The 72,089-nt window shown below is 45.4% G+C and overlaps 3 protein-coding genes across 3 annotated transcripts in view; all 3 read left to right on the top strand.

Moving 5' to 3' along the window:
* vwa5b2 (von Willebrand factor A domain containing 5B2) overlaps positions 1-16,026 on the top strand; it is a gene marked incomplete at both ends in the record, with an annotated part of 100,688 nt that extends 84,662 nt beyond the window's left edge. The window contains 5 exon segments of the mRNA XM_084313337.1: positions 75-206; positions 1,953-2,003; positions 4,070-4,172; positions 7,485-7,608; positions 15,193-16,026. Coding sequence (XP_084169463.1) covers positions 75-206; positions 1,953-2,003; positions 4,070-4,172; positions 7,485-7,608; positions 15,193-16,026 — 1,244 coding nt within the window.
* An 18,817-nt stretch (positions 16,027-34,843) lies between these two features.
* LOC311227614 (stonustoxin subunit beta-like) lies at positions 34,844-36,290 on the top strand (the record flags this gene model as incomplete). The annotated part of the gene is made up of 2 exons (XM_084313336.1): positions 34,844-35,240; positions 35,805-36,290. The coding sequence occupies exons 1-2, from the start codon at positions 34,863-34,865 to the stop codon at positions 36,288-36,290; spliced, it is 864 nt and encodes a 287-aa protein (XP_084169462.1). The 5' UTR covers positions 34,844-34,862.
* Positions 36,291-47,429: 11,139 nt separating this feature from the next.
* On the top strand, positions 47,430-57,307 carry LOC311227613 (E3 ubiquitin/ISG15 ligase TRIM25-like; the record flags this gene model as incomplete). Its single annotated transcript, XM_084313335.1, has 2 exons — positions 47,430-48,635; positions 57,224-57,307. The coding sequence occupies 2 exons, from the start codon at positions 47,430-47,432 to the stop codon at positions 57,305-57,307; spliced, it is 1,290 nt and encodes a 429-aa protein (XP_084169461.1).
* Positions 57,308-72,089: the final 14,782 nt, after the last annotated feature.

Genomic DNA, 72,089 nt, shown 5'->3' with positions numbered 1-72,089 from the left:
TAGTGAAAGGGTTAAACCACGCTGTTATGTATTTTTATTGTGTGTGTATGTGTGTGTGTGTGTCTGTGTATTAGGCATGCGTCTGGGGAACAGGTGGGGCTCCCAGTCAGGTAGTCGCAAGCAGAGAGCCTATTCTGTCGGCCTGGGCCGTCCGCCATCCAGTCGAGACAGTGAGGAGATGGAGGACAACAACTGGAACTCCACAGGTAGAGACACGGGCGGGCGGGCGTCAACGACGCGTCTCCTCCTGAGAAGTGCAGATACATTTTTATTTACACAGATCACACGTACAGACATCTAGAAACACCATTGACAGACAGGGGTGTAAAAAGTACCCAGAAATGACACTTTGAGAGCCAGCCGTGTTTTCCTTTTTTTACCCCCTTACATCCACTCCAATGTTAACGTTAATATCGCCTAATCTATGTTTTAAATTATGGCCTTATGTGTCTAATCTGCCCGTCGCTTATCAAAGACTCATTTTCCAGTCAACATTGTCGTAGCAGATTGTTTTTTTTCTCGCTTCATTTTTACGTTTGATAGCATTTTGAAAATGACTTGTTTGATCGGGTCTGATTATCCTAATACTGATAACATAGATTCCTTACCTGAAATCAGATGGTATCCAAATGGATTATTCCAATTCCTGATCGCCATTCGAAGAAAAAATCGCTCATTTGATTGATCCATCGTGTATACAGTAAAACACATATTCCCCGCGGCTCCAGACCCCGGTTACATGAGTGAGAAGTAAAATGTGGAGTGTGGTTTTTTTTTTCCCATTCATTTTCATTGAGTCCAACCCAAATTTTTATTTACAGATTTACCATCTGGGAGACGATAGGGGGCGCTTTTTTCACATCTGAGCGCCTGGGGTGACTGGATCTCCAACGGTAGACTCGCTTGATGCAATATGATTTCAGATCGCTAATAAAATAAAATAAACGAATAAAGCGAATATTCTCGTAATTGGGCATTCAACCCGGGGGATACTAACCCGAATAATCTCGGGCGTGGCATGCAAAGTGTTAAGTGAAAGTATGGGTACCGTCTCAAAATCGTACTCAAGTAAAAGTCAGAGTGTCTGGCTAAAAACACACTTGAGTAAAAGTAAAAAGGTTTCTACTTTTAAATGTACTAAAAAGTTAAAGTAAAAAAAAAAATCTGACCGTCTATTCTTCTGATAGCAGGTGTTTAATCAAAGATCCCGCTTACTAGTCTTGCACATAAAATATTTACGATTAATTGCAAATATTTTCACGCCGAGCTATAGATCGTGGATGAATACGCACAGAAAGGTACACCGTAAAACATGTTCATGCTTTATTTGTTTTAAAACGAGACGATTTAGAAAATGGGCAATGGGGGAAATACGTTGCAGTTTTCAAGATGGTGGACCGGCCGGAAACAGCGCCGATGACGTGACCACTACACCCATAGATATATATATAGAACACTAGATAGCTTGCCCGCGCTGCCGGCCAATGGAGAGCGACGTCACTGAACCGCCGCCATCTTGCCAGGGGCAGCCTTGAGTGAGAGTGAGTGAGCTGCACAGACAAAAATACTCATAACTCGCTGAAATATTGACGGATTTACAAACGGTTTGGTTTATTACAAGCATTATTAACGTGGCTATGATTCAAGCGGTTTGTAAAAAAAAACATCTTTAAAAAAAAATAACTACATCTTTGATGTTTATAGCAAACCAACCCGTTTGTAAATCCGTCAATATTTCAGCGAGTTATGAGTATTTTTGTCTGTGCAGCTCACTCACTCTCACTCAAGGCTGCCCCTGGCAAGATGGCGGCGGCTCAGTGACGCTGGTGACTCCGCCTTAAGCTATCTAGTGTTCTATATAGATATCTATGACTACACCTCCCTATAGAGACGACTGCTGGGGTGTTGAGTGGGCCTCAGAGACCTCTTTAACTCGTGGTTCTGCTTCTCAGACAGGGACGACACTCCGGCCTCGCCCTGCAGCCTGACCTCCTGGGACTCCAGTAAGCGCCGCGACACCTGATCCTCCACATTGCCTCATCCATCACCATGAAGCACCACGAGGGCTAACTGCAGGCCTCGGTGCTCAATTCTGATTTATTGTTGCTCAGATCAGATCAATTATTTTGCTTTGGCTTTTTTCCACATTATTTAAAAAATGTAAATAAAAAAATGTGGCCAAGATCAGATTCCAGTGTGAACTGGTCACATCATAATATGCTCCTGAATGAATGAAAACTTTATTTAACAGAATGCAGAATGGGTATACAACACAGTACGGCTCAATACACACAATTGTTAATGGGGATGCAGACCAGAGAAAGACTTTCGTCTCGTTTACATCAGGGTCCTCCCCAATTTCAATTCATAGTGACATTTATGACATACACAACATACATGACATCATGACATGTATATAGTACTGTTACATTTGTGACATATACGATATGCAAATATACAGTACTGTTACCCATAATTCCTAACAGAGAATATATACATATGATGGGGAGGAGACTACATTACATGAACTGACCCGCATCCTGCAAAAGAACAATAAAGAAGATGGGACGTTAAAAATAACGGTGTCGAGTGACGTAAAAGTCACATGTCACTCTGGGGTGCGACAGTGGCTCAGGAGGTAGAGCAGTCGTCTGGTAATCCGGAGGTTCCCGGTTCGATTCCCACTCCTCCTGGGCAGCGTGTCGAAGTGTAATTGAGCGAGACACTTAACCCCTAATAATTGCTCCCGATGAGCAGGTCGGCACCTTGCATGGTCGCCTCCGCCGTCGATGTGTGATTGTGTGAGTGAACGGGTAAAATGTGAGGAACAAATTGTAAAGAGCTGTATATTGTATAAAAGCTGTTATATAAATGCAGCCATTTACCATTTATGGAAGTCGCATGACTGTTGGGACTGAGGTCGCGTAATCTCTCGCGTTGCAAAAGATCAGACCTTGTATCTGATTTCGGACCACATTATGAAAGTGGGCCCGGTTCAGAATTGAAAAGATCAGATCCCTTTGTGATTTGTGATTGATTGATTGATTGAAACTTTATTTAACAGATTGCAGAATGGGTACAATACAGTACGGCTCAATACACACAATTGTTAAGGGGGATGCAGACCTGAGAAAGACTTTCGTCTTGTTTACATCAGGGTCCCCCCATTTTTTATTCATAATGAATTGTGCTGTTCACACTGTCGGATCTCAGAGTCACATTATATGAGCAAAAGAATCAGATCTGGGCCACTCTCGCCTGCAGTGTGAACACAGTCTATGTAGCTGGTACAGTATTGTATTGATTATTGATTTATAGCAAACTTCTCCATCTATACACTACGGGTATTGCACTACCACCCCTGCAGGAGTTATACAATTAGGTGCAAATCCGCATACACGCAGCAAGAACGGAGAGACTCAGGCTCAGCTTCTTCCCCTAGAGGCCATCAGAACATTGAACACTGATCTCTCCACACACACAAGCACACATGAACACACATGAACACACAACACAACATTCTGCACTCCACTCGCACACACACACACACACACCACAGGTCACTTTAAACACACAAGAAAAGGTCACTTTAAAGGAAGGAAAAGGACACTAAGAAAATAACTTGTTTGTGATTGTTGTACACTACAGTATCTATTATTTTTACTAGGGATGCTCGATATTGGCTTTTTTACCGATACCGATATTCCGATATTGTCCAACTCTTAATTTCCGATACCGATATCAACCGATATCAACCGATACCGATATATGCAGGGTTTCCCCGTCCAAAAAACTGAATAATTTCAGGTAACTAATAATTTCACTGGATATATAACAAATATTGTTATTTTATTTTTTTATTTTTTTAAACCGATACCGATATTTTCCGATATCACATTTTACTGCCGATATCGGCCGATAATATCGGTCGGTCGATAATATCGGACATCCCTAATTTTTACTATTCTATTGTTTTTATTGCACAATTGAAGCGTGGCATGGCCAACCGCATTTCCCTGTATCTATGCCCTGGTATGTATGTGATGAATAAAACTCTTGAATCTCTCAGGTGTGGCGGGCGGCCCCTCCCCCGCCAGCCCCTCGGCCGCCTCGTCCACTCGCTCACAGAGGTCCGTCGAGAGCAAGTCCATGGAGAGCTTCTTCGGCTCCAGGTGAGACTCGTATATATGGATGAATAATCCCACCCACTGCACACAGACTCGGCTGACGGGAGGAGGGGCACCCGGACTAACAGACTGAATTTTAGAGAGGGGGGAGATGAGAGAGAGAGATAGATAGATAGATAGAAAGAGAGACAGAGAGAGAGAGAGAGGGGGGAGAGGGAGAGAGAGGGGGGGGGGAGAGATGAGAGAGATAGATAGAGAGAGAGAGAGAGAGAGAGAGGGGGGAGAGGAAAGAGAGAGGGAGGGGGAGAGAGAGACAGATAGAGAGACAGACAGAGAGAGAGAGAGAGAGAGAGAGAGAGAGAGAGAGAGAGAGAGAGAGAGGAAGAGAGAGATGAGAGAGAGAGATGAGAGAGAGAGATAGATAGAAATAGAGGAGAGAGAGGGGGGGGGAGAGGAAAGAGAGAGGGGGAGGTGAGAGAGGGAGGGGGAGAGAGACAGATAGAGAGAGAGAGACAGAGAGAGAGAGAGAGAGAGAGAAAGAGAGAGAGAGAGAGAGGAAGAGAGACAGTGCGAGAGAGAGAGACAGTGCGAGAGAGGAAGAGAGAGAGAGAGAGAGCGAGAGAGAGAGAGAGAGAGAGAGAAAAAAAATTCTTCTACGACCATTGATGAATCCAATTTTATCCTAGGGCCATATGTGCACTAAACTCAGCTAAAATTTAAAACAACCAATGTCCCTTGCACCCCCCCCCCCCCCCCCCCACGCACACACAACATTAAGGGATAGTGCAATTATCTTTTACACCCCCCTGTTTATGTTAATGTTATTTATGCCTTACTCCTGTTTTTATATTTAATAGTGTTTAGGACTGTGTTTTTTATATTTTTACTAGCACCTAGGGCTGCGTTTTAAATTTCGTTGTAACAACTGTAACAATGACAATAAAGATCTATTTTATTCTATTATTCACGTTCAGTGCCAGGCTCACACTCTCTAAATGCAGCACTGAACGGCACAGGAAGTCCTTCATTCCGACAGCCATCAGACTTTACAAAGCATCACTGAGCCTCACTGCATCACTGAGCACAGGGTGACAGTTACCATCTTCCTGGACTCTTACTTTTAAAAACAACACTGTTCAACATTACACTTACTGTAGACTTCTGTATATTTTTTACTGTATATTTTATACTAGAATGTATATACATGAAATGTGAATCTCGGTCTGTGTACTCTATTATTATTATTATCTTATTCTTAGGCAATTTGTTTTGTTATTCTTATTCGTGACTTTGTCCCGTCTAAATGTCTAAATGTTTACCGTGATCGATTCGTAGAGTCAAATTTCCCTCGGGATGATTAAAGTATTTCTATTCTATCTATTACATTTATATAGCACTTTTCTAGACACAATGTAGGGGGGAAATTGCCTCCTTCACCACCACTGGTAGCACCCAACCGTGGGCTACGCAGGCTCAATGGCTGCCATTACACTGGCACCCGCCACACATGATTATTATTTTATTTTTCTCCACATGGTAAATACACAGGTCACAACATGTTTACATGAACGTTTTGGAGTTGTGTTTGGTGACTGTTGGGAACTAGGCTACACTGGCACACCTACTTCCAGTGAATGACGCTAAGCTAGGCTAACGGTGCAGGCTGTTCCCTAAGCCTACTGCATGCACAGAGAAGAACAGGGTGTATGTATCTGCTTGTCTTACTCCAGGGTAGATGGCAAATAAGCTAATTTCCCAAAAAGTTGGCGTGTTCCTTTAAGTAAAATTCTGAGATACTGTACTTGTACCTCATTTCATGGAACTTTAAAATACTTTTACTCCACTACATTTATCTGAACCCTACCTTTGAAGACAAAGATTTTGCATAGAAAGAATGTATGAAGATTATACACTTTCACATTTGAAGCCTGGACAACTTCCAAGATGAGGTGATCAGAGCAGCATCACTGGACCACGTACCACTTTAACATGACCTTTAGAGGTCAATGGATCAAGCACCGGACTACATGGAGAATGCATACTTTTACTTTAGATACTATTATATTTAGATATATTTAAGTACATTCAATCGCAAATGCTTCTCTACTTTTACTTTCCCCAGAGGTACTCATTCAAGAAAAGGAACCGTGTACTTCTTCCACCACAAATCTTCCTCACAATCATACAGAACCATGTACAGATCGCTGTACAGTCGTTGGTTTTGGATTTTGTGTGTGAGCTTGCCTTGAATATGTACATTTGTGATATTTTTTTCCTTTTGTAAGTCCACACGGGTGTGTGTGATTTGTCTGTAAACAAGACCGAAAAATAAACTTCGTTCATTCAGATGCAGCTCGCAGGTGTCTGGTCTCTGGTCTCTGAGCTCTGCTCTGCACTGCTACTGCGGTAATCATGCACCATTAACCTGGCAGTGCTGTTAAGGAGGTGTTAATGACACTGTGCCCTTGCAGTAGAGGTGCAGTTTTTTTAAGAGCTGGATCTGTAAACTTCCAATTCAAGTAAAAATATGAGTAAGATGGGAGATGCAAGGTTATCGCCCAACAGCAGCAGTAAAAAAATATATATATATATATATATATATATGAGCTGTTACTTGTTTATTATTTTTATTCTGTCTTTCCATGTTTGAGAACTTTGCAGGTTATTGGGATCACACAAACATATTATTTTGTAAGTCAAAAACATTAAAGTTAAATGATCTTGTGGAATTTAAAACCGCACAATTAATGTATAAAGCAAAAGGGTAATGTACTTCCGGGAAACATTCAAGAACTGTTCTTTGATAGAGAGGGGGGCTATAATCTGAGGGGAGAACTCAATAAAAAAGTTCTTAGTGTACGCACTACCATGAGAAGACGCTGCATCTCGATATGTGGAGTGAAACTGTGGAACAGTCTGAATGTGGTGCTAAAGCAATGTCCAAACATGAGGCAATTCAAACTGAATTATAAGGAAATTATGTTCACGAGGTACAGGGATGAGGAAGGCATTTGACATTCACGAGTGTTTACATTTTTATTTTATTTCGTTCATGTTTTACATTTTTGTTTTGCATATATATACTGTATATATTTGTTTTGTAAGGTTTTAAATCAGTACACTCATTTGAGTAGTGGAAAAGGGGTAGGATTAAATAAGTGTACACTTCTTCCTACGCCTTTTCGAACATGTAAATTGAGTTACGTTTAGCTTTTGTTAATTTATTATTATAATTCTTTTCATTTAATTTCTTGAGATCAATGATTCGTTTTGATTTTATATTGTTTGTATTTATTTATTTACATGTTCGAAATAAAGATTTCAAATCGAATCAAACTGTCTCCGTCTGTGTTCCAGGTTCCCTCTGGGCAGACTGAGGTCATCCATCTCCTCGGGGAAGCAGGCCCCTCTGAAGGCCCACTGTCTGTCTGCGGAGACGGAGAAACAGGCCGAGGAGGAGGCCCCAGACTACCTGCCTCTGGTGGGTCAGACAGAGGCTTTACTAGGCTTCAGACAGAGGCTTTACTAGGCTTCAGACAGAGGCTTTACTAGGCTTCAGACAGAGGCTTTACTAGGCTTCAGACAGAGGCTTTACTAGGCTTCAGACAGAGGCTTTACTAGGCTTCAGACGGAGGCTTTACTAGGCTTCAGACAGAGGCTTTACTAGGCTTCAGACAGAGGCTTTACTAGGCTTCAGACGGAGGCTTTACTAGGCTTCAGACAGAGGCTTTACTAGGCTTCAGGCAGAGGCTTTACTAGGCTTCAGACAGAGGCTTTACTAGGCTTCAGACAGAGGCTTTACTAGGCTTCAGACAGGGGCTTTACTAGGCTTCAGACAGAGGCTTTACTAGGCTTCAGACAGAGGCTTTACTAGGCTTCAGACAGAGGCTTTACTAGGCTTCAGACAGAGGCTTTACTAGGCTTCAGACGGGGGCTTTACTAGGCTTCAGACAGAGGCTTTACTAGGCTTCAGACAGAGGCTTTACTAGGCTTCAGACGGGGGCTTTACTAGGCTTCAGACAGAGGCTTTACTAGGCTTCAGACAGAGGCTTTACTAGGCTTCAGACAGGGGCTTTACTAGGCTTCAGACAGAGGCTTTACTAGGCTTCAGACGGAGGCTTTACTAGGCTTCAGACAGGGGCTTTACTAGGCTTCAGACAGAGGCTTTACTAGGCTTCAGACAGAGGCTTTACTAGGCTTCAGACAGAGGCTTTACTAGGCTTCAGACAGAGGCTTTACTAGGCTTCAGACGGGGGCTTTACTAGGCTTCAGACAGAGGCTTTACTAGGCTTCAGACAGAGGCTTTACTAGGCTTCAGACAGGGGCTTTACTAGGCTTCAGACAGAGGCTTTACTAGGCTTCAGACAGAGGCTTTACTAGGCTTCAGACAGAGGCTTTACTAGGCTTCAGACAGAGGCTTTACTAGGCTTCAGACGGGGGCTTTACTAGGCTTCAGACAGAGGCTTTACTAGGCTTCAGACAGGGGCTTTACTAGGCTTCAGACAGAGGCTTTACTAGGCTTCAGACGGGGGCTTTACTAGGCTTCAGACAGAGGCTTTACTAGGCTTCAGACGGGGGCTTTACTAGGCTTCAGATGGGGGCTTTACTAGGCTTCAGACGGAGGCTTTACTAGGCTTCAGACAGAGGCTTTACTAGGCTTCAGACAGGGGCTTTACTAGGCTTCAGACAGAGGCTTTACTAGGCTTCAGACAGAGGCTTTACTAGGCTTCAGACAGAGGCTTTACTAGGCTTCAGACAGAGGCTTTACTAGGCTTCAGACAGAGGCTTTACTAGGCTTCAGACAGAGGCTTTACTAGGCTTCAGACGGGGGCTTTACTAGGCTTCAGACAGAGGCTTTACTAGGCTTCAGACGGAGGCTTTACTAGGCTTCAGACAGGGGCTTTACTAGGCTTCAGACAGAGGCTTTACTAGGCTTCAGACAGAGGCTTTACTAGGCTTCAGACAGGGGCTTTACTAGGCTTCAGACGGAGGCTTTACTAGGCTTCAGACAGGGGCTTTACTAGGCTTCAGACGGAGGCTTTACTAGGCTTCAGACAGGGGCTTTACTAGGCTTCAGACGGAGGCTTTACTAGGCTTCAGACGGAGGCTTTACTAGGCTTCAGACGGAGGCTTTACTAGGCTTCAGACGGAGGCTTTACTAGGCTTCAGACGGGGGCTTTACTAGGCTTCAGACAGAGGCTTTACTAGGCTTCAGACAGAGGCTTTACTAGGCTTCAGACGGAGGCTTTACTAGGCTTCAGACAGAGGCTTTACTAGGCTTCAGACAGAGGCTTTACTAGGCTTCAGACAGAGGCTTTACTAGGCTTCAGACAGAGGCTTTACTAGGCTTCAGACGGGGGCTTTACTAGGCTTCAGACAGAGGCTTTACTAGGCTTCAGACAGAGGCTTTACTAGGCTTCAGACAGAGGCTTTACTAGGCTTCAGACAGAGGCTTTACTAGGCTTCAGACAGAGGCTTTACTAGGCTTCAGACAGAGGCTTTACTAGGCTTCAGACAGAGGCTTTACTAGGCTTCAGACAGAGGCTTTACTAGGCTTCAGACAGAGGCTTTACTAGGCTTCAGATGGAGGCTTTACTAGGCTTCAGACAGAGGCTTTACTAGGCTTCAGACAGAGGCTTTACTAGGCTTCAGACAGAGGCTTTACTAGGCTTCAGACAGAGGCTTTACTAGGCTTCAGACAGAGGCTTTACTAGGCTTCAGACAGAGGCTTTACTAGGCTTCAGACAGAGGCTTTACTAGGCTTCAGACAGGCTTTACTAGGCTTCAGACAGAGGCTTTACTAGGCTTCAGACGGAGGCTTTACTAGGCTTCAGACAGAGGCTTTACTAGGCTTCAGACAGAGGCTTTACTAGGCTTCAGACGGAGGCTTTACTAGGCTTCAGACAGAGGCTTTACTAGGCTTCAGACAGAGGCTTTACTAGGCTTCAGACAGAGGCTTTACTAGGCTTCAGACAGAGGCTTTACTAGGCTTCAGACAGAGGCTTTACTAGGCTTCAGACAGAGGCTTTACTAGGCTTCAGACAGAGGCTTTACTAGGCTTCAGACAGAGGCTTTACTAGGCTTCAGACGGGGGCTTTACTAGGCTTCAGACAGAGGCTTTACTAGGCTTCAGACAGAGGCTTTACTAGGCTTCAGACAGAGGCTTTACTAGGCTTCAGACAGAGGCTTTACTAGGCTTCAGATGGAGGCTTTACTAGGCTTCAGACAGAGGCTTTACTAGGCTTCAGACAGAGGCTTTACTAGGCTTCAGACAGAGGCTTTACTAGGCTTCAGACAGAGGCTTTACTAGGCTTCAGACAGAGGCTTTACTAGGCTTCAGACAGAGGCTTTACTAGGCTTCAGACAGGCTTTACTAGGCTTCAGACAGAGGCTTTACTAGGCTTCAGACGGAGGCTTTACTAGGCTTCAGACAGAGGCTTTACTAGGCTTCAGACAGAGGCTTTACTAGGCTTCAGACGGAGGCTTTACTAGGCTTCAGACAGAGGCTTTACTAGGCTTCAGACAGAGGCTTTACTAGGCTTCAGACAGAGGCTTTACTAGGCTTCAGACAGAGGCTTTACTAGGCTTCAGACAGAGGCTTTACTAGGCTTCAGACAGAGGCTTTACTAGGCTTCAGACAGAGGCTTTACTAGGCTTCAGACAGAGGCTTTACTAGGCTTCAGACGGGGGCTTTACTAGGCTTCAGACAGAGGCTTTACTAGGCTTCAGACAGAGGCTTTACTAGGCTTCAGACAGAGGCTTTACTAGGCTTCAGACAGGCTTTACTAGGCTTCAGACAGAGGCTTTACTAGGCTTCAGACAGAGGCTTTACTAGGCTTCAGACAGAGGCTTTACTAGGCTTCAGACAGAGGCTTTACTAGGCTTCAGACGGGGGCTTTACTAGGCTTCAGACAGAGGCTTTACTAGGCTTCAGACAGGGGCTTTACTAGGCTTCAGACGGGGGCTTTACTAGGCTTCAGACAGAGGCTTTACTAGGCTTCAGACAGAGGCTTTACTAGGCTTCAGACGGGGGCTTTACTAGGCTTCAGACGGGGGCTTTACTAGGCTTCAGACAGGCTTTACTAGGCTTCAGACAGAGGCTTTACTAGGCTTCAGACAGAGGCTTTACTAGGCTTCAGACAGAGGCTTTACTAGGCTTCAGACAGAGGCTTTACTAGGCTTCAGACAGAGGCTTTACTAGGCTTCAGACGGGGGCTTTACTAGGCTTCAGACGGAGGCTTTACTAGGCTTCAGACAGAGACTTTACTAGGCTTCAGACAGAGGCTTTACTAGGCTTCAGACAGAGGCTTTACTAGGCTTCAGACGGGGGCTTTACTAGGCTTCAGACGGGGGCTTTACTAGGCTTCAGACGGGGGCTTTACTAGGCTTCAGACAGAGGCTTTACTAGGCTTCAGACGGGGGCTTTACTAGGCTTCAGACAGAGGCTTTACTAGGCTTCAGACAGAGGCTTTACTAGGCTTCAGACAGAGGCTTTACTAGGCTTCAGACAGGCTTTACTAGGCTTCAGACAGAGGCTTTACTAGGCTTCAGACGGGGGCTTTACTAGGCTTCAGACAGAGGCTTTACTAGGCTTCAGACAGGGGCTTTACTAGGCTTCAGACAGAGGCTTTACTAGGCTTCAGACAGAGGCTTTACTAGGCTTCAGACAGAGGCTTTACTAGGCTTCAGACGGAGGCTTTACTAGGCTTCAGACAGAGGCTTTACTAGGCTTCAGACAGAGGCTTTACTAGGCTTCAGACAGAGGCTTTACTAGGCTTCAGACAGAGGCTTTACTAGGCTTCAGACGGAGGCTTTACTAGGCTTCAGACAGAGGCTTTACTAGGCTTCAGACAGAGGCTTTACTAGGCTTCAGACAGAGGCTTTACTAGACTTCAGACAGAGGCTTTACTAGGCTTCAGACAGAGGCTTTACTAGGCTTCAGACAGAGGCTTTACTAGACTTCAGACAGGGGCTTTACTAGGCTTCAGACAGAGGCTTTACTAGGCTTCAGACAGGGGCTTTACTAGGCTTCAGACAGAGGCTTTACTAGGCTTCAGACAGGCTTTACTAGGCTTCAGACAGAGGCTTTACTACATTTACATTTAGTCATTTAGCTGACGCTTTTATCCAAAGCGACTTACAAGTTCTGTACGACAAGCCATCAGGAAGGGCACAACTCTATCAGCTGAGCAACAATGTTCATCAAAGTGTTGAGTGCTACAGTGTAGGTTAGTTTATTAGGACAAGTGCATGACAGTACGGTTAGTTAGGGTTAGATTTTTTTTTTTTTTGTTTTTTTTTAAAATTCAGATAATGGTTGAAGAAGTGCGTCTTTAGTCGACGGCGAAAGATTGGACGTGATTCGGCTGTCCTAACTGGGGTGGGTAGTTCATTCCACCATTGTGGGGGAAGGACTGAGAATAGGCGACTTCTATTTGATGACCCTCCCGGAGCTTGGATAGGAGTAGGTCTGAGGCGGCCAGAAGATGCAGAGCGTAGGGGTCTTGAGGGTGTGTAGTTAGAGACCATTGACCGGAGGTAGGCGGGAGCGGTTCCCTTTGCCGCACGGTATGCTAGGTCGAGGGCCTTGAAGCGGATTCGTGCAGCAATGGGGAGCCAGTGCAGGTCACTAAGAAGTGGGGTGACATGGGCCGACTTCGGTAGGTTTGAGATCAGGCGGGCCGCTGCGTTCTGAATGAGTTGAAGAGGCTTAGTTACTAGGCTTCAGACAGAGGCTTTACTAGGCTTCAGACAGAGGCTTTACTAGGCTTCAGACGGGGGCTTTACTAGGCTTCAGACAGAGGCTTTACTAGGCTTCAGACAGGCTTTACTAGGCTTCAGACAGGGGCTTTACTAGGCTTCAGACAGGCTTTACTAGGCTTCAGACGGGGGCTTTACTAGGCTTCAGACGGAGGCTTTACTAGGCTTCAGACAGAGGCTTTACTAGGCTTCAGACAGAGGCTTTACTAGGCTTCAGACGGGGGCTTTACTAGGCTTCAGACGGGGGCTTTACTAGGCTTCAGACAGAGGCTTTACTAGGCTTCAGACAGAGGCTTTACTAGGCTTCAGACAGAGGCTTTACTAGGCTTCAGACGGAGGCTTTACTAGGCTTCAGACGGGGGCTTTACTAGGCTTCAGACAGAGGCTTTACTAGGCTTCAGACAGAGGCTTTACTAGGCTTCAGACGGCGGCTTTACTAGGCTTCAGACAGAGGCTTTACTAGGCTTCAGACAGAGGCTTTACTAGGCTTCAGACAGAGGCTTTACTAGGCTTCAGACAGGGGCTTTACTAGGCTTCAGACAGAGGCTTTACTAGGCTTCAGACAGAGGCTTTACTAGGCTTCAGACAGGGGCTTTACTAGGCTTCAGACAGAGGCTTTACTAGGCTTCAGACAGAGGCTTTACTAGGCTTCAGACAGAGGCTTTACTAGGCTTCAGACAGAGGCTTTACTAGGCTTCAGACGGAGGCTTTACTAGGCTTCAGACAGAGGCTTTACTAGGCTTCAGACAGAGGCTTTACTAGACTTCAGACAGAGGCTTTACTAGGCTTCAGACGGGGGCTTTACTAGGCTTCAGACAGAGGCTTTACTAGGCTTCAGACAGAGGCTTTACTAGGCTTCAGACAGAGGCTTTACGAGGCTTCAGACAGAGGCTTTACTAGGCTTCAGACAGGGGCTTTACTAGGCTTCAGACAGAGGCTTTACTAGGCTTCAGACAGAGGCTTTACTAGGCTTCAGACGGGGCTTTACTAGGCTTCAGACGGAGGCTTTACTAGGCTTCAGACAGAGGCTTTACTAGGCTTCAGACAGAGGCTTTACTAGGCTTCAGACAGAGGCTTTACTAGGCTTCAGACAGAGGCTTTACTAGGCTTCAGACAGGGGCTTTACTAGGCTTCAGACAGAGGCTTTACTAGGCTTCAGACAGAGGCTTTACTAGGCTTCAGACAGAGGCTTTACTAGGCTTCAGACGGGGGCTTTACTAGGCTTCAGACAGAGGCTTTACTAGGCTTCAGACAGAGGCTTTACTAGGCTTCAGACAGAGGCTTTACTAGGCTTCAGACAGAGGCTTTACTAGGCTTCAGACAGAGGCTTTACTAGGCTTCAGACGGGGCTTTACTAAACTTCAGACAGAGGCTTTACTAGGCTTCAGACAGAGGCTTTACTAGGCTTCAGACAGAGGCTTTACTAGGCTTCAGACAGAGGCTTTACTAGGCTTCAGACAGAGGCTTTACTAGGCTTCAGACAGACGCTTTACTAGGCTTCAGACGGGGGCTTTACTAGGCTTCAGACAGGGGCTTTACTAGGCTTCAGACAGAGGCTTTACTAGGCTTCAGACAGAGGCTTTACTAGGCTTCAGACAGAGGCTTTACTAGGCTTCAGACGGGGGCTTTACTAGGCTTCAGACAGGGGCTTTACTAGGCTTCAGACAGAGGCTTTACTAGGCTTCAGACAGAGGCTTTACTAGGCTTCAGACAGAGGCTTTACTAGGCTTCAGACAGAGGCTTTACTAGGCTTCAGACAGAGGCTTTACTAGGCTTCAGACAGAGGCTTTACTAGGCTTCAGACAGAGGCTTTACTAGGCTTCAGACAGAGGCTTTACTAGGCTTCAGACGGGGGCTTTACTAGGCTTCAGACAGAGGCTTTACTAGGCTTCAGACAGAGGCTTTACTAGGCTTCAGACAGAGGCTTTACTAGGCTTCAGACAGAGGCTTTACTAGGCTTCAGACGGGGGCTTTACTAGGCTTCAGACAGGGGCTTTACTAGGCTTCAGACAGAGGCTTTACTAGGCTTCAGACAGAGGCTTTACTAGGCTTCAGACAGAGGCTTTACTAGGCTTCAGACAGAGGCTTTACTAGGCTTCAGACAGAGGCTTTACTAGGCTTCAGACGGGGGCTTTACTAGGCTTCAGACAGGGGCTACTCCGCTACACGATGCCTCCGCACTCGGCCCACTACATGAACCGTGTCTCCTCAGGTGTGTCACTACATGAACCGTGTCTCCTCAGGTGTGTCACTACATGAACCGTGTCTCCTCAGGTGTGTCACTACATGAACCGTGTCTCCTCAGGTGTGCCTCCAGCTGGCCTCGGGAGCCTTCCTGTTGACGGAGATCTACTCCGACTGTATCCAGATCCCCCTGGACCGTCTGAAGAGAGCCTCCCCCTACAGCCTCCACCGGAGCAGCCTCAGCCCGCCCTTCCGCTGCCCCTCCTCCCTCTCCGGCCCCGCCTCCAATCACCACGTCTCTTCCCTCTCCGGCCCCGCCTCCTCCTTCCTCCTCTCGGTCCCTGCCTCCTCCCCTCCGTCCTCCTCCTCCCCCCCGGCTCCTCCCTTCCACCACACCCCGGACGACACCCCCCTGCTGACCCTGGATCCCAGGCTCCGCCTCCCGAGGACGCCCGACCGGGACCAGCCCTCCCCCGTCGCATCGCCCGCCACCGACGACCCCCCCGGCTCCGAGGACGGCTCCCTGGAGCAGAGCCACCACGCGGGCCACCACCACCACCACCACCACGGAGGCCAGGCGGAGGACAGCGGGCGCGGCTCGGAGACGGACGTCGGCGAGTGCGGCTCTCCGGTGGACGACGCAGCGGGGGCTCCGGAGATGACCCGGGCGGGGGGGAGCGCTCGGCCGGCCGCCCCCCAGCAGGGGGACCTGGAGGGGTCGAGCTGGGCCACGGCGGTGGCTCTGGCCTGGCTGGAGCACCGCTGCGCCGGCTACTTCATGGAGTGGGAGCTGGTGGCGGCCAAGGCGGACTTCTGGCTGCGCGGCCGGGAGCTGCCGGAGGGGGTGGACCTGGCGGCGCTGAAGGGGGCCGCCCGGCAGCTGTTCCTGCTGCTGCGCCACTGGGACGAGAACATCAAGCTCACCATGCTGTGCTACAACCCCAACAACATGTGACGAGCCAATCGGGGGAGAGCCACGCCTACTCAATATGCCGTGTTACAACCTAGGGCTGGGCGATAAAACGATAACGATATATTTTTAATAATAGGTATCGATCGAGATATCAATAAAAAATGTTTTTTACTGCAACAGGGCAGTTTTTAAACCAGAGACAGTGGACAGACTTGTCTTTCTTGCCTGCAACTTAAGTCGCTTTCACACAGGGGCTGTTTGGTCCGGACTTTCGGACCAGAATTCGATAGTCCGGTTTTTCGGGTCTGTGTGAATGCGCGTCGAACTCGGTTCGCGGACCAAACAGTCGAACTCTGGTCCGCCTGAAAACGTCGGTCTCGGTTCGGCTTCATCGAACCAAACGCGAACCAAATATAGGGAGTGATTATTATTACCACTGCTCGCAGCACTCACTGCAAAACAAGCACACTGCATCTAATCTCTCTATCTATCTATCTATATATCTGTGCATCTTGGGAAGAAGGAAGAAAAAACGTGGCTTATTATTATTACCGAGGCGCGCGGCTTATTATATTATTAATAAAACAGCTACTTGTGGGCACTCATAAAAACACCGTGGTCTACAAGTTGTTTAGCGAGAGGATGGTGGTAATGTGCTTCAATAGAACAATGGATCAATGCCATGTCAAAACTCGGCTCCGCTGATCTGGAGGGCTCCGCAGTCCACACACAGACACACACGCGCGCCATAGCTGTCAACCCTACCGTTTTTTCCGGTGTTCTCCTGTTTTTTTAACCCTCTTCACGCGCTGTTCACGGCTCACGGATTGGTACGTATTTTGTACTTATTATTATTATTTTTTACAAAATGGCTGCAATTCTCCTCCGTGACGACAGGTGGCAGCAGTGTAGATTAGACCGTTATCACAGGAAGTCAGACCGTTGCGACCCGAAGAAGACAGCGACGCGACCGGATAAAGCTCAGAGCTCAGGGGAGAGAGTAGACTGATGCACCGAGGCGGCCGCGGACCGAGGGTGTCAAATCAACTTAGCCAGTGTCTCTTGATTGCCCACTCTGTGGCTTTTGTCTCTGGAACAAAAGGTTTGCAAATCTTCTGTGGATAAAACAATACAAATGCAGGAATGTGTAAATGTGTTGGTTGGTGAACACTAACAGCCGTTTGCTCTGCGCCTCCACTGTCCCCTCCTGCCATTCCTCCACGGATAGCATGCCTTCACTGACGCCCAATTTCCTGAATGCGATTTAAACATATAAATAAATTGATCCGTTTTAAAAGTTGTCGTGAATTGTCATGGTATGACAAATACAGTTACTGGTAACTCGCAGGCATTGCAGAGATATTGAGGAAAAACACAAAATCGCATTGGCTTTTTTTCTATCATTTTTCTCTGTAGAATGAATGAAAACTTTATTTAACAGATTGCAGAATGGGTACAATACAGTACGGCTCAATACAGACATACAGACATACTACACAGACATAATAGACACACACACACTGTTCCAAAAATGATATTCCCATTTCCCACTGCTAAATTAATGACCATAGGTATTTTTTATAGCTTTTTCAGGAACATGGCATGTCTTTTTTATCATGCATATAAATAAAGGCATGGATCTGGTTTTCAGCGTCCTTTTGATTTATAAATGGCCGTACTTTAGCTATGTTTCTAAGGTGGAAGAATTATGTTTTTGTCAACTTGTTGATTGTGATTTAAAGCTTAGGTCTGAGTCTACCATAACACCAAGACTTAACTCACTCAAATACAGTTAGCAGCAGGATAGACTACAGATGGAAATTAGCTTCTGCTAAATCTGGTGCAAACATATTTTCATGTAACAATGATGAATTGTCAAAAAAAAATTATATTTTTTTTTATTTTTTATTTTTTTTGGAAAATAGATTCAGGGCTTTTCAGAAAACATTCGGGGCTTGAGCCCAAGTAGCCACCCCCTAGCCCCGCCCCTGTGTCAATGACATGATGCAGATATGGTTTTTACATTGCAAAATTAGCTGGAATGCTGCCATCTGATTAGGTTAAAGGGGCACTTCACCAAAAAACAGTGGGAATTTATTTTACAAATAATCTCACACGCATCCAAAAACTAAACAGTTTTGCAAATATTCATTTAGTTTGACAGCTATTGAGAGTAAATTAGTTTGAATATGGCAATCAGTAATGTCATCGGGGTCACTGAATTGCTTGCTATTTCATCTACATCATCATACTGTAATTAAAACCAACATTGATATTGGAATAGTTATGATTAGGGAACAGCATTGTACTTACAAGTAAGTAAACAGCATAGTAAACGCTTACCATGAATTTCAATGGTATCAATTTAGAAAGTAATTATTTGAGGGAGGATATCTAGATTTAAACCAGCATTGGATTTCAAACACTAAGTCATTTGAATGTAACGCTATTCAATTTCAATGGTAATATATGAGGATATCTAGACTAAAAGCATCATTCGTTTTGGAACTCTAACTTGTTTGATTTTGAACGCTATTGAATTTACACCATTTATTGAATGGTACACACCACGCTGAAAAGCATGTGCATATCGGTGTGTGGAGTGAAGTTGTGGAATAATTTACCCGAATACATCAAAATGAGTAAACATGTGGCACAATTTAAAAAGCAGCTAAAAAAATACACATTAGAAAAATACAGAAATGAGTAGTGAGGATAAACAAAGTTATGGTATATTGTGTATGTAGTGATGTACTATATTCACTGCTGTCAAGTGAATCATGTTTTTTATTGTAAACTTTTAATATAAGTAAAAATTATATTCTATATTGTAATATACTAAATTATGTAAATTCTAGTCAAATTAATGGAAGGACAAATACAAATGTATGGGGGTAGGGATCAATAAGCTAAGCTTCCCTCTACTCCTTTTTTTGGACATGTCTGCCAACCAAACAAATTGCTCTTTTGTTTATAAATCCTGTTTTTTTCTTTGTTATTTTTTAAATGTTTTTTTCCTTTAAGGATTTTTTTTTAATTTGTTGTTAAGATTGGACAGCGGTGCTGAAGATATAAATGGAATTATGTGAATATCCAATATCAAACCAACGTTACCCCATTTGATAGAGTAGCCTACTCGTAAAAGTAAAAGGACTGTATTCAAAATCCTACTTAAGTAATAGCATAAAAGTTAATATTGAATGTATGTAAGTAACTAAAGTAAATACACATTCTGTATTGCTTACTTACTTACTTACGCCTTCTACCCCTTCTGGGGCATAGGCCGTCAACAAGTGATCTCCAAGCATCTCTGTCTTGAGCTGTTCTCTCCAGTTGGTTCCAGGTCATCTTCATGGTCTTGGTGTCTGCCTCCAGGTCTCTGCGCCAGGTGTTTCTCGGGCGGCCCCTTTTCCGCTTGCCCTGCGGGTTCCATGTTAGGGCTTGTCTGGTGATGGTACTTGCGGGCTTTCGCAGGGTGTGGCCTATCCAGCGCCATCTGCGTTTCTTAATTTCTTCTTCTGCGGGCAGCTGGTTTGTTCTCTGCCAGAGTTCGCAGTTGCTGATGGTGTCTGGCCATCGGATGTTGATGATCTTCCGCAGGCAGCTGTTAATGAAGACCTGCACTTTCCTGATGGTTGCAGCTGTAGTTCTTCACGTCTCTGCTCCATATAGTAGGACTGCCTTGACGTTGGTGTTAAAGAATCTGACTTTGGTGTTGGAAGTCAGTTCTTTTGAGTTCCAGATGTTCCGTAATTGCACGAATGCTGTACGTGCTTTCCTTATTCGTGCTCTAATGTCAGCATCTGTGCCGCCCTGCTTATCAATAACACTGCCAAGGTAGGTAAAGGCTTCAACTTCTTCCAAAGCCTCGCCATCCAGCATGATTGCGTTGGTGTTGTTTGCTGCATTGGTCTTGAGGATCTTAGTCTTGCCTTTGTGGATGTTGAGTCCCACTTGCGCGGAAGTGGATGCCACGTTGTTGGTCTTCTCCTGCATCTGTTGTTGGGTGTGCGACAGTAGTGCCAAATCGTCAGCATAGTCCAAGTCGTCAAGTTGCGTCCAAGGTGTCCACTGAATCCCGTACCTTCTCTGTGCTGTGGAGGTCTTCATTATCCAGTCAATGGCCAGCAGGAAGAGGAAGGGCGAGAGCAGACAACCTTGTCTGACCCCGGTCCTCATTTGGAATGCCTCTGTGAGCTGCCCTCCGTGGACCACCTTGCATGTCAGTCCCTCATAGGAGTTCCTGATGATGGAAACAATCTTGGTCGGCACCCCGTAATGTCGGAGAAGCTTCCAGAGGGTCTCTCTGTCTAGGCTGTCAAAGGCTTTCTCATAGTCCACAAAGTTTATGTACAGGGGCGAGTTCCACTCTATCGACTGCTCCACGATGATGCGCAGCACTGCAATTTGGTCTGTGCAGGATCGGTCCTTGCGGAAACCAGCTTGCTCATCGCGGAGTTGTGCATCGATGAGGTCCTTCATCCTGTTCAAGATTACTCTGTTAAAAACTTTCCCTGGCACTGATAGCAGTGTGATCCCTCTGTAATTTGCGCAATTGCTAAGGTCGCCTTTCTTTGGGATCTTGATGAGATAGCCCTCTTTCCAATCTCCTGGCACGTCTTCTTCCTCCCATATCTTCATGAAGAGTGGGTGGAGCATCTTCACCGTGGTTTCTATATCTGACTTCAGTGCCTCCGCAGGGATGTTGTCTGGTCCTGCAGCCTTTCCGTTCCTCAGCTGCTTGATAGCCTTCCTAATTTCTTCCCTGGTTGGTGCGTTGCAGGCTATGGGTAGGTCTGTGTCAGCCTGTGCGATGTCTGGTGGGTTCTGTGGTGCTGGCCGGTTTAGAAGTTCTTCAAAATACTCCATCCATCTGTTCTTCTGTTGCTCCTCTCCTGTTGTTATCGGTCTTCCCTCTTTGTCCTTCACAGGTCGTTCTGGTTTGCTGTACTTTCCTGCCAGCTTCTTGGTGATGTTGTACAGTTCTCTCATATTCCCCTCTCTTGCTGCTTGCTCTGCCTCTATTGCCAGGTCATCCATATACCTTCGCTTGTCTGCTCTGATGCTCTTCTTTACTAGCTTGTTTCCTTCTGCATACCTTTCTTGTGCCTTGGCCTTCTCTGCTCTTGTCCAGCTGTTGTTCACTGCCACCTTCTTCTCCCTCCTCTCTTGGATCTTTCGCAGACTGTCCCCTGAGATCCACTCCTTGTGCTGGTGCTTCTTGGGGCCAAGCACTTCCTGGCAGGTAGACGTTACTGCCTCTTTTATCTCCTTCCAACTGTTCTCCAGGGTGCACTCGTCCTCTTCCAACAGCTCCTGTAAAACTTGGAACTTGTTGCTGAGTGTTACTCTGAACTCTTCCAGCTTACTGGCGTCTCTCAAGGAAGCTGTGTTGTACCTGTGTCGTGTTGTATGTGCCGACATCCAGTTCTTTCTCAGCTTCAGCTTCAGGCTGGCTACGACAAGGTGGTGGTCTGAAGCCACATCTGCTCCTCTCTTTACTCTTATATCCTGCATGGACCTCCTGAATTTCTTGCTGATACAGACGTGGTCAATCTGGTTCTCGGTTATGTGGTCTGGCGATACCCAAGTGGCCTTGTGGATGTTCTTATGGGGAAAAACACTGCCGCCAATGACCAAGTTGTTCATAGCGCACAGGTCCGCCAGCCTCTCCCCATTTTCATTCATGGCCCCCAATCCGTGTCTTCCCATTATATCTTCGTACCCCCTGTTGTCACTTCCGATCTTGGCATTAAGGTCTCCCATCAGGATTGTGATGTCTCTCTCTGGGTGCTTTTCTATAATGGACTGCAGTCTGTTGTAGAACTGGTCTTTGTCTGCTTCCTCGCTGTCATTGGTAGGAGCGTAGCACTGTATGATGTTCATATTGATCCTCTTCTTCTTGGTTCGAAAGGATGCGGTGATGATCCTTGGACCATGGGCTTCCCATCCTATGAGCGCCGTCTGTGCTGTTTTAGATAGCATCAGTGCTACTCCTTGGGTGTGGGAGGCATTGTCCTCTTCGTGTCCGGAGTACAGCAGTAACTCTCCTGAGGCCAGTCGTTTCTGTCCGGACTGTGTCCATCTTGTCTCACTTATTCCGAGCAGCGTGAGATTATAGTTCCTCATCACTGCTGCTACTTGAAATGTCTTACCCATCTCATACATGGTTCTCACGTTCCACATACCGATATGGGCAGCCCTGGACGAAAGAAGGGTGATCGGCCGTGTGGCTTCCAGAGACTTCTGGCTTTCACCACATGGTGTCATAGACCTTCTTATCAAAGACCCTTCTCTTCCCTGGGCCAAGGTGTTGATGTCTTGTTTTTCTCTTGTTGGCGTTTCTGTAACAATATAGTGTTTTACGGGGTGGGGATGTTAGCCCCTCGCCCAACCCCCTGGAGGGCTTTTGGAGTTGGCTTGTTAGTCCTCTTCCCACGCCTATTGTCTTCCAGGTGATGGATTGCAGCCTCATACCACGTGAGGCCAGACAGGCTGAGGGTTGTGTACAAGCTGTCTCGGCACGTCAAGCCCAACCAACTCCTGCTACTGTGTATTGAAAGCTGCACTAGGCGAGCTAACCCTACCAGCAACGCAAGACAGGTTCTGGTTGTTCGTCCAGTTATGCTGGTTGTGATTCATTCCTTTTGACATCGACAGACTTACACATTAAATATACATTATGTTTTCCATCTTATCACATTTTTTTTTATTAAAACAAAGTACAGTAACCTGCAGGGTTGGTATAAATGTGGTAGATGAAAAGAAATGAGGAAACTTCCTTTTGAAGTGTAGTATAGTAAATGTATTGAGATCCCTAAACTGGAAATAATCAAGTAAAGTATCCTAAAAACTATTTAAATACAGTAGTAAATAAATAAATAAAATTGATTGATTAAATGATTGATTGAAAAGGTTATTAACAGATTGCAGAATGGGTACAATACAGTACGGCTCAATACACACAATTGTTAAGGGGATGCAGATCAGGGTCCCCCATTTTCAATTAATCAGGACATTTATGACATACAGATATACAGTACTGTTTCATCCAGACATTATGACATACAAGATATACAAATATACAGTACTGTTTAAGAGAAAGAGATCATAAAAAAATATATATATATACATTCGAGGGGGAAGAAACTGTACATTGGAGGGGGGTGGGTGGGGGGGTTTGGACATTAACCGGGCGAGTTTCTAATTGCAGCCACCCGTAGGTGCTCTTTGAGAGCGGTTTTAAAGGAGGGCAGGGATTCACATTATTATCCGGCTGTGGGGGGCGTTCCACATTATTGTGGCATAATTGTGAAACGTACCTATACTGTACCTATTTACTAATGCATATATTTGGTTTTGATTGAATTGATTGAAAACTTTATTAACAGATTGCAGAATGGGTACAATAAGGGCGGACCTTCCTACAGGCGATATTCTCCACTTGCACAACCTGAAAGTAGGCACTTCCGGCTGACTTCCGGTTGCCAATGGTACTTCCTGTCCCATCCAAATACATTGGTTTTAGCTACTTTTCTCCCCTTATTTAAACAACTTTGTCGTCACAGAGAGGCAATGAAACGTTTGTATTATTATAGTATAGAATGTGTTTAATAAGCAAATGTTTGTCAGCAGGGTTTTTGGGCTGTATTTCATGTAAAAACGTTTACTGTTAGTTTCCTTGCTCAGCCAGCATTAGCCTTCATTAGCTAACAGAAGCTAGTGGTTAAACAGGCCGGATTAGCTTTGAGCTAACTATCTTTCCCGACCCATGTATTCATTCCATTCTAAACATAACGTTAGTTTACAAAACATGACCTGTCTATATAACGTTGAGGAACAAATTATAAGTGTGTGGGTGTGTGTTTTGGTGAACATTGGACTGCAAACAGAAAATGCATCACAGTTACAGACAGTAGCTACTGTTAGCTGCACTCAGGCTGGCTGCACTCAGGCGGCGCGATCAGCCTGTTGGACAGGGAATGAAGATCTCCAGCGAACACTTCATTGCCTCGGATTATGTTGTTGGGGGTGGAAGGTTTGTCCAGAAGACCACTAATCAGCTGAAGCCTGATGCGGTTCCCTCGGTCTTCGACAGACAGACCGGCGCAGGCTCCCGGGAGCGATGGCTAGCTAGTTAGCACCAGCCGAGGACCGGCGTTAGCTGCCGGGAGCGATGGCTAGCTAGTTAGCACCAGCCGGGGACCGGTGAATCAGTGGTGAATCTCGCCTAGGGCGCCAAATGTGCTAGGTCCGCCCCTGAATACAGTACAGCTCAATACACACAATTGTTAAGGGGATGCAGACCAGAGAAAGACTTTCGTACATCAAGTTATTCTCTAGATATCCCTTTAACAACTGTAATCATGGGTTTTATAGGTTTTCATTGCATTATCATTTCATAATGAGAGAGAGAGAGAAAAAAAGAGAGAGAGCGAGAGAGAGGAAGAGAGAGAGAGAAGTGTAATTGAAAGAGAGAGAGAGAGACCTTGTTTTATTGAGAACATGTTTTATTGAGTATGTATACCATTTTCCACAGTCGGGTGGTGCACTTTGTTTGGAAGGGCTTCTCCTACAAATAGGGTCCAGCTGCAGCCCTGGAGATTGTTCCAGATTGAGCAACTTCCGCCCGGTCCCACGACATTTCTCCCGGGAAAGGACAATGTGCGCTGATTGGCGGAAAGTACGGAAGTATCTCGAAGTACGTCTGACGTTGAACGTCAAAATGAACGCATGAAATAAACTAAAATGTTAAAACCCATTTAGACTGTTTCTCATTCCTGTACTGTTGTTTATACTCTTTGATTGACTGATTGATTGAAAACTTTATTAACAGATTGCAGAATGGGTACAGTACAGTACAGCTCAATACACAATTGTTAAGGGGATGCAGACCAGAGAAAGACTTTCGTCTTGTTTACATCAGGGTCCCCCATTGACATATGACATACATGACATACAGATAGACAGTACTGCTACATCTATACATTTATGACATACCAGATTTGCAAATACAGTACTGTTTGTGATACAAAAAGTGTCCAGAAAAAGAGTATATGCATTTGACGTAGAAACTGTACATTGGAGGAGGTTGGGTAGGTTGGGTGGGTAGGTGGGGGGCTGTACATTGGAGGTGTGGGGGGGGGGGGGGGGGCACACACACACACTGTACATTGGAATACTGACAAAGCCATACTGGTCATTTACTGTACAACTGGGTTAGGACATTTGTAGGGGCCAGTTTCGAATTGCAGTCTCCCGTAGGTGTTCTTTGAGTTTTTGAAAGTGGGTAGTGATTCACATTCCTTTACAGCTGTGGGTAGGGCGTTCCACATTGATGTGGCATAATTGCGAAACGTGTTTAGTCCCTTGTTTGAGCCGAATCTGGGTTTAACATGATTTGTGGAGCTCCCTCTGGTGTTGTGATCGTGGTATTCACTGACCTTTGGGAAGTATTTTGACATGTACATGGGTACCTTGGTCGTGTAGTGTATCTTGTAGACCAGGCCCATTGCAAGTTGCTGTACTCTGTCGTCTACTCTAAGCCATCCTAGGTTGTCAAAGTGGGCAGGGGTGAGGTGGGTTCTAGGAGTCAGGTCAAGCAGTAGTCTGACCAGTTTGTTTTGAGATGTTTGTAATTTTGTTTTTAGCGCCTTTGAGGTGCTTTGGTACCATGAGGTGCAAGCATAGTCGTAGTACCCTTGAAAACAGAACATCCTGGGAGCAGTAGAAAACGATAGGTTATGACTATAACCAAGTTCTGTTAGTTAGGGGCGATGCTTGGCATCACACTGCACTATCTCGCGTACGTGCACGCGTACTGAATAAACCACAAATGTACCTCTAATACCAGTATTAGTCTGACCACACCCCTCATCAGCTTACCTTCATAAGCAGGTGTGTGGTCACCTGCTCTCCTCCTTCCCAAGCTTTCACCACAAGGTGAGGACAAGGGCTGCAGCGGCCGTCTGATGCCAAGCATCGCCCCTAACTAACAGAACTTGGTTATAGTCATAACCTATCGTTCTGTATCGTTAGTGGCTTAGCTTGGCATCACACTGCACAAGGGAGGCCAAGCGGAGCCACTGGCTGACAAATACACCCCGCTGACAGCCCCCCCACAACCATCAGAACAGGGAGGGCCGAGCCCCCCCGACCCCCCCTAATGGCGGGTAGCCCCCCTATTAGGGACGTCACGGGAGGGCGACGGACCCGACCGTGCGAAGAGGCACTCAAGCAACTCAACGCACAGGGTGAGCAGACCGTGGCTTGACCCCACGACTACACACACGCACAACCCGCATGCCACCCGGGAACGAACGGAGGAACAACCTCGTTACTGCCCCCAGAATCACGGGGTCAAGGGCAAACCCAACCCCGTGGCAAGGCCGTAGCAGCGGAGCACGAAGGAAGACCCAGACCCACCAAAAGGACTGGACTCCCTAGAATGGGGGCCCGGAGAAGTCCATGATGCCAGCATCAAGACCCCACCAGGTGGGCACGTAGTGCCCCGCCCCCCACATCGCCAGCGTATTCGGACAAAGGCCCCTCAGTTACTGCACCTGGTATTCCCAGGCGGAATCCCATCCAAGTACTAACCAGGCCAGAACCTGCTTAGCTTCCGAGATCGGACGAGATCGGGCGTGTTCAGGTCGGTATGGCCGTAAGCCGAGCGGGCCCCGTCCCCCCAATAGTACACCGCCTGGCACACTGACCCTGCAGAACAGGCAGTCAGCATGGCCGTAAGCACACAAAAAAGGTTAACCAACGGAAGCAGGCAGCGCACCGGGGAAAAACCAGGCAACAGGCTGTTAACCCTAGCCTGGAGACTGCGGACGAGACAGGCGCCAGAGGGGACAGCTGAACACAGCCGCCCCGGCGGAAGGAGCGTAAGCTGGCGGTGTTGCATGACCAAGCCTCCATTTAACAACTCCCACCCAGAGGGGTCGAGGCAGAGAAGGCTGACACGATTGGCAGACGTCATGAACGTGCAGGGGCACCCTCAAACGGTGAACCCGGGAGTTGACACTGCTCCAACACACCAGGGAATCAACCACCTCGGTGTTACCCAATGCGGTGGTTGTTCCTATAACCCCTCAAGAAAAAACTCCAAAACACACCTGCGGGTATACACCGGCTATACCGCAGTACAAGTGTTTCAGTTTCCAAAAAGGGTTAACCCAGGCCTACGGGTCGCAAACATCACTTCGGACCGGGCCTGGCGGTACAGGAAGCACAGGGTCACCAGAGGAGGTCAAAAAACCACCCCCACAGGCCCCTCTTCGCCATGCGTGAGAGAGGAGCGAAAAATAATGGAGAACCAGCCCCTAAGCACACCGTACCTGGTATTCCCCGGCGGTCTCCCAACCAAGTACTAACCAGGACCAACCTGTGTAGCGGCCGAGATCCGACGAGATCGAGCGCGTACAGAATGGCATGGCTGTAAGCCATGACGACAGTGCTGAGTAAAAACATACCCAACCAGGGTCTCCATAGCGCTTAACCCTGTGACACCCAGACCGACCTGGCATTTTTCCCCCTGAAAAAAGCCCAAGTCCCTCAGGGTACCAGAACAGCAGATCTGCATCCCCGGCGGACAACGGGTTCAACTGATCTGGACCAGCGTGACCAGAACCAGTCCCGTGCCCTAACCACGCCGACATGCCTACTCCAGGAGAAGGGCAGATATGCGTGTTGATCTTAACATGAAAAGAAGGCGCCACCCAGACGTTCGGACGAACCGCGCCTGGTGGCCCACCCCAAGGGCGTGAGACCCCACTACATATGTTCAGATCCATCCCGTCATCATCCCCCAGACATGAACGAGAATCCGTCGACAACCCACCCAGGTCATGGGATGTGGTCGTCGGAAGAGGAAAAACCCCCATCTCAGTTGCTTTATAAAAACGCTGTTTCAACCACAAGCAACCAAGGCGTGCCAGTCAATCGCCTGTTTACAGCGAGCTAGCACTATACGTGCGTCGGGACACACCCCCATCAATGAACAGGCTATTTAGACCTGTCATTGAATCCCCAAGGCGCCCAGGGGAACGACAAGAGGGGTGTGACACTCCCTAACTCCAACACTTCTGGAATAGAAAGAAGGAAGCATCAACAGTATGTATCCCAGTCTACACAGCCGGGGTAAAAAATGTTCACATTTTTACATCCCACCACCCTCCCATAGGAAAGAGACGGGGATCCCCAGAGAGACTTCCCACGCGAGCTGTACAGATTGAAAAGAATATATTGCACCTTGAGCCATGTAAAAAACTGGTTTTAGGGCCTCCGGGGAAGAGGCACTGAACCCATACACACTCAATAAACGAATTGAATCGAATATACATACAATAGAAAAGGACCCTTCTAGAGGGTCCACTCACTTTGACAATCTGAGGAGGAAGGCTCTGTACTCTGATGGAGGCTTCCTCACATGGAAGAAGGAGTCCGAACTCACAGAAGGCCTGAATAGGCGCTTGGTGAGGAGGAGCCCTGACCACCCCCCCTGAAAACAGATCCATCACATGGACCTGAACAGCACACGGAAGTCCTACCAACAGAGACGCGCACGGTGACGTACTCTATGGCGGGGGAATTCCTGCGGTGCACACGCCCAATATACCAGGCCGTGGGACCAGGAACTCCCTCCCCCCCCCCCCCCCCCCCCCCGTAACGTGCCGAACCGCCACGTGACGGGAACCTTGAAGGACAGGGGGTGTACCCCTGACCGACAGAACAATGGGGAGAGGAAAGGTTACCAGTTCACCCCTTTACGACCCCACACCCATGATACGACGTAACGACAAAAAGAGAATATGACACAGTCATAGTCAGCTCTATGAAGCGTTTCACAGCTCCACACAGCGCATGAGCTAACCTGCTATCTGATTTTTACTAAGGAAAAACACAGAATAGAGAGGGCTCTAAGAACCCCGGTCCAACATACACATGTGCTTCTGTGGCCAGTACAACCCAGTTGTAGGTCACATGACACACACAACCCATCATCACCTACAAAAAATGGCAAAAACACTCAACAGAGGAACGCCGTTTTTTTCACAATGAGAGAATACATCATTCTTGATTAGTATCGACCACAGGCCTTGCTAAGCACACATGACAGCAACCAAACCAATTTCCCTTTAGGAAATAAGTTTCTCCAGCAGATTTAGCACAACCTCAGCAATCAAGCTAAGAGTTACATCGTATCCCTACCACACAAAAGACACAATTAATGCACAACATGTCTGATAGGAGGTGATAAAGTCCCCAGGGAACCGGGGGGGAAAACACAATCCTCCTATTTTACCCTCAATACGGCCAGTTAAAACAGGAAAACCTGTTAATGTGTGAACACACTGTTCATTGTCATTACAGTCTGAGAAAGAACATTCTTTTACTCACTTGTCACCAAGCATAGCTTCATAGGTTAGTTGCCTTAGTAGTGAGTACACGGTACACATAAACACCATGATGTTTCTCACACAACAACCAGATCAATACATCACGATCTGCACGGAGAAGCTAACTGCCAGTGACAAAAACAGCTCACACATAACCCGCAACGTATCCTAAATGCATTGCAACAACACACGTTTTGGGAAAAAACACCGTTATTCACAATACATTTAGCAAAGTAAAACCAGAAGACGTGTTATGAGGTCTGGTCAACCCCGTTCCTACCCGGAACGCAGATCAGCGAAGTGCAGTCACAAGACACCGTAGAACACAGCCGTCCTGTGTTGTTCGATCCGGGCAGCGTCGCCGCTCCAACCAGTCGCTACAGTCCTCTTTGTTGACGCAATCCCCGTCCAGGCTCAGGGCAGGGTCGACGAAACATCCCCTGTCAAGGATGACGTCGCGGTCAAGAGTGTAAAACATGTTAAAATCAAAGCACGTTCAACAGAATAGCATCAAGCTAACGGCGATCAGAAGCGAGCTCCCGGCGGCGCGCGAGAAGCTAAGCTACCCCGCGCCAGCCATGGCCATAGCAGCAAGCTAACGTTACCTAGCGACCACGACATGCTAGCCCCGCAGCTAACAGCTGACTGGCTAATAGTAGGCCTTAAGCAGGCCATGCAGCGATCCAGCAGGCTAACGCAGCAGTTAACAGCTGACTGGCTAACCGTAAGCTATGAACATGTAAACAATGACATAACACTCACCCAGACAGGCCGCCGTTCTGAACCTCTCCTCACTTTTTAAGAGAAAAGAGAAAACAAGATGTCAACACCGCTTCACAACGGTGACTTTACCACATCCGGCGGAATCAGCACAGTACCAACTGGCCTGTGTAGCTGACTTTGAACACGAATCTGCCGCTATCGCACATTACATGCACATATCCCCTCGTGAAGGAATACTCTCATTTGGATATGAAAGATGGGGCCTTAACACGGTGACAGAGAGAATCCACTCGTCCAGAACACACAGGGATCACCAGTGTCAATGGTCGCGGCCCACTAGTTAAAACTATAATGGTCTCCAGACCAAGGCCTTCTGTCGCCTAGGCGGCTAAACAAAGGACCCTAGCCTGGGGCCGGTTTCCATAAACTTTGTCAAGTAGCCCCCATAGCACTAACAGACAAGTGGAGCCCGCCAGCAAACACTACTCACCCAACCTGGAACGCACCGCTTCTCACAACAGCGGCATGTCCGACAGTTCAGCTGTGGCCTGACAGGTTTCACCCCAACAAACACAGCAAGGAACTGCAGTTGAGAAGCATGCAGCGGCGTGCTCCCAATACGAAAACCGGTGGAGGGTTTTTAGAATGATCATCATCTTCTAGACACTCCAGTACGAAGACAATATCGCCGTATTTTCTCGAAAATAGTGAGAAAGAAAATAAAGATATGATGTCAACGTATCCTTGTTTCCCAAGCTGTTCCTAATCCAATTTCTTCCATCATGGTGTCAAGTGTGGGGATCTACCGAGGCACTTCTTCCTTGTGGTGAAAGCGAGAAGGAGGAGAGCAGGTGACCACACACCTGCTTATGAAGGTAAGCTGATGAGGGGTGTGGTCAGACTAATACTGGTATTAGAGGTACATTTGTGGTTTATTCAGTACGCGTGCACGTACGCGAGATAGTGCAGTGTGATGCCAAGCTAAGCCACTAACGATACAGAACAACATCCTGGGAGCAGTAGAAAACAACATCCTGGGAGCAGTAGAAGACAGAACATCCTGGGAGCAGTAGAAAACAGAACATCCTGGGAGCAGTAGAAAACAGAACATCCTGGGAGCAGTAGAAAACAAAACATCCTGGGAGCAGTAGAAAACAGAACATGCTGGGAGCAGTAGAAAACAGAACATGCTGGGAGCAGTAGAAAACAGAACATCCTGGGAGCAGTAGAAAACAAAACATCCTGGGAGCAGTAGAAAACAGAACAGAACATGCTGGGAGCAGTAGAAAACAGAACAACATCCTGGGAGCAGTAGAAAACAGAACATCCTGGGAGCAGTAGAAAACAAAATCACAGCGAATAAAGGAACAACCGAACAAGACAAAACAAGTGCTTCGTTGGGTGAATACATTCCTCTAGGCCAGTGGTTCCCAAAGTCGCGGTCGCGACCCAAAGGTGGGCCGCGAACAGCCACAGGTGGGCCGCGAGATGATTTAAAAATAAAAATAAAAAATGTGTCAGGCCACTGAACTTAGAAGCAGGCCAGGACAGTGTTTCTAGTTGTATTCTAAAATTATATTCTATTGTATTCTAAAATGTGACTATATGGTTTTATATTAACTGTAACTGAGGGGTACAATTCCCTGACTGTATTGATAAGTATGGTATCATTAAACCACTACCGCTTTATGTACTTTAACTACTGGCCATACAGTACACGATATCTAAATATGATGAACACTTTCCCACAATGAAATCGGGTCCACACAAAGGTAATAATCAAATATTTAATATATAGCAAAAGGTACATATAACATTCACTATTGCGTTTATGATTTGAATGCTCTTGTAAGGCAAATGAGTACTCGTAGGCAAATCAACACTGAATGTCCAATCTCTGGTTACGCAGGAAGCAAGTATACAACCTGGCTCTTAGGGAATTATAACGATGGCACACTTAATGATTATAGCTGGATATACTGTAGGGGTCCTCCCGGTTGTAAGCCGGTAGGGGGGGTAGGAGAGCCGTCGGCAGTATCCCGTCTGGTCAACGATGTCTAGGGAGACTTCACGTACAGAAGACAGTGCAGTAGAATCTTGATCCACAGATGAATACACCTTGGCTCTCTTGTAGGCTGTAGCTGTAGCTGTAGCTCCACAGTGAAGAAGAAGCGAGGCGACCTCAGTCTGGTCTGAGCGCCGTCTCACCTTGACTCCTTTCGGGGTAGATCCAACACTCACCGGTGTTGGCGATTATCCGCTCCACAAATCAAAGTACCAAAGCAAATATATATTCCATGCCGCATAGGGCTCAGCAGTCGTCGGGTAGGTAATCCAATGTACAGGTCCACTCGGTCCTCGCCTAGAACTCCTCGGATGAAAGCACCACGTGTGGTCTGCCCAACCTGGTTAAGACTCTAGATAACACGAGGAAGCGATGGGGGTGCTGCTCACTTTAGAACTCTAACCGCACGATGCACCATACATAATAGACTATTATTACTTAATAGAAATACGGTGCCAAACTCTGACAATTCAGCTATTAATTCGCACGAGGTCTCAATGCTATTCTAAGGCCAAACAGGCCATACTACACCGCACGCGGTATCGTGGGGTGAGGCTTCACGTTCTGTTACTTAGTTGGGTAGAAGGGTAAAGGACTAAGGGATCAGAGGACTTCTACATTTACTTGCGCCATATTTATATGCGCGGTGAACAAATAGTGCCACTCTCTTTTCGGTAGCCGTATTCCTGCGCAGAGCCGGGGCTAGTAGGGACATGTTTCGTCGGTACCATTGAACTTGGCTCCAAGGGGCTTGTCCCTGGCGCCAGGTCCTTGTCCAATAAGAGAATGAACTATTATGGGCTAGTAGACTAAAGGGATATTCCGTGTATATGTACAAGGAATATACAAGGGATATCAAACGATATACAAATACTATTCAATATATATCCATAAATAAATATATATATTCGGTTTAATCTGATCCTTCACAACATTAACTTAATAAATAAACAAAAACGAAAAATCTACTTATTTCAACGAACATTTCAAACTAAATAACAGATTATGCACATAAAACGCTGAAAACAACCGAAGCAACAATAGTATTTTAATGAGGCTATTATTATTATCATTATTATTTTGCAACAAGTTAGCCCTCTCATAAATAGCACATATAAATGAATAACTAACTTGAACTAACTTAATAGGATTGAAGTGATATTTGGCTTAAAAAATCGGTCGCCTGGCAAAAAAAAAAAAAAAAAAGCTCGACGATGTGCATTGGGCCGCGGCTCTCTGACGCCTTATTTTCTGGGCCCTGGCCTGAAAAGTTTGGGAACCCCTGCTCTAGGCCAGGAGTTCTCAAACTTTTTATACCACGACCCCATTTTATTTAGGATTTTTTTTCAGGTAATCATGGGTTTTGTAGGTTTTCATTGCATTATCATTTCATAATGAGAGAGAGAGAGAAAGAGAGAGAGAGAAGTGTAAATGAGAGAGAGAGAGAGAGAGAGAGAGAGAGAGAGAGAGAGAGAGAGAGAGAGAGAGAGAGAGAGAGAGAGAGAGAGAGAGAGAGAGAGAGAGAGAGAGAGAGAGAGAGAGAGAGAGAGAGAGAGAGAGAGAGAGAGAGAGAGAGAAATAACGTGTTTTATTGAGTATGTATACCATTTTCCATTGTCTCTCTTTCTGCTTTTGAGTTTTAGTGGTTTTACTTACTACTTAGAGGTAGTTGATGATGAGAGTGATTGATTGATTGATTGATTGATTGAAATTGATTGAAATGATTGATTGATTGAATTGATTGAAAAGTTTATTAACAGATTGCAGAATGGGTACAGTACAGTACAGCTCAATACATACAATTGTTAAGAGGATGCAGACCTGAGAAAGACTTTCGTCTTGTTTCCATCAGGGTCCTCCATTTTCAATTCATCATATGACACACACGACATACAGATAGACAGTACTGCTACATCTATACATTTATGACATACCAGATTTTCAAATACAGTACTGTTTGTGATACTAAAAAAAATCCAGAAAAAGAGTGTATATACATTTGACATAGAAACTGTGCATTGGGGGAGGTTGGGTAGGTGGGGTGGGGCTGTACATTGGAGGTGGGGGGGGGGGGGTTGGGTAGGGGGGGGGGACACTGTACATTGGAATACTGACCTACATTTGACATAGAAACTGTACATTGGAGGAGGTTGGGTAGGTGGGGTGGGGTTGGGTGGGGCTGTACATTGGAGGGGGGGGGGGGGGTTGGGTACATTGGAATACTGACAAAGCCATGCTTGGTCTTTATTGTACAACTGGGAAAAGAGAAAGTCCTGAACTCTTCTATCTATGAATCACAGTAAAATAGACACTGTCTCTTTAAAGCGACTCCTCCCCTGGACAGCTAGAACCAGGCAGTAAGCAGCTCCCACCAAACACAAGGTCATCAGAGTTTTCTCTTCCTGAGAAAACAAAACTTAAGAGTGTCGTTGTCTTTGTAGAATAAAATGGCGCAGCAAGGAGTTGATCTGTACCAGGACCAGTTCTGCTGTTCTCTCTGTCTGGCTGTACTGAAGGATCCGGTAACTATTCCCTGTGGACACAGCTACTGTATGGGCTGTATTAAAGACTGCTGGGATCGAGATGATCAGACGGGGATCTACAAATGTCCCCAGTGCAGGGACACTTTTACTCCGAGGCCTCTTCTGAAGAAAAACAATATGCTGGCTGAAGTGATAGAAAACCTAATGAAGACAGGACTCCAAGCTGCTCCTCCTGATCACTGTTATGCTGGACCTGGAGATGTGGCCTGTGATTTCTGCACTGGGAGAAAGCGGAAAGCCCTCGAGTCCTGCCTGGTATGTCTGACCTCTTTCTGTGAAACTCACCTCCAGCCTCATCACACTGTAGCTCCGTTAAAGAAACACAAGCTGGTCAAAGCCTCCACACGGCTTCAGGAGAACACCTGCTCTCGTCATGACAGGATTCTGGATGTTTTCTGTCGTACTGATCAGCAGTGCATCTGTTATTTGTGTTCCATGGATGAACATAAAGGCCATGATACAGTCTCAGCTGCAGCGGAAAGGACGGAGAGACAGAAAGAGCTTGGCATGAGTCAGCAGAAAGTCCACCAGAGAGTCCAGGAGAGAGAGAAGCAACTCAAAGACGCCCAACAGGCTGTTGATTCTCTCGATCGCTCTGCTGATAAAGCAGTGGGGGAGAGTGAGAGAATGTTTACTGAGCTGATACGCTCCTTGCAGACGAGGCGCTCTGAGCTGAAGAAGGTCATCAGAGCCCAACAGAGGACCACCGTGACTCAGGCTGAAGAACTGCAGAAGAGACTGGAGCATGAGATAGCGGACCTGAGGAGGAGAGCCACTGAGCTGGAGCAGCTCTCACACACAGAGGACCACATCCACTTTCTACAGAGTTACCCCTCTCTCTCCAGTCCCAGTGAGTCTACAGACTCACCCATCATCAATGTCCTTCCTCTCCTGTACTTTGCAGATGTGACTGAGGTCATGTCTGAGCTGAGAGACAAACTAGAGGACGTTCTAAAAGAGCAGTGGCCCAGAATATCAACAACCGTGAATGCAGTTATTAATGTTTTACTGCCACCACCAGAGCCCAAGACCGCTGACTTCTTACAATATTCCTCTCAGATCACACTGGACCCAAACACAACAAACACACGTCTGTCTTTGTCTGAGGGGAACAGAAAAGCAACACGTATGCAGCTAAAGCAATCATATCCTGATCACCCAGAGAGATTTATTGAATGTTCTCAGGTTCTGGGTAGAGAAGGTCTGACTGGACGCTGTTACTGGGAGGTGGAGTGGAGTGGAGTGGTTCGTGTAGCAGCCTCCTACAAAGACATTAGTAGAACAGGCACCTGGGAGGACTGTGTATTTGGATTAAATTCCAAATCCTGGGCTTTAGAGTGCAGTCCAAGTAATTACTTCTTCAGACACAATAACAAGAAGATAACAGTACCGGGCCCCCGGTCCGCCAGAATAGGAGTGTACCTGGATCACAGGGCAGGTACTCTGTCTTTCTACAGCGTCTCTGACACAATGACCCTCCTGCACAGAGTCAACACCACATTCACTCAGCCTCTCTATCCTGGACTTCTGGTATATTACCCTGCAGAGGCTGAGTTTTGTGAGCTGAAGTAGAGATCAGTGACATTCACAGCTCCCCTACCCAGGGTTTTGGATTTAAATTGATCTTGAAGATGCTGAGTTGTGAAAGATGAGGCCATTAGGAGTTACATTCACTCAGTCACTCTATCTTTGTTCTGAGGGACACCGTTTCTAACCTACTGGGGTAAAGTTTGTCTGATTGGATATTCACATATTTGATTCCCATCTTCAATACCTCTGTTCCTTTGCATGTGGGGAAGTCAAAATCTTTATTTGCATACTCTTGGGTAAGTTGGACAACAATATGCAACCATTTTATTTGTATTTGATCACCTTTGGTCATTACTGTGGGATTTGGGTCTGTCCCTCCTCTCTCTGTTCCAGGGGGGGTTGGTAACAATGTGGGGGCCGGACCTCCATGGGGAGGTTGATTCAGCCTATAACCTTCTTTCTCCCTCACCTCTTATCTCTGGGCAGCCGGGACACTTCATACGGGACGCTCTTCTATCTTCAAGGCCTTCGGTTGAACCCACAGCCAGGATGTGTGGGGCATGGGTCAGTCATAAATGCAACTATTTTGTTTTTTGAACAGACCCATCTGCGTTATCAAAAGAGCTCAAGGAGAGAGAGAGAGTTGTGTTCTTCTGGTGGCACACTTCCAGGGAGACAGACCTAGATAGGAGCTGGCTTAGGAGGAATGACCATTCATTGAATATCGTGCATTTTGTCTTTTGTTCTTTTATTCTTACTAAATAAACGTGGACATCTAAACCAAGAAGGACCCGTGTGGATATTTGATAGATCCTACTGTCTATCTAGAAGCTCATACTGGCTGCATATCTTTTCTAGTGTCTATCTAGAAGCTCATTGGTTTGTAAATGTACTAGATTTTCTAGAGATTTTTAGTTTTGAATGTATGTTTTGTAATCTGTATATTGGCCTGCGAATGATGTGTTATCGTTAATTAATTGTATTAATTGTGATACTGCACACGATAACACGATTTGTGTTTTGTGTGTTGTACATTATGCACTATACAGTATTATACAGTATGAAAACTAACTGTCAGTCATATAGGAAAGACTGTGCTGGAAAAAAAGGATACCAAACATACCATGGTAAAACTTTTTAAAATGGGAATTATACAATTTAAATCAAAATTAGCCAAAACATTGAAAATATCCTAGGACCCAGAAGAGTTGATCTTGAATACAAGGTGTAGTGGTTTAAGCCCTATAGTCAATACAATGACAAGAGATCTTTGGACGGGCCATTGTAAGTAAGTAACATTTATTTGTATAGCATTTTCACAGAGAGAACTCACAAAGTGCTTTACATACAGCAGAAATAAAATATACAAATAAAAAGCAAGAACCATTCAAGTGATAAGAAACAGAACAAAAACACAAGGCATCACAGGAAAAAAAACAATAGACATATTTTACACCTGGAGGAGAAGCTCAAACATTACCCAAAGACTGTTTAAACAGTAATTTTTTAGCTGATTTAAAAAAAATATCAACATACGCTGCAGCTCTTAGGCCACGAGGAAGGGCATTCCATAAATAAAGTTTTCATTCATTCAATCACAGTAAAATAGACACTGCCTCTTTAAACCATGAATAACCCCTAATGAAAGTACATGTATAGGTCTATGTCTCCCTCTACAGGACACAGTCGGGTGGTGCACTTTGTTTGGAAGGGCTTCTCCTACCAATAGGGTCCAGCTGCAGCCCTGGAGATTGTTCCAGATTGAGCAACTTCCGCCCGGTCCCACGACATTTCTCCCGGGACAGGACAATGTGCGCTGATTGGCGGAAAGTACGGAAGTATCTCGAAGTACGTCTGACGTTGAACGTCAAAATGAACGCATGAAATAAACTAAAATGTTAAAACCCATTTAGACTGTTTCTCATTCCTGTACTGTTGTTTATACTCTTTGATTGAATGATTGATTGAAAACTTTATTAACAGATTGCAGAATGGGTACAGTACAGTACAGCTCAATACATACAATTGTTAAGGGGATGCAGAATGAATGAATGAATGAAAACTTTATTTAACAGATTGCAGAATGGGTACAATACAGTACGGCTCAATACATACAATTGTTAAGGGGATGCAGACCAGAGAAAGACGTTTGTCTTGTTTCCATCAGGGTCCCCCATTTTCAATTCATATAGACATTTATGACATACACAACATACAACATACATGACATTTATGGCATAGGGACATATAGGTATTTAGTACTGATACATTTGTGACATAGGCGGTATTCAAATATACAGTACTGTTACCCCTAGATCCTGACAGAGTATATACATATGATGGGGAGGGGACTGTACATTAGGAGGGGGTGGGTGGGTGGGAGGGAAATATACATACGGCGGGGAGGGAATATATACATGCGGTGGGGAGGAAACTGTCTATTAGGAGGTGGTGGGGGTTTTGGGCATTTACGGTGGCCAGTTTCGAATTGCAGCCTCCCGTAGGTGCTCTTTAAGGTCGGTTTTGAATGTGGGCAGGGATTCACATTCCTTTACAGCTTTGGGTAGGGCGTTCCACATTGTTGTGGCATAATTGCGAAACGTGTTTAGTCCCTTGTTTGAGCCGAGCCGAATTTTGTCGCAGACCAGAGAAAGACTTTCGTCTTGTTTACATCAGGGTCCCCCATTTTCAATTCATATTGACATTTATGACATACATGACATATAGATAGACAGTACTGCTACATCTATACATTTATGACGTACCAGATTTGCAAATACAGTACTGTTTGTGATACAGAAAGAGTCCAGAAGAAAAGGTATATACATTTGACGTAGAAACTGTACATCGGAGGAGGTTGGGTAGGTGGGGGGGGGGGACTTATCCCAATCAGAGAGCGTCTGCCAGAAATGCGGCTACCTTTGGTAATCACGCAGGAAGAAGGGGGAATACCCTTAACAATTGTGTGTATTGAGCTGTACTGTATTGTACGGCCATTCTGCAATCTGTTAATACAATTTTCAATCAATCAATCAATCAATCAAGACCGCGTCGCGGGCACGGCATTCCGTTCTCAGAATGGATTTGACTCGAGACTTCGAGAGAGAGATCATCAGCAGGCTATATGATATTCAGACTCTAGATCTATTTGCAGAGCCAGATGAGATGAGGCAACCTGTGCGATTGGCTCTTGAACTAATTTTGCACGTACTGTATACAGTATGTGTGTATGCGCGCACTGCGGGAGCCGGGAGGTGGCCAGAAGCGCGCAACTAGCCAACTACTATTATTACTACTATATTAGTAGTAATAATCCGGGGGATCCGTGTTGTGTATGTGAATCACAACGGTGTTCACCGGGCCTTTAAGATGGCACGGTAATGTTGCGACACTGCTGTGATATACCGTAAAGCGTTGTGGTAACGGGAGATGGTGTGTGTGTGTTATGCACTGGTGGAGCGGATTAAATAAACCGTCAAACGTCAAGCCGCAGTCCGGTGCGTTATTTGAATACATAATATTGGCGACGAGGATGGGATTATGGATTCCCTACTTGCACCTCTCTCTCCGTTCCTCGCCCTGCCTGGCGAGCCACCGGTTCCGTGGATTCACTGGCTGGAGGCGTTTAATACGTTCATAATAGCCGTCGGGCTCGCCGACGCTAACGCTGCTCGGAAGAGAGCCCTGCTCATTCACAACCTAGGAACCGAGGGACAACGGATCTTTAGGACTCTCGGAGCTGCACCGAGTTATGCGGACTGTGTCACACTGCTGTCGGGACATTTCGCTGCTCCACAAAACGTCATGCTCCGGAGGATCGTTTTCCGTCAGCGACGTCAACAAGTGGGTGAGTCGATCCACCACTATGTAGCTGACCTACGGGGGCTGGCTAGCCTCTGTAAATTTGGAGTGATGGAAGATGAACTGATACGGGATCAGCTAGCTGAACATACTAACAACCCTAAGCTCAGGGATAAGCTATTAATGATGCCAGATGAATTGACATTGACAAAGGCTGTTAATATTGCTTTCCATCTCGAGTCAGCAGCAGGTTTGGCAGCACAGCTTGCACCCTGTAATGTTTTCCCCAAACCTCTGATGTTGACTCAAACAGTGGCGCCGTCCGGGGAGTTTCCCGAACCGGTTTTCCCGGATGACAGCCTGGAGGTAAATTTCGCTGCGCGCCGGGGTACGGCCGCGTCAACAGCACGCCGGGCCGTGTGTGGAAATTGTGGCTCCTCATCACACCCCAGCCGGGCTCCAGTTTGCCCTGCCAGGGGACAGAGGTGTCAACGCTGTGGCAGGCAGAACCATTTCGCCCGGGTCTGCCGCTCTGCTCCCGGTGCTGATAGCACGCCGCCACGCTCGCCACGTCCACCTACGCCGACAACCATCCATTCAGTGGACGCCACCTCTCGTGCATTTAAATGGTGCACGGTGGAACTGGACGGGGTGGTTCTCCCACTCCTGTTGGATACGGGGGCCTCCAAGTCACTTTTGAACATTTCCACGGTTCGTCGACTTTTCCCGCGCCGGACGCTCACCGCCAACGCAGAGGACCTGTATGGGTATGGACACTCTAAGATAGGAATGGCAGGCACAATCACCTTCACTGTGTGCTATGGGACCAAGGCCCTTCCCTCATTCACTTTCCAAGTGTCTCATCAGGGAGCCAACCTCATGGGCTACGATTTGTTTTGTGGGCTTGGGTTCTCCCTGGTGGACAATACAGGGGCTGACATTCTGTCTGTGGGTTCGCCCTGGCACCAGCGCTGGCCTGCTCTGTTTAGTGGCTTGGGCTGCCTCACTGCGTTTCACCACCAGCCTCTCCTCATCCCGGAGGTGCGTTCGGTGATCCAGCCGCTGCGCCGCCTGCCCCTCGCCCTACGCGACGATGTCACCGCCGAGCTGCAGAAGCTTTTGGATGCGGGCATCATCGAGCGCGTCGACGCTTCACCATGGGTTTCCAACCTGGTGATAGTAAAAAGGAAATTAGGGGGACTGCGTCCATGCGTCGACCTCAGGCAGGTGAACAAAGCGGTGATTCCGGATAAGTACCCATTGCCCACAGTGGAGGAACTGGCGGCACAGTTTTACGGCTCCTCAGTTTTCACCAAACTGGACCTTCGCCAGGGCTACCTGCAGGTTCCACTGCATCCTGACAGTCGCTACCTTACGGCTTTCGTGACACATGTCGGAGTGTTTAGGTATACCCGCATGCCTTTTGGTCTCAGCTCAGCCCCCAGCTGTTTTCAAAAAATAATGGCCACCATCTTCGCCGGCATCCCGGGCGTGGTCGTTTTTTTGGATGACATAGTGGTCCATGGTGCAACATCAGCCATCCACGACGAGCGCCTGGCGAGGGTGCTGGACGTCCTTTCCGGTCACAACCTCACGCTGAATGGGGACAAGTGCACCTTCTCTGTCCCAGTCATCGAATTTGTGGGGTTCCGCCTGTCTGCTGATGGCCTCAGCCCGCTCCAGTCTAACGTGGAGGCCGTGCTGCGCCTGCCTGAGCCGTCCTGCCCAGCGCAGCTCTCGTCATTTCTAGGGATGACAGCCTACTACCTTCGCTTCCTTCCCCAATACTCCACAACCACCACCCCGCTTCGGAGGCTCCTGAAACAGGACGCGGTCTGGGAGTGGACCCCAGCCTGCTCTATCGCTGTTCGCCAACTTAAAACGCAGCTCACCTCACCACCAGTGCTCGCGTTCTTCGATCTGGCGAGCCCGACGTTTGTCACCTGTGATGCGTCCAATACGGCGATCGGGGCTGCGCTGTCTCAGGTCCAGCGGGGCGTGGAGCGCCCAGTGGCGTTTGCATCCCGCGCTCTCTCCCCAGCGGAACAGAAGTACTCGGTGGGGGAGCGCGAGGCTCTGGCCTGTGTCTGGGCGTGTGAACGGTGGCACATGTACGTGTACGGACGACATTTTACGCTGCGGACGGACCACCAGGCTCTTACCGCCCTGCTCGCTACATCCGGGTCGGGCCACAAGCCATTGAGGATTCACCGCTGGTCTGAGAGGCTCCAGCCATATAACTTCACCACAGTGTTTACTCCCGGCAGGGAGAATGTAGTGGCTGACCTGCTCTCCCGTGCCACCCCTGACCCGGCACCCAAAACGTGCCCGGATCCAATGGAACCGGAGCTTGTCCTTCAGCTTCACGGCCCGCTCCAGGCCACAGTCTCCCTGGAGGACCTTCAGCTTGCATCGGAGGGGGACTCCACGCTCGCCCAGCTCCGCACCTACATCAGGGGGGGGTGGCCCGTGAAGGTCCCGGAGGTGCTGGCGCCTTTTCATCGGGTCAAGGATGAGCTGTCCTGCTGGAGCAGTGTTTGTGTGGCTCGGGGGCTTCGCACAGTCATCCCCAGTGACCTCAGAGCACGCATATTGACCATGGCGCACGAGGGGCACCTGGGCATCGTGAGGGTGAAGCAGCGCTGCAGGGATCTGGTGTGGTGGCCGGGCATTGACCGGGATATAGAGACAATGGTGAGGGACTGCTCAGCCTGCCTTCTCAGCGGTAAGACGGGGCCGCCGACCCCAGCGCCGCTGCAGCCTTTGCCATGGCCACCCGCACCTTGGAAGCACATCCAGCTGGACATCTGTGGGGAGCTCCATGGTGTCCCACACCACCAGCGTTTCCTCCTGGTTGCCTATGACCTCCATTCCAAGTGGCCGGAGGTGGCCGCCTCGGGGTCTGTGACTACCCGTGTGGTCACGGATTTCCTCTCCGCCCTGTTCGCCCGGTGGGGAATTCCAGACACCCTCACTACGGACAATGGGCCGCAGTTTGTCTCTGCTGACTTTGCCACTTTCATGGAGGCCAGGGGGATTAACCACGTCCGTACAGCTTTCTACCACCCGGAGGCAAACGGGGGGGTGGAGAGGTTTAATCAGACATTGAAGAACGGCATCAGAGCGCACCTGACGGAGGGTCTGCCGTTCTCAGCCGCTTTACTCCGCACTCTGCTGCACTACAGGGCAACGCCGCACACAACTACGGGCAGTTCCCCAGCCCTCCTGATGATGGGACGCGAGTTGCAGCTTCCCCTGGATCGGCTGAGGGTCCCGGCAAGTATCGCGCCGGCAGTGATACCCTGCCAGGGCACCAGGGTCGCAGATGCTCAGCGTCGAATGAAGCAGCGGTTCGACAGGAGGCGGAGGGTGAAAGCGCCTTCCTTCACAGAAGGAGACTGGGTCCGGATTCGTCGTCCCCACCGGGACCACAAGCTGCTCTCCTTCTGGTCGGCACCGATACGGGTCACGGCCCGGCTGGGCCCGGCCACCTTTCGTCTGGCCGATGGATCACGGTGGCACGCAAACCGGCTTAAGAAGGTGGCAAACGACCCCATCTCGGACCCAGAGTCCAGGGAGGGTTCAGAGCTGGACATTGAGGACTGGGTTTTGCCAGATGAGCCGCAGCGGGGCCCGCCATTGCCGGCCGAGCCCCAGGTTCACCTGGAGGCCTCTCCAGACCGCGCCCAGCGGGGCTCACCATTGCCATTGCCAGTCGAGCCCCAGGTTCACCGGGACGCACGGCCAGTCCGCGTCCGGAATAGACCGGCCTACTTGAGAGACTATGTTACTTGAGAGATAGACTATTTATGTTACAGATTATTTATATTTATTCATTGACCGGTTTAGTCAGAGCATAGTCTGTTGCGTGGCAGAATAATCCACAAGACTATGTCGGTGACTGGCAGTCTACCCGGTTCACCTAGGTAGGCTGCAGGGACTGTTAGTATGAATTAAATATGAATTAAACTGTATGGGGATGTTCTTCGGGGTTCCCTGTGGGGGGGGGGAATATGTTGTGTATGTGAATCACAACGGTGTTCACCGGGCCTTTAAGATGGCACGGTAATGTTGCGACACTGCTGTGATATACCGTAAAGCGTTGTGGTAACGGGAGATGGTGTGTGTGTGTTATGCACTGGTGGAGCGGATTAAATAAACCGTCAAACGTCAAGCCGCAGTCCGGTGCGTTATTTGAATACATAATAATCCGCTCTATACAATGCAGACCCACGGCTCTCGTATTATAATGAGCCCGCGAGGCGTGTTATTATTAGAGTTAATAATATTGTATATTGTTTACAGACGTCATTCGAGATACGTCAGATGTACTTCGAGATACTTCCGTACTTTCCGCCAATCAGCGCACATTGTCCTGTCCCGGGAGAAATGTCGTGGGACCGGGCGGAAGTTGCTCAATCTGGAACGATCATCTACCGACTGGGGGAAGTGGGGGAACATCCTCTTGTCTGTTGACGTTATGCTTCTAAAAGTTTTACTAAAACTCACAAACTGTTCCTCTTTTCATGCACGTTTGATTTGTCACGGAGTGGCAGCTGTGTAGTTTACGATAGAAGCTTCGAAAGTTTAGATTTCCGTTCAATTGGTTACTATGGATTGATTGATTGAAAATTGTATTAACAGATTGCAGAATGGGTACAGTACAGTACAGCTCAATACATACAATTGTTAAGGGGATGCAGACCAGAGAAAGACTTTCGTCTTGTTTACATCAGGGTCCCCCATTTTCAATTCATCATAACATATATGACATACATGATAGACAGTACTGCTACATCTATACATTTATGACATACCAGATTTGCAAATACAGTACTGTTTGTGATACAAAAAGTGTCCAGAAAAATAGTATATGCATTTGACGTAGAAACTGTACATTGGAGGAGGTTGGGTAGGTGGGGGGCTGTACATTGGAGGGGGGGGGCACACACACACACTGTACATTGGAATACTGACAAAGCCATACTGGTCATTTACTGTACAACTGGGTTAGGACATTTGTAGGGGCCAGTTTCGAATTGCAGTCTCCCGTAGGTGTTCTTTGAGAGTGTTTTTGAAAGTGGGTAGTGATCCACATTCCTTTACAGCTTTGGGTAGGGCGTTCCACATTGATGTGGCATAATTGCGAAACGTGTTTAGTCCCTTGTTTGAGCCGAATCTGGGTTTAACATGATTTGTGGAGCTCCCTCTGGTGTTGTGATCGTGGTATTCACTGACCTTTGGGAAGTATTTTGACATGTACATGGGTACCTTGGTCGTGTAGTGTATCTTGTAGACCAGGCCCATTGCAAGTTGCTGTACTCTGTCGTCTACTCTAAGCCATCCTAGGTTGTCAAAGTGGGCAGGGGTGAGGTGGGTTCTAGGAGTCAGGTCAAGCAGTAGTCTGACCAGTTTGTTTTGAGATGTTTGTAATTTTGTTTTTAGCGCCTTTGAGGTGCTTTGGTACCATGAGGTGCAAGCATAGTCGTAGTACCCTTGAAAACAGAACATCCTGGGAGCAGTAGAAAACAACATCCTGGGAGCAGTAGAAAACAACATCCTGGGAGCAGTAGAAGACAGAACATCCTGGGAGCAGTAGAAAACAGAACATCCTGGGAGCAGTAGAAGACAGAACATCCTGGGAGCAGTAGAAAACAGAACATCATGGGAGCAGTAGAAAACAGAACATACTGGGAGCAGTAGAAGACAGAACATCCTGGGAGCAGTAGAAAACAGAACATCATGGGAGCAGTAGAAAACAGAACATCCTGGGAGCAGTAGAAAACAAAACATCCTGGGAGCAGTAGAAAACAGAACAGAACATGCTGGGAGCAGTATAGAAAGCAGAACATGCTGGGAGCAGTAGAAAACAGAACATCCTGGGAGCAGTAGAAAACAAAACATCCTGGGAGCAGTAGAAAACAGAACAGAACATGCTGGGAGCAGTAGAAAACAGAACAACATCCTGGGAGCAGTAGAAAACAAAATCACAGCGAATAAAGGAACAACCGAACAAGACAAAACAAGTGCTTTGTTGGGTGAATACATTCCTCTAGGCCAGGAGTTCTCAAACTTTTTATACCACGACCCCATTTTATTTAGGATTTTTTTTCAGGTAATCATGGGTTTTGTAGGTTTTCATTGCATTATCATTTCATAATGAGAGAGAGAGAGAGAAAGAGAGAGAGACAGAAGTGTAAATGAGAGAGAGAGAGAGAGAGAGAGAGAGAGAGAGAGAGAAATAACGTGTTTTATTGAGTATGTATACCATTTTCCATTGTCTCTCTTTCTGCTTATGAGTTTTAGTGGTTTTACTTACTACTTAGAGGTAGTTGATGATGAGAGTGATTGATTGATTGATTGATTGATTGATTGATTGAAATTGATTGAAATGATTGATTGATTGAATTGATTGAAAAGTTTATTAACAGATTGCAGAATGGGTACAGTACAGTACAGCTCAATACATACAATTGTTAAGAGGATGCAGACCTGAGAAAGACTTTCGTCTTGTTTCCATCAGGGTCCTCCATTTTCAATTCATCATATGACACACACGACATACAGATAGACAGTACTGCTACATCTATACATTTATGACATACCAGATTTTCAAATACAGTACTGTTTGTGATACTAAAAAAAATCCAGAAAAAGAGTGTATATACATTTGACATAGAAACTGTGCATTGGGGGAGGTTGGGTAGGTGGGGTGGGGTTGGGTGGGGCTGTACATTGGAGGTGGGGGGGGGGGGGGGGTTGGGTACATTGGAATACTGACAGAGCCATGCTTGGTCTTTATTGTACAACTGGGAAAAGAGAAAGTCCTGAACTCTTCTATCTATCCAATGTACAGTTTCCATGTCAAATGTATGTCAGTATTCCAATGTACAGTGTCCCCCCCACCTCCAATGTACAGCCCCACCCCACCTACCCAACCTCCCCCAATGCACAGTTTCTACGTCAAATGTATATACTTCTCTTCTGGATTTTTTTAGTATCACAAACAATACTGTATTTGAAAATCTGGTATGTCATAAATGTATAGATGTAGCAGTACTGTCTATCTGTATGTCATGTGTGTCATATGATGAATTGAAAATGGAGGACCCTGATGGAAACAAGACGAAAGTCTTTCTCAGGTCTGCATCCTCTTAACAATTGTATGTATTGAGCTGTACTGTACTGTACCCATTCTGCAATCTGTTAATAAACTTTTCAATCAATCAATCAATAGACACTGTCTCTTTAAAGCGACTCCTCCTCTGGACAGCTAGAACCAGGCAGGAAGCAGCTCCCACGCAACACACACACGGTCATCAGAGTTTTCTCTTCCTGAGAAAACAAAACTTAAGAGTGTCGTTGTCTTTGTAGAATAAAATGGCGCAGCAAGGAGTTGATCTGTACCAGGACCAGTTCTGCTGTTCTCTCTGTCTGGCTGTACTGAAGGATCCGGTAACTATTCCCTGTGGACACAGCTACTGTATGGGCTGTATTAAAGACTGCTGGGATCACGGTGATCAGGAGGGGATCTACACATGTCCCCAGTGCAGGGACACTTTTACTCCGAGGCCTCTTCTGAAGAAAAACAATATGCTGGCTGAAGTGATAGAAAACCTAATGAAGACAGGACTCCAAGCTGCTCCTCCTGATCACTGTTATGCTGGACCTGGAGATGTGGCCTGTGATTTCTGCACTGGGAGAAAGCGGAAAGCCCTCAAGTCCTGCCTGGTATGTCTGACCTCTTTCTGTGAAACTCACCTCCAGCCTCATCACACTGTAGCTCCGTTAAAGAAACACAAGCTGGTCAAAGCCTCCACACGGCTTCAGGAGAACACCTGCTCTCGTCATGACAGGATTCTGGATGTTTTCTGTCGTACTGATCAGCAGTGCATCTGTTATTTGTGTTCCATGGATGAACATAAAGGCCATGATACAGTCTCAGCTGCAGCGGAAAGGACGGAGAGACAGAAAGAGCTTGGCATGAGTCAGCAGAAAGTCCGGGAGAGAGAGAAGCAACTCAAAGAGGCCCAACAAGCTGTTGATTCTCTCGATCGCTCTGCTGATAAAGCAGTGGAGGACAGTGAGAGAATGTTTACTGAGCTGATACGCTCCCTGGAGACGAGGCGCTCTGAGCTGAAGAAGGTCATCAGAGCCCAACAGAGGACCACCGTGACTCAGGCTGAAGAACTGCAGAAGAGACTGGAGCAGGAGATAGCGGACCTGAGGAGGAGAGACACTGAGCTGGAGCAGCTCTCACACACAGAGGACCACATCCACTTTCTACAGAGTTACCCCTCTCTCTCCAGTCCCAGTGAGTCTACAGACTCACCCATCATCAATGTCCTTCCTCTCCTGTACTTTGCAGATGTGACTGAGGTCATGTCTGAGCTGAGAGACAAACTAGAGGACGTTCTGAAAGAGCAGTGGCCCAGAATATCAACAACAGTGAATGCAGTTATTAATGTTTTACTGCCACCACCAGAGCCCAAGACCAGAGCTGACTTCTTACAATATTCCTCTCAGATCACACTGGACCCAAACACAACAAACACACGTCTGTCTTTGTCTGAGGGGAACAGAAAAGCAACACGTGTTTATAAACACGTGTTTATCAATTCAAAAAAATGTATAAAAAAAAAATATTTAAAAAAAATTTATAAGACACGATACCACGATAGAATGAATGAATGAATGAAAACTTTATTTAACAGATTGCAGAATGGGTACAATACAGTACGGCTCAATACATACAATTGTTAAGGGGATGCAGACCTGAGAAAGACGTTTGTCTTGTTTCCATCAGGGTCCCCCATTTTCAATTCATATAGACATATATGACATACATGACATACAGATAGTCAGTACTGCTACATCTATACATTTATGACATACCAGATTTGCAAATACAGTACTTTTTGTGATACAGAAGGAGTCAAGAAAAGGGAGTATATACATTTGACGTAGAAACTGTACATTGGAGGAGGTTGGGTGGGGGGGGTTGGGTACATTGGGATATTGACAACCATACTGGGTAATTTACATTGGAGGTGGTTGGGGGGGGGGGGGGCGGGGGGCACACTGTATAAACAAGTAACACTGTACATTGAGGGGGGGGGGGAGGAGACACTGTACAAACAAACACAATTGTACATTGAACTATTGACAAAACCATACTAGGTAAATGACTGTACATTGGAGGGGGTTGGGTTAGGATATTTACAGGGGCCAGTGTTGAATTGCAGTCTCCCGTAGGTGTCCCTTGAGAGAGGTTTTGAAAGTGGGTAGTGATCCACATTCCTTTACAGCTTTGGGTAGGGCGTTCCACATTGATGTGGCATAATTGCGAAACGTGTTTAGTCCCTTATTTGAGCCGAATCTGGGTTTAACATGATTTGTGGAGCTCCCTCTGGTGTTGTGATCGTGGTATTCACTGACCTTTGGGAAGTATTTTGACATGTACATGGGTACCTTGGTCGTGTAGTGTATCTTGTAGACCAGGCCCATTGCAAGTTGTTGTACTCTGTCGTCTACTCTAAGCCATCCTAGGTTGTCAAAGTGGGCAGGGGTGAGGTGGGTTCTAGGAGTAAGGTCAAGCAGTAGTCTGACCAGTTTGTTTTGAGATGTTTGTAATTTTGTTTTTAGCGCCTTTGAGGTGCTTTGGTACCATGAGGTGCAAGCATAGTCGTAGTACCCCTGAATGAGTGCTCCTGCCAGAGTCTTCAGGGTGTTCTTGTTTACCAGAGAGGAGATCCGGTACAAGAATCGAGTTCGTTGGTTGACTTTTTTTATTACATTGGATGCCATTTTGTCACAGGAGAGATTAGCCTCTAGGATGGAACCCAGGTAGGTAATTTCATCTTTCCTTGTGACAATATTGTCACCCACTGTAACTGAGAAGCCGTCGGTCTTGCTGAGTTTGTTATTTGAACCGAAGAGAATGGACTCTGTTTTGCCCATGTGTAATGATAGTTTGTTATCAGCGAGCCATATGCAGATTCTGCCTAGTTCCGAGCTGAGGGTTTTTTCAACCTGTAACTTGTTCTTGTCAGAGACCAGCAGGGCTGAGTCGTCCGCAAACAGGAACAAGTTGCAGTCACAAGCTGACGACATGTCATTTGCATAAATTAGGAACAGTAGCGGTCCTAGTATGCTTCCTTGTGGAACACCACAGCTCACTGTGAGGGGGGGGGATAGAGTACCGTTTACCTCCACCATCTGTTCCCTCCCCTCAAGGTAGGATTGCATCCAGCTCACTGATAGACTATCAAAACCAATTGCTTTTAGCTTGTCAATCAGAATGGAGTGATTGACCGTGTCAAAGGCCTTTTGTAGGTCCAGCATGACCATGCCGCAGTATTTGCCTGCGTCCACCTCTTGTTTGATGTGGTCATTCAAATAGAGAAGGCATGTGTCAGCTATAGCTATGAGCTAACTAACGTTACAAGCTCAAACACCTTATAACTACTACTATTGTCGTGTCCATAAGTTCCCTGGCAGAATACTTGTGAGGACAAAGGTATACAAAGAGGAGAGAACCATTTTAAATCGGGTATTCATGCCGGCTAACAAGCTAGACGTCGCAGCATGTTGTTAGCACAATAGTAGCCCACTGTGATGCACCGAGTGGGCTACTATTGATCAACATGCAGCGACATGTAGCTTGCATGGTGCAGTGCTTTGCCCCACAGGTCTGAGAAGAGGACCTGTGGTACCCTTGACTGAGATTTCATAATCAAAACTGTTAGATCAACCCTGAAAACTGAAAATATCTGTGGTAATAGTTCATAACATGGACTCTCAGAGTGATGGAACCTATGTTAGCTTCTAACGGTGTATACACAATATGTACAACGACACAATGATTTACATTATTACAAATATGGTAACGTGGTTGTGGCTTTTACAAATAGTGGTAACATATATATATATAGATAGACAGTACTGCTACATCTCTATATTTATGACATACCATATTTGTATGTAACCTGAAACCTAAGGGGGGACCCTGATGTAAACAAGACGAAAGTCTTTCTCTGGTCTGCATCCCCTTAACAATTGTGTGTATTGAGCTGTACTGTATTGTACCCATTCTACAATCTGTTAATAAAGTTTTCAATCAATCAATCAATCAATCAATAAGACCTCCACCTGGATGGAATGACGGGGAGATGGGCGGAGCTATTTGGTGGGTGGCTGTCACTCAAAGTGTGGGTGGAGCCAAGCCAATAATAGCCTGCTTTCATGAGGCTGAAAAATGCTGGTTTTGAGTACAAGATTAGAAATATAAAACAATGATTATTTTTGGAATAAAAATTACACATGTGTTACATAGACTCACAGGAAGTGTGTAAAGTTGCCCAAATAGTGCTAGGAATAGCACTGCATGACACCTTTAATGATTTTCTGCCGTTATGTTTTTGTATGAAGGCACCGTGTCACCATGAAAGTGTTGACCAATCAGCAAGCAGTGGGCACAGGAGGCGGGGCTCATGTGCGCTTAGGTGCAGTCTATATGTATGTGTTCACAGGTGTGCAGCGGCAGGGAAATTGGGTAATTATTACAGGGAAGCCACACTATCTTTTTACCGTGCTCGTTTGTTTGTTTTCAGTTATATTGAGTCACTTTTTGAGTTTATTTTGTATGCTTATATTTGTCCACACCGCAAGTAGTAATAAAAACTCTCAACAGTAACCAAGGAGAAGACATAATTTTATTATCAACAAGCATCACACGTAGGAAAGAGCTTCACCCAGTATTCCCTCACTGGCAACATTTCTTGTTAGGTTGCCCTTACATGGTCATTACTGTGGGATTTGGGTCTGTCCCTCCTCTCTCTGTTCCAGGGGGGGTTGGTAACAATATGGGGGCCGGACCTCCATGGGGAGGTTGATTCAGCCTATAACCTTCTCCCTCACCTCTTATCTCTGGGCAGCCGGGACACTTCATACGGGACACTCTTCTATCTTCAAGGCCTTCGGTTGAACCCACAGCCAGGATGTGTGGGGCATGGGTCAGTCGTAAATGCAACTATTTTGTTTCAGAACAGACCCATCTGCGTTATCAAAAGGGAGAGAGAGAGAGAGAGTTGTTCTTCTGGTGGCAGACTTACAGGGAGACAGACCTAGATAGGAGCTGGCTTAGGAGGAATGACCATTCATTGAATATCGTGCATTTTGTCTTTTATTCTTACTAAATAAACTTGGACTTTTAAACCCAGAAGGACCCGTGTGGATATTTGATATCTAGAAGCTCATACTGGCTGCATATATTTTCTAGTGTCTATCTAGAAGCTCATTGGTTTGTAAATGTACTAGATTTTCTATTTTAGTTTTGAATGTATGTTTTGTAATCTGTATATTGGCCTGCGAATGATGTGTTATCGTTAATTAATTGTATTAATTGTGATACTGCACACGATAACACGATTTGTGTTTTGTGTTGTACATTATGCACTATACAGTATTATACAGTATGAAAACTAACTGTCAGTCATATAGGTGAGACTGTGCTGAAAAAAAGGATACCAAACATACATGGTAAAACATTTTAAAATGGGAATTATACAATTTAAATCAAAATTAGCCAAAACATTGAAAATATCCCAGGACCCAGAAGAGTTATAAGGATCTTGAATACAAGGTGTAGTGGTTTAAGCCCTATAGTCAATACAATGACAAGAGATCTTTGGACGGGCCATTGTAAGGAAGTAAGTAACGTTTATTTGTATAGCATTTTCACAGAGAGAACTCACAAAGTGCTTTACATACAGCAGAAATAAAATATACAAATAAAAAGCAAGAACCATTCAAGTGATAAGAAACAGAACAAAAACACAATGCATCACAGGAAAAAAACAATAGACATATTTTACACCTGGAGGAGAAGCTCAAACATTACCCAAAAGCCTGTTTAAACAGTAATTTTGTAGCTGATTTTAAAAAATATCAACATACGCTGCAGCTCTTAGGCCACGAGGAAGGGCATTCCAGACACTTGGCAACTCATAATGCATATATTTGGTTTTGATTGAATTGATTGAAAACTTTATTAACAGATTGCAGAATGGGTACAATACAGTACAGCTCAATACACACAATTGTTAAGGGGATGCAGACCAGAGAAAGATTTTCGTACATCAAGTTATTCTCTAGATATCCCTTTAACAACTGTAATCATGGGTTTTATAGCTTTTCATTGCATTATCATTTCATAATGAGAGAGAGAGAAAAAGAGAGAGCGAGAGAGAGGAAGAGAGAGAGAGAGAAGTGTAATTGAAAGAGAGAGAGAGACCTTGTTTTATTGAGAACATGTTTTATTGAGTATGTATACCATTTTCCATTGTCTCGCTTTGTGCTTATGAGTTTTAGTGGTTTTACTTGACAAAGTAAACAAATTAGAGGTAGTTGATGACGAGAGAAAGTCCTGTGAAGTGAACTATGTAAAAACATCTTCTATCTATGAATCACAGTAAAATAGACACTGCCTCTTTAAACCATGAATAACCCCTAATCTGCAAGTACATGTATAGGTCTATGTCTCCCTCTACAGGACACAGTCGGGTGGTGCACTTCCTACTTGGAAGGGCTTCTCCCATAGATATATATATATATATATAGATATCTACGGCTTCTCCTACGGCAGTAGTTACCAGGGTGCTGCTGCTGGTAAACACAGCAGCCAGCGGTCTGCTTTCCATCGATCATCTACCGACTGGGGGAAGTGGGAACATCCTCTTGTCTGTTGACGTTATGCTTCTAAAAGTTTTACTAAAACTCACAAACTGTTCCTCTTTTCATGCACGTTTGATTTGTCACGGAGTGGCAGTAGGGTGACCAGGTGTCCCCCTTTTGGTTGTACTGTCCCACCATTTGACCAAATGTCCTGCGTCCCTCATATTGAGAGGATGTCCCTCTTTTCGAAGCCAAAAAAAACATGCGTCTAAAAGCCCCTCCCTACAGACAGTAAACGTAGCAACCCGCCTCTTGTCCACACACATTGCTCTGATTGGTTATAGTACTTTAGCGTGCTGCTTGCCTGCTTGTGACGTGACGACTGAGTCGTGACGCTACCTCATATCGCAAATCTGATTGGTCAAAAAAAACACAACAACATTACAAGCGAACTAGTTCAAGATGGAAAGCAGTAAAAAGAAACGGACCTGCAGTTACAACCAAGACTGGCAAACGACACATGACTGGGTGAGGCAGATGGCAGGCAATCCGCAGCAGGCTTTCTGTGTTTTGTGTCATAGTTCGTTTTCAATTGCGCATGGAGGAGAATACAACTTGAAGCGCCACAGTGGACGTGAGTCTCACTTGAAAGTGGCTCACCAAAAAGAAACATCCAGATCTATGGATACGTTTCTTTTTAAACCAAACAATGATAGCCAGACGGACAAGGTCACTGCAGCTGAGATAACAAGTGTCTATCACACAGTACAACACTCCCATTCATACAGGTCAGCCGACTGTGGTAACCTTTAACCTTTGATTTAAATCTATTCGGTGAAGACCATGGCAGTTATTCTAATATAGAAACACAATTTATTTGTATTATTATTTTTGTATTATACTACACTGTTTTCCCTAGTTCTGTGTTAACAGGGAATATCAAACACAAGACATTCCTGTCAAGTGATGACGTTTGAATATTTAAAACAGATGTTAGGTGGTATTTAATTTGTATTTATTTTGATTTAACCTTTAACCTTTGATTTAAATCTATTCAGTGAAGACCATGGCAGTTATTCTAATAAAAAAAATTACATTATCTATCTGTCCCACTTTGTCCCACTTTGTCCCACCAAAATCGTACTGTTGTCCCACTTTGTCCCACCAAAATCTTACTGTTGTCCCACTTTTGGACTTTTTGCATCTGGTCACCCTAAGTGGCAGCTGTGAATGAATGAATGAAAACTTTATTTAACAAATTGCAGAATGGGTACAATACAGTACGGCTCAATATACAGGCAATTGTTAAGGGGATGCAGACCAGAGAAAGACGTTTGTCTTGTTTCCATCAGGGTCCCCCATTTTCAATTCATATAGACATTTCTGACATACACAACATACATGACATTTATGGCATAGGGACATATAGGTATTTAGTACTGATACATTTGTGACTTAAACGGTATTCAAATATACAGTACTGTTACCCCTAGATCCTGACAGAGTATATACATATGATGGGGAGGGGACTGTACATTAGGAGGGGGTGGGTGGGTGGGAGAGAAATATACATACGGCGGGGAGGGAATATATACATGCGGTGGGGAGGAGACTGTCTATTAGGAGGTGGTGGGGGTTTTGGGCATTTATGGTGGCCAGTTTCGAATTGCAGCCTCCCGTAGACCTGTGCTCTTTAAGAGCGGTTTTGAATGTGGGTAGGGATTCACATTCCTTTACAGCTTTGGGTAGGGCGTTCCACATTGATGTGGCATAATTGCGAAACGTGTTTAGTCCCTTGTTTGAGCCGAATCTGGGTTTAACATGATTTGTTGAGCTTCCTCTGGTGTAGTGGTTGTGGTATTCACTGACCTTTGGGAAGTATTTTGACATGTACATGGGTACCTTAGTCGTGTAGTGTATCTTGTAGACCAGGCCCATTGCAAGTTGCTGTACTCTGTCGTCTACTCTAAGCCATCCTAGGTTGTCAAAGTGGGCAGTGGTGAGGTGGGTTCTGGGGGTAAGGTCAAGTAGTAGTCTGACCAGTTTGTTTTGTGATGTTTGTAATTTTGTTTTAAGCGCCTTTGAGGTGCTTTGGTACCATGAGGTGCAAGCATAGTCGTAGTACCCCTGAATGAGTGCTCCTGCCAGAGTCTTCAGGGTATTCTTGTTTACCAGAGAGGAGATCCGGTACAAGAATCTAGTTCGTTGGTTGACTTTTTTTATTACTTTGGATGCCATTTTGTCACAGGAAAGATTTGCCTCTAGGATGGAACCCAGGTAGGTAATTTCATCTTTCCTTGTGACAACATTGTCACCCTCTGCAACTGAGAAGCCGTCGGTCTTGCTGAGTTTGTTATTTGAACCGAAGAGAATGGTGTAGTTTACGATAGAAGCTTTGAAAGTTTAGATTTCCGTTCAATTGGTTACTATGGGAACCTGGTAAGACTATATCTTATTCGATTTTAGATTCGATTAAAATGTACTGTATTGTCATCATACAGCACAAGTACAATACAACGAAAATAAGTGTGGCATCCAAATTGCAGTAAAGTGCAATAGTAATATACAATGTACAGGTGATTAAACTGGGTATAAAATATATAGATGAGTACTACTGACTGAGTAATAGTGATAATCAGATGTATGTACAGAGTTGTAGTGTTGTTATGCAGGTATTAGGGATATGTATATAGTTGCATGTTTTTCAAACATATATATATTTATCTTTTAAAGGAACACGCCAAGTTTTTGGAAAATTAGCTTATTTGTCATCTACCCTGGAGTTAGACAAGCAGATACATACCATTTTCTTCTCTGTGCATTAGGCTTAGAGAACAGCCGCTCCGTTAGCCTAGCTTTGCGTCATTCACTGGAAGCCAGTGTAGCCTATAGTTCCAAACAGTCACGAAATACACTCCAAATACAACTCCAAAACGTTCCTGTAACCATGTTGTGACCTAGTGCAGCGGTTCCCAAACTTTTTTGGCCGTGCACCCCCTGTCACCTCCCGACCTAGCTGACGTACCCCCCAATGCACAGATTTAATTTTTTATTTTATCTCTTCCCACGGCGACTATGGATAGGGAATTTCTTTATTTAATTAAAATGTTCACGACAACATGGATGCATGTACTCTGCCAGCATGTTTAATATCCATAATACTAAAGGTTTGACTAAGATTTTTATGAAATCTTATTGTAAATTTTTTTTTATAAAAAATATATATATTTTATTGACCACCATTAGCCTTTTCATGTCACGCACCACCTAGAGGGCGCTCGCGCACCACAAGGGGTGCACGCACCACAGTTTGGGAACCACTGACCTAGTGTATTTACCACATGGAGAAGAAATCCATAAAAAAAAAAAAAAAAAGGCCCAATGCATGCAAATAAAAGGGTATATATCTGCTTGTCTAACTCCAGGCTAGATGGCAAATAAGCTAATTTCCCAAAAAGTTGGCGTGTTCCTTTAATCACCTAATCCCTTCCTCTCTGTAGGATCTGTGCTTCATGGAGCTGAATCAGACCAGGCAGCCGCTCACGCGCTCAGGCTTGTATTTGCACAGCGGCTCGTTTCTGTAGGAGGAGGGACACCTGCTGGAGCCCAGGAAACTGACTCACGTCTCATGAGAAGCTGATGTCGGGTTTTCAGAAGCGTCTGGACAACGACAACTTTATTCCCGTACAAGCGATTCATTGCTGCCATGGTTCCCTGTTGACCTCCTGCTGTTTTTTTACAGTGGGATTTCGCCGCTGCCCTTCATAAAACCACGACAAGTCGTAGACGGGTCGATCAAGACACCTGGAGCTGGCAGAATGCTGGCGCTAACTACGTACCTCGTACTGTACTCTACCCATATAATTTTTTTTTATCCACTTTTTTCTCCCATTTTCTATATTTTCTCCCATCCCAATTTCGTATCATCCAATTCAACCCTCCCCTGTCATGAACGCTGTTTCTTGCCTCCCACAAGCCGGCTGCAATGTGGACTAAGTCATACATAGCACAAGTCCCCTCCGGTACTTGAGGTAACAGCAGTCGCATCTTTCCACCTGCGCAGCTCGATCTCTCAGTGGCGAGGAGTAACGCGTGGGAGGCTCACGCTGCCCCCGACACTTCCTGATTCTACTGCGCAGGCTCACCAACTGACCTGTAGGAGTCGCTGTCCACAACGCCCGATCCCCACCCATCAGTTTCCCACCCCCTAATACGGCCAATGTGTATTAGTACGGACGACCAGCTAAACTGAAAGCAATGTGAAGCGCTGGGCTCCAACAGGCGAACCCAGCGTCTCCAGTATTCATGGCGAGCGCCTTGCCCACTACGCCACGTAGCCGCCCCCCATATAACTCTGTATGATAGCATGTACAATAGTGCTGTATAATGTATATATTAATATGTACCGCGTATATATTATATCCATATCTGTCTGAATATACGTCCTGCATATAATTCTTCTATACAACCCGTATGATAGCATGTGTAACAGAGGTACCGCATGTCTATCCACAGTCACGAGGGACTTGTATAGTGAAGTGACTGTGGACGTTAAGCGGTACTGCAAGTAAACTCACTCCCCAGAGGCATCCAGACCCAACAGCAAGAAGTGAATTCACCTCTTGGTATAGTGGTCTGTGATGATGCTGCCCCGCGGCGCGGGAGACCGGGGTTCAACTCCCACTCAGGGCGATCCCTTAACAGGGGTCGAATCGAAAACAAAGAAAAAACACAATGCAGAGAGCGAGATCACACCGGCTACACATGTACAATAATGCTGTATACATTTATATATTCATATATATGTAACCGGTTCTCGTCTGAACATGCCATGAGTGGGAGTCGAACCCCGGTCTCCCGCACCGCGGGCGACATCACAGACCTCTGTACCAAGAGGTGAATTCCCTCCTAAGCGCTCAGTCTGGATGCCTCTGGGGAGTGAGTTTTACTTCCTGGTACCGCTACCGTGCCACAGTCACTTCACAACGTCCGAAGTTCATCGTGACTGGGCTTCGCGGTACCATCCGTTACATATACATACATATCTGTCTGAATATACCTACATATAATCCTTCTATATACCTACTTTTAATTCTAGTATTCTAGTTCTAGGTTCAGTCAGTACAAGGCAGTGTTGTAGGACTCAAGTCCAAGTCCTGGACTGATTTCCAGGACTTGTGACTCGACTTGGACTTGAGCGCTGATGACTCAGACTCAGACTTGGACTCGAGCATTGACTGCGTTCGGACTCGGAAGGTGCAGACGAGGACTCAGACTTGTTAATTGATAATACAGTTATTTAAAAAGAAAAAATGTGTAATAGGCCCTAACCATTTGGCATTAGATATTGATGGCTAGTGCAATTGTTTGGCTATTGTGTCACAAAGTACATGAACTCCCTTTGAAACGCTGACCGCTGTGTCATTTATGTTTAATGTAGACCTTTTTTTATTTGTACGTCGGCTCTTTGACTGCCAGAGTGGAGGTGACTCAACCTTGATGACTTGGACTCCGACTAGGGTAACGGGGACTCGACTCGGGCTCTTCTTTGGTGACTCGGACTTGGAATCGGACACGAACACCGGGGACTCGAGACTCGACTCGGACTCGAGATTTAGTGACTCGACTACAACACTGGTACAAGGTGAGCGTTACTTCAGCTTCTTGTCTCGTAATTAGTTTCAAGTTTCAAGTTTCTTTAATAGTTGTCATACAGAAGTACAGAATACTTTTATACAAAATGCTTCTTACTGTTTCGCTCCAGAGACTGTGTTAGACAAGATAAGTATGAAATAAAATAGTATAGCATGTAAAATAGAAGTAAAAATAGAGGTCACAGTGTTCAGTATAGACATATGTACAATGTTCGATGCAGAATAGAACTAACTGAGTTACCATACAATATACAATATACTATGCAATGTACTAATATACAATACTATATAGTGCAAAGCAGAAATGGGATGAGGTACAATTTACAGTAAGGTGTACGAGTTGTAGTGCAAATCCTTTACCAATAAATATAAAGTGTAAAGTGTGTTTAGGTGTTCTAAAGTGTGTAAAGTGGGTGCTGCAGTGAGTTGTTTGTTTAAAGTGAGTGTGTGCGTGTGATGTGTGTGCTGTGTGCATTTGATGGTTGTTGCATAGTGTTTATTGTTCGTTGAGCAGCCTGATGGCCTGGGGATAGAAGCTTTGTTGTTGGACGTGCCAACGCCTGTTGGACGTGCCTACAAGACCATCAGCAGAAGAAGAGGCCTCTAAGGACCATCAGAAGACATGAAGTAACTCCATCAATCAAATCAAATTTATTTGTAAGGCCCGGCGACAACACACGTTAATGTCCCCATGGGCCGGACACGTCTTCTTTAAAAAAAACTTTTTCTGAGTTTTAAAATATTTCGGGACCTCCATGTTTTGGGGGTCTTCATCATCAAAATCGGATCCGGGATTCGGCTCCCGACAGTCGGGCAAGAACTGCGGGTTTTCAGCCTCTCTCCTGGAGCTCTGACACTGAGAAGCTCTCTCATATACTCGGGATGGAACCTGTCTGTCAGTACCCCCCTGTGCACGACCTAAGGTAGGGTTAGGGGGTGTGTGTGTGTGATGGCATGCCCAGTTTGAGGCCTACTCTTGGGGGTTATGGTTAGGGTTAGGGGGGGTGTGTGTGTGTGTGATGGCATGCCCAGTTTGATGCCTACTCTTGGGGGTCAAATGTGAATGGAGAGCGGCACCATGCATGTTGAATGAGCATGGAGCTCACACTCTGTCATATTCCCAACACTCAGTCTGATTTCGAATAAGGAGGCCAGTACTCCGGTCTCCCTGGAGGTCGGGGGCAGCTCCTTTAACTTGCGAGGCCCGGGAGAGTGCTTAAGTTTGGGGTAGCCGGGACGAGCGGAGAGCATGGAGCTCACACTCTGTCATATTCCCAACACTCATTCTGATTTTGAATAAGGGGGCCAGTACTCCGGTCTTTGAGTGGAGGAGAGGGCCGTTGGGGGCCAAAGGGGGTCCCCGGGGGTCCTTATCGGCTCCCACGGGGGCACCCTTGCCCGGATCCACGCGGGCCTTCTACCGTGGGTATAGACAGGTTCCATCCGGAGTATATGAGAGAGCCTCTCTCAGTGTCAGAGCTCCAGGAGAGAGGCTGAAAACCCGCCGTTCTTGCCCGACTGTCGGGAGCCGAATCCCGGATCCGATTTTGATGATGAAGATGATGAAGTATTTATATTTTTTATATATATATTTTTTTTATATATGTTTTTTTTAATATATATATATATATATATATATTTTTTTTTTGACAAAAAAAACAAAAAGTTGGTTTTTCAGTCCGATTTCGGGGAAAGTGAAAATTCTCGGCCCGGGGTGGTCGGATCGACTCGGGGACAAAAGCGGCGCCCCGAGAAGCGAAGCGCTTACCGAGTCCGGTCGCTCTGGCAGTCATGCCTCGAATATCACACCTGCCTGTTATCACTGCCCACTGTGCCCAGACAACCCTGCTGCCTGGCGCACTGTCCACACATGCAACCGAGACATCACTGCCTTCGGCTAGGGCGGACGCGTCAACACGACTCTTTGTACAGGAATCGGAGGTATAGTATAAGGAGTTTGGGGGAGGATTCGCCAAACATGTGTTTACTTTATTTAAAATAAATGCTAAATAAATGCAACACTCCCAGATATACGCCATGCAAAGGTAAGGAAAGACTCACTAAAACCTAGCAAAAGGAAAAAAATGCACCACAGGCAATGTGGACGAGAGAAACATTAGAAGGACCGTTCAAGGGGGGGATCTCCCTTCTTAGATGTCGGCGATAGTAGTGTTGCAATAAAACAGGCGAACAGTTGGTAAGCATGCACTCAACTGTTAGCCATGAAGGGCCTGAGTGAACTAGTCTGATGTTGGTGCGAACAGAGCAGCTGAGAGCCAGACGAGAACCGAATGACTGGACAGTATTCGAGGGACAAAACCAATTATTAATGTATGACGTGTCTTAGTGTGGACGGGCGTCAGGCAGGAGGGATGGCATGACGTTGTTGTCATGGCAATATTAATATTAATAATACGCTTTATTTATATAGCACCTTACCATACAGGAACTGCAGCCCAGAGTGCTTCACAGTGAATAGCATAAAATAAACACAAAATGAGCATAATATATAAAACAACAAAGGCAATGCATAAAGTGCAGACATAAGGATAGACATAACTAACCTTACTATCGTGCACTTGTCCTAATAAACTAACCTACACTGTAGCACTCAACACTTTGATGAACAGTGTTACTCAGCTGATAGAGTTGTACCCTTCCTGATGACCTGTCGTACAGAACTTGTAAGTCGCTTTGGATAAAAGCGTCGGCTAAAATGACTAAATGTAAAATGTGAGGAACAAATTGTTGAGCGCTTTGGATAAAAGCTGTTATATAAATGCAGCCATTTACCATTTGGAATGGGAACCCTTTGAGGTGTGAGCTCTTGGAACTCTGTAACTCTTGATCTGTCGATGTCCAGTGGCCATGTGGGAGATAAGACTCCCTTCCCCCCCCTCTCTTGGATGATCTCCCTCTACCCCCATTCCTTCCTACCCCCCTTCCCCACCTTTCCATAATGTCCCCAAAGATGTCACACCGCTATGTTCGTGTATTCCTGTGACCCTCACCCTTTCCAGTTTGTATGTATAAAGATGTTTCAAGATCCAGTGAGGGCTCTCTCTTCCCTGGTTGTCCTATTAGCTAAACCCTTAACAATTGTGTGTATTGAGCTGTACTGTATTGTACTCATTCTGCAATCTGTTAATAAAATGTTCAATCAATCAATCAAGCGTGATGGTAGACCTGGAGGGGGTTAAATCTGGACCCTTGTAAACCGTGGATCTGGACCGTGGCCTATCTGGCATTTCAAGGCTCGTGAGGCGATAGAGATGATAACGAAGGTTATCCTATAACCCTAGTTATATGAGTATAGCGAGCGCTCTGCTCTATTGGAACTGTCCCTTTAATCATATGCTATCATGAAAACTTTCAACCACATGCACGCTCCTCACCTGCCTGGCCACGCCCACATCCGCTCACATATAAGCGGGGCCATGGCCATACTACCAGCTCCTTCCCAAGTCTTTCACCGCCGAAAACGGAAGACACGTGGGGTCCTCAGTGAGTCCGAGCAGAGCGCTCGCTATACTCATATAACTAGGATTATAGGATAACCTTCGTTATTTTTCGTATAGCTTTGCGCTCTGCTCTATTCGAACACAAGAGTGGAGCAGAGCAGAAAGCCAGACAGATGTACCCGCTGAGGTCCCCTACAACCATCAGAATCCGGGTCCCCCCGCCCCCCCTAGTGAGGGACAGAAGGGAGATCGGACCCGACTGTGCGAAGAGTGTTCAGTACCTCAAACGCACAGGGTGAGCAGACCGTGGGACTTACCTTCGTATAGAAGGGCCCGCGACTACTCGGACGGGCATCCCGCACGCCACCAGGGAACGGACGTGAAGCAAAAAAAAACTCACAGCCCCCAACATCGCGGGGTCGGGGTCAAAAAGCCCCAACCCTATGGCAAGGCCGTAGCAGCGGGGCACGGAGGAGGCCCCAGCCCCAGGCCACATCCCGGGGGCCAGGACCCCCTGAAAGAGGGGCCTGGCAAGGTCAACGAGGCCGCGGCATCGAGACCCCACCAGACGGTCACTGGTGACACCACCCCCCACATCGCCAGCGTATCGGACAGGGCCTAAAATAGGTGAAGGCCCTTCTCCCCCTGTCACAATCTCATGGGGCCACGAACCTTGCAGAGTCGGAGTTAGCCAACTCCGCCAGCGAACAGATTCCACCACGAACCCTGACCCTGCCAATTTATTAATCCCGCGGGGTCGAGGTTCAGAGGAAGAGTTTGACACAATTGGCAGACGTCACGAAACATGCGGGGGCATACTCTCGGGCAGCCGGGGTCAGACCCGGGCTCAACCAGAGAGTCGACTCTGCTACCAACACACCGGGGAGACAACCATCCCCTATATTTATTAACAGAAAATGGTTGCTCCCTTAACCCACTAAGAAACCCCGGAAACATAACTGCGCGTATACACAGGCTATACAATGCAGTTTCAGGTTTAAAAAGGGTTAACCCAGGCCAACAGGTCAACGAGGGCAAGGCCCGACCTGGGCCTGGAGGACCGGGACCTACACAGGGATGCATAAAGGAGTTGACAGAAGCAGCCCCCCGACAGCCCCCTCCCATCCCCGGTTTAGCAGGGAGGGAGGGGTGAAAATGAATGGAGAAGGACCAACCCACCTAACATTGTGCAAAAAAGGTGCAACATACTGTAGTATGGACCAATGCACACCACTGTTAAGGGCAACTCGTAGTGGCACCTATATGACACACACATTCATGACATCAACCATTGCCACAAACGTGGAGCAGGCAAGCCCCACTACGCCCCGAGGAAGCCCAAATGTGAAGTGCCGGTGGAGGTCAGAATAATCCTCTAGTCTAGAGTAGGCCTGACCCCTATTAATCGATTAGTCTACTAATCGGTCGAAAGGGGCCGTAGCCGACTGGCCAACCTCTTAGTCGAATATAATTAAAAAAAATAAAAATAAAAAATTGTGTAATTTTTTTCAAAAGAAAAGAGGCCTAGAAGCGTGGCTAACGCTAATGGCACGCATACCAGAGGCTAACTGCCTACGAAAACAGGCACAGAGGCACTGAAAGAGGATTTCACTCGTCTAATGAACACACTAGACTAGACAAATATCAAGATGTATCCATCAGTGGACCAATTGCATGCTTTTGCAGAGGACAAGAAGCCTTCAGTCGACTCCTTCAGACATGAAGCACCCCCCACAGCCCAAATGGAATGATAAAAAAAATAAATAAAAAATAAAAAATATTATATTTTTTATTTTTTTTTAACCAATAGCCGACTAACAGCCAATTTTGGCCAATCCTAGTCGACCATCCAAATCCTTAGTCGGGGACAGCCCTAGTCTAGAGACTCTCCGGTGGTGACGACATTATCCGTTCTCTCTCCCGTAAATGATGATGATGATGATGATGATGAATGATTTTATTTCAGTCTTCTTTTACAAAGCATAGTAGTAGAATATTAAAATAAAAAAATAAATGACCGAAAAGGTGTAGGCTGAAGCCGAGGCTTATAATTGCCTACCCTTTTTACATTACATTATTTACACACAAAAAATAATACAAAAAAAGAAACATAATTCAGTAAATCATTTTGCAAAAACAAAAGGTTACAAAAGTTTCATAGTTTTATGTACAAAACATATACACACTTTATTTATATATATATATATATATTATATATCTCTTTTTTTCTTTTTCTCCTATTGTGCATACTGCTTAGTATACATACATACATGATATTCCTATTGTAGATATAGCTAACTGTTTTGGAACCTGTTCCTTCTTCTTTTCATGTCTATTGTCAGCTTAAACTGAACAGTGGTTTCTCTCCTGTATGAGTTCTCATGTGTGTCTTCAGATTTACACACACACAACACACCGATAGACATATTGTGTAAAACCAAACAGAATATACCCATTTTGCAAAAAAAAAAAAAAATTTAACATCAACACAACCAAATTAAATCAACATAAATAAACCCATTTTGTCTATCTATCAGTCAAACTACATATTTAGGTTCATTCATTTACACACACACACCCCCACACACACACACTTATATAATGTATTATACTTCTATATACTATCTAATTTCTATTTTATTATAATATAACTAAATCATATAACTAAATCATACTATTTATTCTACACCATATTGGTACAGTATTATACAATATTTTAATATATTATTATTCTATGTTACGCTGCTATATACTATATTACTATACTCATACTGGCCTACACTACAACTCTATGCTACGTCATCCTGACACGCTAAACTGCAATATTATACTAAACTGTGCTATACTGTCTATGTATCTTTTCTTTGCACAACCTTTTGAAGTGAAATATATTATTGGAACTCTTTTCATCGTTCTGCAAGGAGTTCCATAGTTTGATACCTATAACTGAGGTGCACCTTTGTTTTAAGGTTGTTCGTGCAAATTGGTGTTTAAAATTTAATTTCCTTCTGCTGTCATCTGGACAGGGAACGAACAACCTCTGTATATTTGCTGGTAATACTCTGCATTTTGCTCTAAACAAAACTAATAAAGTCTGTATTTCAGCTAACTCTTTAAGTTTCAATAGTCTGGATTTAATAAATAATTCGTTGGTATGTTCTCTTGAATCTACATTGTGAACTATTCTTACTGCTCTCTTCTGATTGATTGATTGATTGAAAACTTTATTAACAGATTGCAGAATGGGTACAATACAGTACAGCTCAATACACACAATTGTTAAGGGGATGCAGACCAGAGAAAGACTTTCGTCTTGTTTCCACCAGGGTCCCCCATTTTCAATTCATCAGGACATATATGACATACATGACATACAGATAGTCAGTACTGCTACATCTATACATTTATGACATACCAGATTTGCAAATACAGTACTGTTTGTGATACAGAAGGAGTCAAGAAAAGGGAGTATATACATTTGACGTAGAAACTGTACATTGGAGGAGGTTGGGTGGGGGGGGTTGGGTACACTGGGATATTGACAATCATACTGGGTAATTTACATTGGAGGTGGTTGGGGGGGGGGGGGCACACTGTATAGACAAGCAAAACTGTACATTGAGGGGGGGGAGACTCTGTACAAACAAACAAAATTGTACATTGGACTTCTGTAATATAAATAATGGCTTTATGTTGCTTTCATACGTGTTACCCCACACTTCCACACAGTAACTCAAATATGGTAGGATGAGTGAACAATATAATATTCGCATAGAATTATAATCAAGCACATTCTTTGCCTTGTTCAAAACAAAAACACTCTTGGCTACCTTATTTTTTATGTACATTATATGTGGCTTCCATGTCAATTTCTCATCCAACATAACACCAAAATTTTTTAACTCAGATACTCTTTCAATATTAACTCCGTCAATACATAATGCCACATTGTCCTTCTTTCGATTAGTAAATATCATAAATTTCGTTTTTTCCAAATTTAGGGATAGCTTATTGTTATCAAACCATATCTTAAGTTTACACATTTCATTTACAATGTCATCTGCTAATTTTTTAAGGTATTTTCCTGAACTGAAGAAATTTGTATCGTCAGCAAATAAAACAAATTGCAATATGTTTGACACTTCACATATATCATTAATATATAAAATAAAGTTTGGGCCCCAGGACCGAACCTTGAGGGACACCACATTCAATATTCATACATTCAGATGTGTAACCAGAGAGTTGTACATATTGTTGTCTATTTTCAAGATAGCTACTTAACCAGTTCATCGCCACCCCTCTCACACCGTATGTTTGTAATTTAGAAATTAAAATGTGATGATCTATCGTATCAAATGCTTTTTTTAAGTCAATAAACACCCCTATTGTGTAATTCCTCTCATCTACTGCTGTGGTTATTTCTTCATATATATTCATTAAGGCTAAGGCTGTTGATCGATTTGCCCTGAATCCATACTGACTCTCACTCAGCAGGTTATTCTTTTCAATAAAACTATCTAATTTATGAGCAAACACTTTTTCAAGAATCTTGGAAAATTGTGAAAGCAAAGACACTGGTCTGTAGTTGGTAAAGCTGTGTTTGTCCCCAGATTTAAATAGAGGAATAACCTTTGCTATTTTCATTCTGTCTGGAAAGGTGCCTGTTTGAAAGGAAAGATTAAAAACATGACACAGGGGGTTAATTATACAATCAATGGTCTTCTTCACAATTATCATGTCAATTCCATCACTGTCAGTTGATGTCTTATTTTTTGAATTTAATGCTATTTCTATAATTTGTCTTTCACTCACATGTCCTAGAAACATAGACTGCAACACTTTACTTTCCCCTGTCCAGTCTTTATTTGCTTTCCCTTCATTATGACTTTGGATATTCTTAGCAAGGTTTGGGCCTACATTTACAAAAAATGAATTAAATTCATTTACCACTTCATTCACATTTTTAATAACCGTATTGTTGTCATTAATGAAGTAATTGGGTAAATCTGCAGATACAGCTTTGCTTCCAATGACATTTCGTAAAATCTTCCAAGTTTCTTTGATATTATTTATATTTTCCTTTAAGACATTATTATAGTGTTCTTTCTTTGCATTTCTAATTATAGTAGTTAATTTATTTTTGTAAGCTTTATATTGATTTTCAGCCTTTTTTGTTCTTAATTTGATAAAATCTCTATAGAGTTTGTTTTTCCTTTTACTTGCATTTTGTAAACCCTTTGTCATCCAGGGTTTTATTTTATAATTACATTTTTGCTTCCGTACTACCATTGGACAGTGTTCTTCATACAGCGACAAGTAAATGTCCAAAAATGCCTCATATGCAGCATTTACTTCTTCCACATAAACCCCTTTCCACTCCTCATTAACCAGATCATTCCTGAACTTGGCTATTGTGTCATCAGTTCTTACCCTTATGTATCTAAGGGAGTTTTCTTCCTTCTTTGTCTTAAATTGACAGTCATATATTACAAATATAGGTAAGTGGTCACTAATATCATTTATCACAAGTCCGCTTTTAATATTGTTCTCCAAAGTGTTTATAAAAATATTGTCAATTAATGTAGCACAAGTTGAGGTTACTCTACTGGGTTTTGTGATCAGTGGGTAGAACCCTCTGCCGTATAGAGCATCCACAAAATCTGACGTGCAGTGATTAGATTGCTTTAAGAGATCAATGTTAAAGTCTCCACAAATCAGACATGTTTTGCTCTCATTTAACCCATTCAATAACTCTTCCAAACTGTCTTTAAATGATTCTATGCTTGACCCTGGTGTTCTGTATACACAAGTAACAACAATATTCTTCACCTTATCCATTTCAATTTCCACAGTTATACCTTCCATTAAGTCATCGATTACTATACTTTGCACTTGTTTACATTTCAAGTCACTGTCCACATACAGGGCCACGCCCCCTCCCCTTTTGTTGTTTCTATCCAGGTGATACAGCTCATAACCCTCCAAGTGAAAATCAGCACAATTCTCCTGCTTTAACCACGTTTCAGATAATGCTATAACTGAAAATCTATTATTAAATGTTTTTAAGTATTCATTAATCTTGGTGAAATTCGCATAAAGGCTTCTACAATTTAGGTGTATCAACGAAAACCTATTTTCTGGTTTAACAATGTCATTAAGCTGTTCATCTGTATAATATTTACAGGTATTATTAATTGCATTAAACACATGGGTCTCAGGATCAACATCATATTCAAAATCATATATTTCTTCCGTATCCGACATTGTGGTTATGTACTTGATTTCCGGGCTCCAGTGAGCCTACTTCTTTAAAGTCACCCATGTATGTATCTCCAAATACAATTCCACCCAAGTTGACCATACCATACAGCTGGCCAACATGAGCCCTTGGCTGCCCAAGACACATCTCCATAGTCCATGCTGTAGTTGTCCACAATGCCTCTCCACAAAAGTAGTCCATGCCATAACTATCCGTGGAAAACATATACACACCCAGATCCAAAATTGAAAACAATAGTCCATGATTGTCCATAGTCGAGCAAAAAGTAATTCAAGTTCTCTCTTTCAGTCTGTAGTATCCATGCATTCAACATGCGGTAGGAAACAGAATCCCAGTCCAAAAAAAGAAAATGGAATCCCAATAGACAGTATCGATAAAAAATAAAAAATAATCCATGATATCTCTTTCAGACCATAGGTTCTATGCCAACCAAAGAATGCCATAAAGTTGAAAATGAAAAAGCCAAAAAAACAAAGTGGTTGTGGTTAGAAGTGGTGGAGAGAATAAAAGCTAGCCTATAATGGTGATGTCTGGTTAGGAGTGAGGGATAATGGAGGTACTATCCAAGAGGGGGTCCGGGAGGGGGGGGTTTGAGCTGGAGCATATGTGTGTAGGGTTTTAGAAAATAGGTATTAGGGGTATATTATATACTAACATTTATATAATTGTAACTTCGCTGGATATACACGGTATACGGTTAAAATGTTATTATTGACTATTTTTGTTTTATCCTGTTTCTGTACTTGCATATATTTTAACCACCTTTACTGAAAGTTTCATTATACATTGTGTGTTGAGTACTGACTTTTAATAAGTTTTGTTTTGCAATAATAATAAAAAAAAAAAAAAAAAGAACAAAAAAACATAAAAAAAACATATCTTCCACATGTCCAGACAGAAAACATCTTGGCCATACAGGCCTACCAGAAAAAACTCAGTCAATAAGGTAAACAGCATGAATGAAATCAAAGTCATCGGTCCCAAAAAAAAAAATATTTAGGCATTGTCACTTGTATTGCTCCAGATCATTCAGATTTCGTACCGCAACCACCCTGGCTTGCTCTGGTGGTCCGTTTAACTTTATAAATACTTTTCCATTTCTTGACCAGGTTGCTTGGATCTTGTTTTGCTTTCTGAGGGCACGGCCATACCAAGCTATTTCAGAATTCTTCTTTGTTAGGTGCTCGTTTATATACACTCCAGTATCTCTAAGGTTTTTGGATTGTCTCAACACTTCAACCTTATGCTTTCGATTTGCAAGCTTGACAACAATCGTGGTCTTGGTGTTTTTTTTGTCCTTGCTTGGGAGAATGTGACAAGCCGAGATGTGCTGGCTCTCTAAGGGAATGTTCTTACTTCTCATGTATTGAACCACTTGCTGCTCTACTGTATACAGTTCCTCAGGTGGTGCATCCTCACCTTGTCGGTCCGTTCTCTCTCCCGTAAATGAGTGAGAGAGGGAAAAACAAAAGACAACGCCAACACAGCTCCTATAACTAAACTAACTACTTTAAGCACTGAACTTGAAGAGGTGCTATACACGGACTTCACGGTGGTGAAAGTAGGGAAGGAGCTGGTAGTATGGCCATGGCCCCCGCTTATGTGTGAGCGGATGTGGGGGCGTGGCCAGGCAGGTGAGGAGCGTGCATGTGGTTGAAAGTTTTCATGATAGCATTATGATTAAAGGGACAGTTCCAATAGAGCAGAGCGCAACGCTATACGAAAAATAACAGCAAAGGGGGGGGGGGGGGCCGGGGGGGGGGGGAACTGAATGAAATGCCAGCCTGATGAAAAAAGCCTGTCGTGTATCTTGTTCCTGTTCAGTCTCACAGTGTCAATCTGTATTGCAGTCCAACCCCATGACACCACTGGGTGCTAAAGGCCACATGAGTCATCGCCGCTGTATCCGAGTATCTCGGCACCAGCGGGTGAAAGTGGTCCGTCTGTAGCGAAGCCCACGTGTCGCCGCCCTTTTTCTTCTTCTTCTTCTTCCTTCACTCGGTGGTGGTGATGTCATAGCCAGAGAGAGAGACTTCCTGAACACAGGGTTCATTCACAGACACCCCCCCCCCCCCCCCCCCCGCCGCGCGCACGCGCCCGCCCCCGCCCACCCCGGCTCAGAGGACCGGGGGCCCCCAAACAAGCAGGTCTCCATGGCAACAAGGCCTCCAAGGCTTGAGACTAGTCTGCCTTGTTGTTATTTGTTTGAGCGAGGGGTGGGGTCGCTCCAACGTGCGCGAGCGCGTGTGTGTGTTGAAGGCACGTGTGTGCATAGCAAAGGGTGGCGTTGCTAGGGCTGTGTGTGTGTGTGTGTGCACGTGCGTGCGTGTGTGTATAAACGGCACAGGGTGTCACTGGGTTCAGCTCTCAAAAATATGTGAATTTTTTCATTTCTGAATTTAGCTTAATGGTTAAAAACACACACAGCCTCCTCCACTAACATGCCTGGCCCCCGCGGTGAGGAGGGGGAGCGGGGGGCTTCAGGACGGTTCGCTTTATACCAACGGCTCTGGCTCTCACTGAAGTCAATGTCCCCCTGGTGAGAGACGGCCACCGCAGTCGGGAGACGCGAGAGACGGCCAGCGGGACCTATCTAGTGGTGGTGACCTATACATGCAGAGACCGACCGCCAGCATGTTTGTTAATCCTCCAGCAGTTATTCCAAATGTCCCATAAAAGTCACCTATTAAAAAGTTCTAAGATTCAGAGATGACTTTGAGATACCTGCTGCTGATATAACCCATATAACGCTGTATGATAGCATGTAGAATAATGCTGCATATACTGTATATTTCAGTTAGTTAGATAGTTAATTATATTGACCAATTTGTTTACACTGCTTGTGTCGTTTTTACTACCTGTACCCCCCCCCCTTCCCCCATGCTCAGTATATTTTTACTGTATTTATTTATTTACTGTATATTTTATTCCATTTTTATTCTATTTTACTCTACTCTTATCCTAGGCA

Source organism: Notolepis coatsorum (assembly GCF_963971535.1).
Source record: "Notolepis coatsorum genome assembly, chromosome: 4".
NCBI lineage: Eukaryota > Metazoa > Chordata > Actinopteri > Aulopiformes > Paralepididae > Notolepis > Notolepis coatsorum.
This window is presented reverse-complemented; position numbering and strand designations above follow the sequence as displayed.